Source organism: Schistocerca americana, chromosome 1 (assembly GCF_021461395.2).
Source record: "Schistocerca americana isolate TAMUIC-IGC-003095 chromosome 1, iqSchAmer2.1, whole genome shotgun sequence".
Classification (NCBI taxonomy): Eukaryota; Metazoa; Arthropoda; class Insecta; order Orthoptera; family Acrididae; genus Schistocerca; species Schistocerca americana.
This window is the reverse complement of record NC_060119.1, coordinates 1120725640-1120791082: the sequence shown is the minus strand read 5'-3', so window position 1 is coordinate 1120791082 and position 65443 is coordinate 1120725640. Positions and strand designations below refer to the sequence as shown.

The 65443-nt window shown below is 42.6% G+C and overlaps 1 protein-coding gene across 1 annotated transcript; it reads left to right on the top strand.

Moving 5' to 3' along the window:
• The first annotated feature begins 5925 nt into the window (after positions 1-5925).
• LOC124551008 (sialin-like) lies at positions 5926-49264 on the top strand. The gene is made up of 7 exons (XM_047125856.1): positions 5926-6100; positions 18865-19088; positions 19173-19322; positions 31019-31151; positions 39954-40198; positions 44183-44318; positions 49163-49264. Exons 2-7 carry the CDS (start codon positions 18891-18893, stop codon positions 49186-49188), a joined length of 888 nt encoding a protein of 295 aa, XP_046981812.1. The 5' UTR covers positions 5926-6100; positions 18865-18890; the 3' UTR covers positions 49189-49264.
• The last annotated feature ends 16179 nt before the right edge of the window (positions 49265-65443 follow it).

Below are 65443 nucleotides of genomic sequence, written 5' to 3'. Positions count from 1 at the left end.
AGGAATCTGCAGCCCACACGGTCGCAGAACCGTCTCAGCCTCTGATTCAGACCCTCCACTCGGCTCTGTACCAAAGGTCCGCAGTCAGTCCTGTCGACGATGCTGCAGATGGTGAGCTATGCTTTCATCCCGCTAGCGAGACTGGCAGTCTTCACCAAATCAGATAGCCGCCGGAAGCCAGAGAGGATTTCCTCCGATCCATAGCGACACACATCATTGGTGCCGACATGAGCGACCACCTGCAGATGGGTGCACCCTGTACCCTTCATGGCATCCGGAAGGACCCTTTCCACATCTGGAATGACTCCCCCCGGTATGGACACGGAGTGCACATTGGTTTTCTTCCCTTCTTATGCTGCCATTTCCCTAAGGGGCCCCATCACGTGCCTGTAGCTGGAGCTCCCAACTACCAGTAAGCCCACCCTCTGCAACTGCCCGGATCTTGCAGACTGAGGGGCAACCTCTGGAACAGGACAAACAGCCATGTCAGGCCGAAGATCAGTATCAGCCTGAGACAGAGCCTGAAACCGGTTCGTCAGACAAACTGGAGAGGCTTTCCGTTCAGCCCTCCGGAATGTCTTTCGCCCCCTGCCACACCTTGAAACGACCTCCCACTCTACCACAGGTGAGGGATCAGCCTCAATGCGGGCAGTATCCCGGGCAACCACAGTCGTAGTCCGATCAGGGGATGCGTGGGGCGAGCTGGCCGTCCCCGACAAACCCCCATCCGGAGCCCCACAGTGATGCCCATTGGCAACAGCCTCAAGCTGTGTGACCGAAGCCAACACTGCCCGAAGCTGGGAGCGAAGGGATGCCAACTCAGCCTGCATCCGAACACAGCAGTTGCAGTCCCTATCCATGCTAAAAACTGTTTTGCAAAGAACGTCTGAACTAATCTACAGAGAGCGCTAACAAATCGACAAAATTTAAACGGTTATTATAATACAAGATTACCTAGTAAATGCAGTAATGCTGCTACTTGCGCACTGCTGACACTGCTCGGCGGCGGAAGGAGACTAAGCGAAATTACACTATTCAGGTACTAAAACGCGATGCTACACTCTCAAATACTATAATACGCCCGAAATTTATGAATTAAACAATGCAAGTACCAAAAACACGCAAAGAAATTAAGAATTAAACTATGTAACAAACGAGTGAGCTAGGAGTATACGACTTGCTGCTCAGCTGCTCAGCAAGCAATTACAAACTTGGTGAATGTTATTATTAAACTTATAACACAAGTCGCTAAGAAAGTGAAAAAGTGCAGTGATATTATCCTGATGAAATATGAAATTCACACTAAATTTAAATGGAAGCTCTAGTTCAATCGCAAATTATATCTAGCATACCTACAACTAGGAAAAACGTTCACTCTAATGTAATTTAATAATCAGATTAATTAACAAGTATATACATCTTATGACTAAAAGAATTAGGGAAACACATATAAACAAAGTCACAGTGTTATAATTCATGCCCAAATGAAGGGAACTTATAAATGTGAACAAGCAGCATCAATAACTTAACATTTTTCCAACACATCGAGAGGCTCAATTTACAGAAGCAGAGCTGGATCTCCTGAATAAAGCACTAAAATTCCATCTACTTTCAAAACTACAAAGTAGCATGATTAAAAATTTCATAGTTAATACAAAAATACCGCTAGATATGGCACAGCTCCCCACTGTATGCAAAAACAAAATTATTTCTACAATCTCGTTTCAAAGCAAATAAAACACAGTGACATATTAACAAGAAATTAAATAAACATGGTGCATTAGGCATAAAGGCAACACATTGGTAATAATATAAAAGGATGAATATCTCAATAAAATTCATGAGTTATTCATAAAGAATGATATAAATTAAAAGATGACCCTACAAAAGTAATGCACAAATGAAGAAAGTCCTTAAACTTAAAATAATCTCTTCACAGATAAAGAGATAAGGGAATGCAAATAACTGTATTGGCTTCCTACATGTCACAGTAAAAAAAAGAAAATTCATTGTGCAAATTTGGAACTTTTTGAAAATCAGCGATTACATACACACTAATCTATAACTGATCATGCCACACAGAAACCCATAGAAGACATATTTACCCTCAGTGACATGGAGATAAATTTTCAACTTGAAAAAGGTAAGCTGAACAAAGAATTAGCAATACTAGAAAATTTGTATGAAGTACATTACTTCAGAGCACAGACAAAAAAAGTATAGACAGAAAAATTTAAGCAAAAATCAAAAGGAAATGAAATTATTGTAGAAATGGAGGAAGCTAAACAAAAAAAAAGTTTGTTGTTCTGCCATTTTAAAGAATCACTTCAAATGAAATAACCAAAACTTTTAAAACTGCAAATATCAAAGTTAGCCCCCATACTGAAAACAATATTAGTAATGTAAGACATACAACCAGTACTACAGACCCATTTAGATGCACAAAATTTGATGTGATGATTGTGACAGTGTATGCTTTGGACAGATTGGTAGAAACTTTTGAATATGTTTCAAAGAGCACCTAAAATGTAATGATGACAGTACATGTGCCTTTAAACTACATCTGTGAAGCAACAAACATATATTTAAGATATTAGTGAGAAGCTCCAGATTTAACATTATGATAAGAACGGGAAGCAAATGAATATCTTCGAAGAAATGTGAATTTGCAGTCATTTAAATGTCAACCTGATACACTTCTTAATGAGTAAACAGAACTTCAGAACAAAAAATTCCTGGATAACTTAAGCCTCATTCTGCTAATCAACAATCACAGATCGCCTATACAATAAAATGAAATTTTAAATATGATCTCATCTCACCATACACTTTAATATTTGTTCTCATTTTATTTTTGTCATTTTTCATACCACTTAATTTCTTACCATGTTTTTAACTTCTATCATATACACCCATATAGTCTTCGTATTTGATTTCAGTGTTCCAGATTTTCCACGCTTAACGTTACTATTTGATCAGTATAATACCTTTGTAAATGTCAAGTTGTCAAGCCAAAAAGACAGAATTTGAGGACCAAAACAAACAGAAAAAAATCAAAGACGCTCTCATTTCATTTGTAAGGCATAGTTTTCTACTGCAGGTAAATATATTTAAATTACGTTAACAGTCACATCATTATATTTCTATGCATGGAGGTAATATAATACACACATCAAAAAATGTTTTGCGTCACCTTGGTTCCGAGAGTTCCGGAAACTATACAGAAAACTGGAATAGAGATCAACATAAACATTATTTCCACACACTTTATTGTTCATAAAAACTACACATTGCATGTTATACCACTATACAGCGAGACCTTCAGAGGTGGTGGTCCAGACCGCTGTACACAGCAGAACCTCTAATACCCAGTAGCACGACCTCTTGCATTAATGCATGCCTGTGTTCGTCGTGGCATACTATCCTAAGGTTCATCAAGGCACCGTTGGTCCAGATTATCCCACTCCTCATCGGCGATTCGGCGTAGATCCCTTAGAGTGGTTGGTGGGTCACGTCGTACGTAAATAGCCCTTTTCAATCTATCCCACGCACGTTCGATAGTTTTCATGTCTGGAGCACACGCTGGTCACTCTAGTCGAGCGTTGTCGTTATCCTGAAGGAAGTCATTCACAAGATGTGCACGATGGGGCGGGGGGGGCGTGGGGGGGGGGGATGTGCACGTCCACGAAGACGAATGCCTCGCCAATATGCTGCCGATATGGTGGCACTATCGGTCGGAGGATGGCATTCAACTATCGTATAGCCGTTACGACGCCTTCCATGACCACCAGCGGCGTACGTTGGCCCCATATAATGCCACCATGACCAAGCAGGGAACCGTCACATTGCTGAATTCGCTGGACAGTGTCTCTAAGGCGTTAAGCCTGACCGGGTTGCCTCCAAATACGTCTCCGATGATTGTCTGGTTGAAGGTATATGCGACACTCATCAGTGAAGAGAACATGATGCCAATCCTGAGCGGTGGATTCGGCGTGTTGTTGGGCCCATCTGTATCGCGCTGCATGGTGTCGTGGTGGCAAAGATGGACCTCGCCATGGACGTCAGGAGTGAAGTTGCGCTTCATGCAGCCTGTTGCGCACAGTTTGAATCGTAACACGACGACCTTTGGCTGCACGAAAAGCATTATTCAACATGGTGGCATTGCTGCCAGGGTTCCTCCGACCCATAATCCGTAGGTAGCGGTTATCCACTGTGGTAGTAGCTCTTTGGCGGCCGCAGCAACATCGACAGCTCCTGTCTCTCTGTATCTCCTCCATGTCTGAACAACATCGCTTATGTTCACTCAGGAATGCCTGGACATTTCCCTTGTTGAGAGCCCTTCCAGGCTCAAAGTAACTATGCCGACGCGATCGAACCGCAGTATTGAGCGTCTAGGCATGGCTGAAGTACAGACAACACGAGCCGTGTACCTTCATCCTGGTGGAATGACTGGAACTGATCGGCTACCGGACCCCTCCGTCTAATAGGCACTGCTCACGCATGGTTGTTTACACCTTTGGGCGGGTTTAGTGGCATCTCTGAACAGTCAAAGGGACTGTGTCTGTGATACAATATACACTGTCAACGTCTATCTTCAAGATAGAAAATTTTTTTATGTGTGTATACTCCGTTTTATACAGGACCATAAAATCACTGTAGAATGGACTAGGAGAATGAAGCTAGTTGTGAACAGATAATATTAGTACAGCGCAAATGGAAACCCCAATTCTTCTAGTAAATTTATTGCTGTGGTACAGACTATGTAAAAACGTAAGGAAAAAAGTTTTGCAAGTAGCCAAATGAGTAAATTCCTATTATGCTGTTATCCTGTTTTGATCTGTAGTTGTTAAAGATTCTCAATTCATGCTAAACAGAACATGGTGTCATGAGTTTAACTGATCACAGCATTATGAATATGTTTTTTTTTTTTTTTTTACAGGTATCCTGAAACACAATTTCTGAGAGATTGTATGGTATCTACGGAATCAGAAAGCACTCAACAATATTTTGCTGCTGTTATATACCTGTATTACGTATAAAAAATGAAATTTACGTGATGTCAACTTAAATAAGAGTCGAAGAATCTGTTAGTACATGTCGAAGTCGACCTTGATTCAGTTTTCGATAATCGATTATGAAATTCTATCTGAAAGTGAAATGTAGTTCGCCGATAAATGTGTGAAATAAAGTAGTTGACAGGTGGAACGTGTAGCGTCTAGTTGCGGTTTGTCCAAACGCCTACTACCAAATGCAGCTCACTGGGAGGTTTCCCGACCTCTCTGAAAGAACAGTGGGAATACTGCTGTGAGGGAACTTAGACAGTTGTTTCAGGTCAAGACGCATGTCAAGTTACTCTTGCATCAACGCTCTGCTACTTGGACGACCACTTGAACCAAATGGAGAATTTTTCGAAAATATGTTAAATAGAACGTTGATAATAGAGTACAGTCGAATTAAATCAGGCGATGCTGAGAAAACTGTGTTAGGAAAAGATGCTTGTAGACTACCTTAGTTCTTAAACAAGGGCTTGGTTGTATCAGCTGTCCAGAAGTGCTTCTCTCAATATTACAATAAGTACCTGCTTCTGTACCTCCTGGTACTTGATCACAGATTGGGTCCCTTTTACACATTCAACTAAAATAAATTAAAGAGATCTTAATGGTTCCATAGCTGTTTCGTCATTGGTGTATAGTCTTTAATACTGTCTGGCTCGTCTTGTTTACCCTCTCAGCCTGAAGGTATGCTGACGATTATCCCGTAACATCTAGTAAGTCAACACCATAAAACCATTCATCATCCATTTATCACATGTAGGGAGAATACTCAACGATCAAAGACTTGTGAATGGCTTTGTTTATTTTACCCAAAGGACTACGGCTGGAGCCAATATGAGACGAGCACCATCCTGAGCGCCTTCTTCTGGGGCTATGTGGTGACGCTGGCGCCAGCCGGGTGGGCGGCGGACAGGTTCAATTCGAAGAACTTGTTGTCGGCCTCGCTCATCCTCTCCGGTATCTTCACCATGCTCACAGAGGTGGCTGCAGACACTGGCGGTGTGGTGCTCGTCTGTGCATTCAGAGTAGCTACGGGTCTCTCTCAGGTACGTAGCTGTGACATCCCTACCGCCAAGACATTATTCGTGTAGTACTTGTCCCGCTTTCAGCACACAGAGTAACTACATTAACACACTTCACAGCTTCACTTTTTGCAGTGAAACTGACTCTCACACATGTCAACATGTTAAGAGATCCGTGAAACAATATGAGGCACAACGCTAAGTTGTGGACCAAGACGTGTCTTAGCAGCTTTGTGACACATGATGTACATGTACAGACACATTTCATGCTGTAAGACTGGACATGGGGCGTGTGTGGCACTTATAGTATGCCTGCACCATACACAGTATCAATATAGTCAATAAATATACACGATGCAGAACCTTTTTTTCATACTGCATCCCTATATATTTATTCCTTAATAAAATTTGTCATTAAAAATATATCACTTTTTCAAACTAACAGCTCAATTCATGGAATCAATACTAGAAATAAGAATAATCTTCACAAGGATTTAAAGTCACTTAGTATTGTATAAAAAAGTGTGCATTATTCAGGAACACACATTTTCAATAATTTGCCAGGAGCCATAAAAAGCTTACTAACCAATGAAATTCAGTTTAAGAGAAGCCTAAAGGATTTATTGGTGGCCAACTCCTTTTACTCCATTGGTGAATTTCTCAGTAGAACCAATTGGTTTGTGCATATATATAAGTACAATATAAATTCTGCACAATTTCAGTACAGTAATGTGTTCATTGTAAATAAATGTGTGTGTGTGTAAGTACAATCTAACTTCTGCACCAGTTCAGTGCAGTAATGTGTTCATTGTAAATAAGTATTTAGTAGTTGTATTACACGTTTATTAGCTTATAAATAAATAAAAAACTGTTTATTTTAAGTTCAGTGCATTAGTATTTCTAATATGATTCTTTCATATAGCGTTCATTAAAAAATGACGACCATGCCACTTGGGACCTGTAGAATGGTACATTAGCTTATTTCTTTGAGTTGTAAATATTTGTCATGTATTGTTGTTTTTCTGACATGTTCTACATCCTGGAGGACCTCCTCACTACGGATCGATTGGAATGAAAGTAAATCTAATTTAATCTAATCTAATACAACAGATAGAGCTAACCAGCGCTGCCTGAGATTGTTGAATAAGCACATCGTAGACGTCAGCAACACACAGGTATGATAGTAATTCTGGGGCATAGAGAAACACAAGTACCTCACGTCAGAAGTCTAGTGCTCAGCACTCCAGCACTCTACTCAAGTTGATTTGCAAAAAATTGTCCTTCGTGAATAGACCTGAAATGTGGGTACTACCATAAATTTGATCTTCTTGATGCACCTACTTTTACATAGAAAATTATTATCTTTCTCATGATTTCTAGAAATATTTACAGCAGAAACATTCCAACGAATAAAACCTGAAATGTTTAATTCAAAAGTACGAGACGGGTCCAATAAGCACGTTTCCCTATTTTATAAAAGAAACTACACACAATTTATCATTTTGAAATAGTTTTATTGACATTATACAATGCTTCTGTTATTTTCTAGATAGTGAGGTGTTTTTCCAAGCATTTTTGGTAACGTGACTGAAGTTTTTAAAAGCCAGTCTTGTACCAGGTTGGGTCCTGTGTTCGTAACCAGCTCTTCACTGTTAATGTGGCTTCATCACCGGTATTGAAGCGCTTACCTTCAAGACGGCCTTTGAGATGAGGGTGTACATGAAAATCACTTGAGGCAAAATCTGGTGAATACGGAGAATGCAGGAGCATTTCCCAGTTGATTCTTCCGAGCTCCGCCTGGGTCATTCGAGCTGCGTGATGCAGACCATTGACATGATGGGAGATAACTTTGTGAGACAAAGATCCAGGACGTTTCCTTTTGATGACGGCTCATAATTCCTTAAGACATTACAATACTTCTCAGCATTAATTGTGTTGCGAGGCAGGTAGTGAACGAGTAACAATGTCTGACAGCACCAAAAGAGGGATGACATTACTTACCCTGTGGAATGTACGACCTTCGCCATTTTTGGCACTTTGCCAGGTTTCTTCCACACCGTGCTGTGACGTTTCGCCTCAGCTGCCGAATGGTGGACTCAGGTCTCACTGCCATGCGAATGATCATACAGCCTTCTCCACAATCATATGTTAAGCCACGATGTGTGTCGACAGTGGGTTGTTGTTTTGCTGCGGAAAACTGAGCGCAGCTCACAAGTGGGCAAACTTTGTAGTGGTAACTCCATGCATGCCATGTGTTTTTTACTTCGCAGAGATGTAAAATAGGGAACTTGCTATTGGGTGACCCTCTAAAACCTTTCAGAAACACATCTCAAACGCGTACATTATGTCCAGCATGTTTTTGAGGAATACCTGTCTTAACTTCTATGTCCAAATTATTAAACTTCTTTCCAGGTTCAGCAGTGATGAATTTTCATTTCTTTTCTTTCAATATCTGCACTCATAGCTTCATCTATGAGAATACTCAAGTTTTTAGATACTATTACAGCTATGTAAATTATGTAAGGTAAAATTATAACTAATTTCAAATTGTCCGAACCCTTCTTGTTAGCTAATTATCCTTTTTATACTCCAATACTAGAATATGCAAGTACACATGAATTGTAGCAGTCTAAAATAAAGATTCTTCGCATCAGGAAAGCCTCGCCTTGGAATTTTCCTATGATTATTGTTGCTTGAGTCAAGTTGTTCATCAGATTCACAGCGAGTCTTGTTCCACTGCATAGCTTCGGTTGAATCAGATTGCATAATATGATTATCGCCGAGCCGACCTTGAGCTGCAAATCGAGCGGTGGCATTCCTGGCACATCCATGTAATTCAGGAATTCAATTTAATAACTGTCGGTCTCATCTGGATCTGTAATGGAATCGATCGAATTACGTGAATGCAATTTAGCAGGGATCTGACAGTGCATTTGTATGTTCATATTGTCTAAGTCCTCATTTCTCGCTCCCAAAATCGTTGTTTCGCTCATCCATTGTTTTTGTAATTTGCAGAAATATTCGGGAACATTTTCGTTACCAATCTTCGTTCAGTGTTGCGAACTGAAAAAAATTAGGTGGAAACGCAATGAGCCCAGTGGAAGCGTCAACCGGAATTTTTCCACTGCCAGTTGCTTGGAAAACACTTCCGGCGCAGTCATTTCGTAACGGAACACGCATATTCATTGTTAGCTTGAGACTTATCACGTGTCTCTTCAAAGACGTCCAAATTGTTGTGCAAATCTTTCAACGTTCGATCGAGTGCCCACAGTGCTCGCTTGTGCGACATCGTTTACTCATCCCAAATGATTAATTCTGTGGTACTTTAGCCACTGCTTATTTTTTTCAATGTTGCATGTCAATTCATTTATAGTTTACAAATTCAGTGACAGTTTGAGAGCAGGATGAGCTGTTCGACCTCCCTCGAACACTTTGACAGCGATCCTAGATGATAACCACGGCCAGCGCTATTTGACTTTGTGCCCAAATAGAACCTAAAATATATTAAATTAGGAACGTTTTACCAGTTCCACCAGGTGCATCTAAGAAGAAGATTTCTCCGTACGCAGTTTTCTGCTGCTGATTCAAAAGTTGGACCTGTGTTTGCGCAGACTGACTCAAAGCATCTCGATCGTATTGCCGTTGTCGTTCAATTTCTAGACTGAATGCATCGTGCATGGTGCGATTCGGTGCTGGTATTCCTAATTCGTTCAACATTTTGCCGGTGCAAATCCTCTATAGAAGTTAACGCCTCGTTGTGGATTTCCGCGTAAAATTCAAGTTCGTTATTCTCTATTATCGTACTATCGTACTCACTAGACAGAGGATTCCTTCAGCTATATCGTCTTTGATTTTGTTCCACAAATGAAGTGGGATCGTTGAAATCGCGTTGAATGATGATGGCAAAAAGTAATCGAATTTGTTGCGCTGTAGACGAAATAACAGCATCAGCGAGTGTGTGATCCCAGTGAGTCTCATCCTTGAGCAAATACAATGATTGACAGACTGCTCGATATACTGCGCACAACTCGCTTTTGACAGTACTTAAGAATTTAAATGAAGTCGGTCAACTAACACTAACCAATAACAAATGCAGGTAGGAACATTCGTCATTGTTCGAATGAACTGTGTAAATGCGTCCCAATGGGTCGGATGAACATACAGAGGGGTCCAAAAGAATGTACCCACTGTTTAAAAGTCCATAACTGGCAAACTAATGGACGAAGTTGTCTCATCTTCGGTAGTGCAATAGTTTGTAGTTCCGGCAATCGCCACGAAAGCGTAGTATTGCGTTGTTTTGTTTTGTCAGATGACAGTCGCCAGGTAGTCAGTGTTTTGTTCTTAGCTGCACCTAGTTACTCGAGTAAACATGACTGGCGCAAGGCCTACATTCGATGAAAGGAAGTCAATTTTGAAATGGTATTTTAAGTGCGAAAACATTAATGAGGTTCAATGGCAATGGCAAAATGAATATCAAACAGAGCCACCGACACGTTTAATGATTCGTCGCATTCGAGACTAATTTGAAGCCGAAGGCTGTGTTAAAGATGTACACAAACAAAGATAAGGACGACCTGTAACAGTATCAAGTCCAGCTAACTCCCGTCGTGTGTTACAACAGTTCACCCGCTCACCACAGAAGTCTGTGAGACAGTGTGCCCGTGAAACTGGAGTGAGTCGCTCAAGTGTTCGGCGAATGTTGAAGACAGCAAAATGGAAGTGCTACATCCCACTATCACTACACGCAATGTACGACGACGACCCTGATCGTAGATGGGAGTACTGCTAGTGGTTTACTAACATGTTGCGCAACGATGAAGAGTTTGCAGAGATGACTGCGTGGTCTGAGCCGGCCGAAGTGGCCGTGCGGTTAAAGGCGCTGCAGTCTGGAACCGCAAGACCGCTACGGTCGCAGGTTCGAATCCTGCCTCGGGCATGGATGTTTGTGATGTCCTTAGGTTAGTTAGGTTTAACTAGTTCTAAGTTCTAGGGGACTAATGACCTCAGCAGTTGAGTCCCATAGTGCTCAGAGCCATTTGAACCATTTTGAACTGCGTGGTCTGATGAGGCACAGTTCAAACTCAATGGTACAGTAAATTGCCACAATTGCATCTACTGGGCGCCGAAAATCCGAACGTCCATGTAGACAAAGCCGTGAATTTGCCAGGAGTAAATGTGTGGTGTGGGTTGTCTCACCGGGGCTTGATTGGGCCATTCTTCCTTAACGGCACAGTTACCGATGAGGGGTACCTTCAGAAGCTTCAGACATCCATTTTACCTGCCATCCGAGACTTGTATGGAGACGGAAGAATTTACTTTCAACAAGATGGTGCCCCTGCCCACTACCAAAATCGTGTTAGGGCGTATCTAGACGAAAATCTACCAGGAAGATGGATAGGCCGTAGAGGTGCTGTGGAGCATCCACCACGTTCCCCAGACCTAACTCCTCTGGACTTTTACCTGTGGGGAACACTAAAGGACGTCGTTTATCCACAAAAACCACTCACACTGGATGAACTTCGAGAATCCATTGTACATTCATGTGCAGATATCCAACTGAACACGTTGCAGTCAGTAGTTCGTGCTGCAGTTCGGCAGTTCGGTGTGTGGATGTTAATGATGACCATTTCGAACACCTAGAGTGATATCTTTAAGTTGGATTTTAAGCTACACTTTCACCAAAAATGAAACAACTCCGTCAATTAGTTTGCAAGTTATGGACTGTTAAACAGTGGATACATTTTTTTGGACCCCTCCGTACATTCACGTATGCAGGAACAGGCTTTCACTGTTTCCGACGTCGGAGTTTTTTTTTTTTTTTTTTTTTTGATGAATCATTCCACGTGAAATATCTCGACGTCTCCGAGTAAAGTAGTGTTCTTGCAAATGGATCACTTGCGCATGTGCTTGTCAGCGTTGTCGCAGATGGTCGTTTAGCTCTCTGCACTGCGTTTGCTGCTGTCAAATAAACTCGTTGTCCATTCTCCAGGTGCACAGCTAAATGGCCCACAGTAAGATGAGGATCACGTATGGAGAATGAAAAGATTCTCCAAATGGGGACATAAAATTCATACGTTTGCCCTTTTCGTTTATTTCTTGACCTGTAAGTGAATAATGAATTTTTGTTAGGTATTTCATTGAAACACGATTAGCAACATTGCTACGTACCGGTTAATGGGTGGATCATGGTCTCGGTTAATGGATTAATCATCTTAATCAAAAAATAATATCCATCCTCTCCCCGGCAAACCATTCTGTGGCGAGACACCAAATTCTCGCCAACAACCACAATGACAACTTCAGTGTCGGTGTACTGATCTTTTGTCTGGTCTGATCACTATCTTGTGATAATCCGAAGCAAACATTTCTATTCAGGTCTTGAACAATTTGACCAATTGATTGTGTTCATGTAAGGATCTTTCGCTTTACCGTACTACTGATGGCATAACGCTGATTGATTTCATCATAAGGATTTCAGAAGAAATAAATCTGAAGAAAATTTGATCAGCACTCACTGGCGACAATAATGCTCCTGCACGATGGTGAATTTGTTCTCGGATCTATTAATATAAAAATAAATTATTAATTTACGAACCTCGGTGACACTTGGTGAATAGTTAATGTTTCTGTGATGTGTCGTGTACTTGATCAGGGATTCAGTTTAAAAAGATTTTCCCTTAAAGTTGGGTTAAAACATTGTTGATCGATAATATTCGCCCGAAATGATGTCATTTGGAATTGATGTTGCATTTTTGTACTCTGATCACCAGAGCATTATGACCAGCGACCTCCTACCGATATAAACCCTTCCTGGCTATAGCAGCATCACCTGGCGAGGAATGACTGCTAGTCAGACACACGCACGGCTTAGTAATTTTTCCTTCTTCAGCAACTATAGTCGTGTATATAGAAATAGCAAGCAACCAGCTGCATATAAGAAATTTAATTTCTCGGCCGGTTTCTGGCACTTAGTGCCCTTCTGCAGAAGGCATAACTTTCTGAAGAAGGGCACTAAGTACCCGAAAGCAGTCAAGAAATTAAATTTTTTATAAGCAACTGGTTGCTTATTCTTTCATTGTTTGCACATGCCCAGTGCATGCTGTATCAGTGAGCATGCTGTCCATGTTTGGAATGAGGAGTTTGGGGGTGGGCAGATTGTGTTGGCCCAGAGGCTCGGTAAGAAGTTTTCGGAAACTGCATGACTTTCCGGCTGTTCGAGGAGCGCTGTGGTGAGTGTATTCAACAAGTGGCGAATCAACATCCATAAGTGGTGGGGTTGGGTATCCACCAGTCATTACATATGTCGGACGTCGTTGGTTGGGCAGACTTGTAAAACAAGACAGTTGGCTAAATGTTGCGGAACTAACATCACACGTCAATACTGGACAGAGTACAAGCATATCGGAACACACATTGCACCGAACACTCCTAACGATGCGCCTCCGTTGCGGACGAGCCATGCTTGTGCATGGCCGATAGCACATCGGCAACTACGACTGAAATGAGGACGCGACCATCGGCACTGGCCGTTGGCAGAGTGGCAGTGCGTTACATGTACTGACGTATCCCGATACCTTCTTCGTCATGGCGATGGGAGGATGCGAATACGTCGTCTTATAGGCGAACACCTCCTTGACATCTGTGCTGTGGAACGGAGAAAAGAGGCAGCGGCTCAATTATGGTCTAGGGAACATTCACGGGGCCACCTTCGCGTCCAGTGGAGCTCATGCAAGGCACCATGAGGGCCAAGGAGTATCACACACTTCTTGAAGACCACGTACAATCCTTCATGACGATCATGTTTCCCGCAGCAGTGGAATTTTTCAGCAAGATAATGCGCCATGTCACAAGACCATGAGTGTGATGGCTTTGTTCCAGGAATACAGTGGCGAGTTTCAGTTGATGTGGTAGCTCCTCAACTCTCCATATCTGAATCCGATCGAATACATCGGCGAGGTGACTGAACATGGCGTCAGAGCTCATCGCCCCGCTTCCCGGAATTTACGAAAATTGAGTGACTTTTGGGTGCAAATGTGGTGTCAGCTCCCTCCAGTGGCCTACCAAGGCCTCACTGCTTCCACGCTACTATGCTGCACCGCTGTTATCCATGCCAAAGATGGACGTACTGGCTATTGGTTAGATGGTCGTAATGTTTCGGCTGATCGGTGTATATACTGCAAGACATTGTTCGGTGGAGGTTCTTGCCCAGAAAGCAATGATGCCAATGGCTCTGGTGGCCATGTATATTCCGGTAATTTGACCTTTCCGATCGCACAACATAATCCTGGTCGTTCGCTTCGAAATCTCAAAGCATTGTAATGTTGACAGACATTGTTCCGATGTCAACCAGTACACAAGCGACGTAATCGATTGTTGTATCGTACCTGAACGCCAAACTTTCAACTCATATTATTGCGTTTGGCCGTCGGTTTGCCTCCAAGCGCTGGTTACGCACTTCGTCAGTCCCACTGAATCGATAACCATGCAGTTGTTTCGCCTTGCGGGTACGACAATCGATATTTCAACGCCTCACTGTGGCATTTTTCCAAAGAAATAAACCACCAACTGAAATGAAATGTTTGCAGGACACCATATTACCACGAACTGATATCAATCTAGTTTTATTTTATTTTATTTTATGAAATCAATTGACAGCAGAGCACTCAAATCGACCGGCACGTTTCTTTCATAGAGATTTGCATACAAAAATACCATCGAAATTGCCGACTTTTCCGGTAAATTTTCCACACATTTTCTTTCATACAAATCTTGTCCCAACCATTATGAACACAACAAAAAAATCAGCCACATCACTCGAGTTGTTCTCAACTGACGATCTTTCATACACGCGGCAGCTGTTTTTTATTTACATAGATATGTTTAACCCAAAATGCAAAATGTCTTCATTCAAATGTTCACAACAATTCTAGTATTCCCAAATGCAATAAGGGAATCATCTTCACCCCTACCTAAAGATAAAGAAACATCATAATTATTTAGAATAAATTGATTAATTTTATCTTTCATGTGTCAAACTTCTTGCACTTCTTATAAATCTCCTTCTAAAGGTAACAGAATTAGTAGAACTTACCATTGTAAATTTGTCTCCTAAATTATCTTCAGTTACAAACCAACTTCCTTCTTTTAGTTACATAAGAAATTTATTGCAATTGAGTAGAAAGGGCGGAAGTGACAGAAAGTGATTATTGAGAAAATGAGATGAAAGATATTTGATCATATGGACTTCATTCAGTGACTTACCAAAAACTTGTAGAACATTCACACATTTTTACCGGTCTATTGTACAATCACATATGAGAAAAAATTAGAAAAATCCCCGTACATCATACTTTATAAAATTATCCTTGTCAATTTCAATTTGTTTGTGCATCTGCAAGAATTCTGAAAGTTGTGTCGTAAGAAAATGTTAAATGTCAGTTGAAATTCAATGTCTTTGCTTCAACTTTTTTGTCCAATACTTAATAAAAATTATAAACATTCGTATGTTATTCCTCAATAATTATATTACATTATATGATTCTTTAGCAACAATATCTGTGTTGAATCAAAGCTACCTCGATTCATTTAAACATTAAATTATTATGTAGGCCAAGTACCAAAACAAAATGGCAACTTTTGTTGATGACCTAATTCAAAGACTAAGAGCTTAAAGTTTGTTTGATAAGTGAGAATTTCACAGTAAACCATTTTACGTGACGCCCAAAGTATCATTTTTTGATGTTAATACAACATGAAGGAGAAATCATTATCTTAAGGGCGAATGATAATGACTAGAGGTGAAACGGATATGCAACAGTATCGGGCCTGTCTGGCACAGTTTACTGTCTGGCTGGATACCAACCAGTAGGCCAAGATCTGAGGGCTAGTGGATTTTCAATAAATTATGAAAATGTCATAAAATCGACTTTATTTAATTCACATATAACTCTAAACACAAACAAAATTTTGATATCTTCACATAAAAACATTGAGAAAAAATTTATTTTAAGAAAAGAATAAATTAGTATTCATACTATTACTGACGCTGATACTGTTGCAAGGTACTCAGAGATAACTTCTGGCAGCTTTATAAAATACTGGCACTGCGTCGCATTAGCTGACCACCAAATCAGAGTCGCGATTGCGAATGATTCGAACTGTCTTCAAATAATAGTTAATCTCACTTGCAATCGTGTTTGCTTCTTGTGCATCTCAGTGACTATTATTATCTTCATTTACCAACTCGTTAAAGCAATCCCAAAATGTGTCGTAAGTTTTGCGAGACATAATTGATTCAGTCTTGTCTCCTCTACTTCTTTCAACTGGCATTCTTCGCAAAATTCCTATGAGATCTTCTTTCGAGCTCTTTTAGTTTCAACAATCCCCAAACAATCTGTGTCGAATCTTGGGTCTAAAAATTTGCAGTCAAGTAATTTGGATCTTCATTTAAGAAGCTGAAACGACTTTCTAATCCAGCTTCCAATAAGGCTTTCGTCCGTTGTAAGTCAGAGGTCCTTTCTGCTGTTAGTGCCTTATCTTAATACTTATTTAATACCACAACATGTAGTTTTACTTTGGGTATGCAGGAGAGACGAGAACTTACTTTCGCAATTTCTTCAAGGGCTTCAAAAGCTTAGCTCACTTCTCCATCACACATTACTGATGAGACATAAAATTGCTAAGCGTATCATAAACAGTCCCATGTAGACGTAGCTGGTTTTTGTTTCCATAAGCGCTCTATCATATAAAAGGTGGAATTCCGTCTCATGCTGATATCTTGCACCAAATGATGCTCTGGTGAATTTAGCTCCTTCTGGATGTGGTTTTTTTTATTTTTTTTATTTTTACCTAAGCTTAATGATTGAACTGCGTACGAGATGTATACCAGTAGCGATTATTCCTTCTACTACAGACTGTATCTTCAATGGCTCACTTATAATCCTCTGAAGCGAATGGATGGAACATCTAGAAGAATTATACTCACTTTCTTAAACAACTTCCTTGGGAAATGTCCCTGCGATCTGCGACGGAATTAAGCCCCTTTGTGACGCAAGAGGAGACAGCCAAAGTTGCAGCTAAGACGGATGTTTATTTAGTCGGTGACCGGTTTTGGGACACGGCATTCTCAAACCAACCAATGTTCTCAAAGTAAAATGTTCATCAAAGTAGCAGTAAACAAAGTGAGTTCAGATGCGTATGGTCGCAACTAACGTTCGTTAACCAAAGGTAACTTTAGTTGGTATTGTAAGATTAGGTACACATCTTGGTCAATGCTATTTAAGAGGACATTTTGTTTGAAAAACCGTGGTTGGTTTGAGAACCGGTCACCGACTAAATAGACACCCATTTTAGTTGCTGCTCTGGTGTCTCTTTTTGCATTACAATCTAAAAATGAGTTGCTTCCCACTATACCAAGCACACTGGAATTATGTAACTTCTTTGCTGTATTTTCTCAATCATGACAACTTTGATAAGACTTGACAGCTAGAGTTCCGTGTTCCAGAAGAGTTGTAAAGATTGTTCCAGGACTGTTGCAAGTCCGGTCCATTCTATTACAGATAATGGCTCATTGTCTAGTGCAGTCATATGGCCGGCCAGAGAGGCCGAGTGATTCTAGGCGCTACAGTCTGGAACTTTGCGACCGCTACGGTCGCAGGGTCGAATCCTGCCTCGGGCATGGATGTGTGTGATGTCCTTAGGTTAGTTAGGTTTAAGTATTTCTAAGTTCTAGGGGACTGATGACCTTAGAAGTTAAGTCCCATAGTGCTCAGAGTCATTTGAACCATTTTTTGCAATCATATCTGCTATTAAACAATAAATATTTTTGCCTCTTACTTCGTGTACCTCCCAAAGCAATATGCTTTTCAAACGTTCTTTTTTTCTATGTTGAAGACGAATTTGTATTGCGGGATGGCTCAAGACGATGAAGCGCCGAGGGAGGCGGTAACTTTATTAACTGCTTGAAATTTATCGGGTTTTTTTCGTTGTCAAATGCGTTTTCACAGCTGAAGTACTAATCAGAAAATAAAATATGTCGTTAGGTTTCAGGTAGCTCCTGACCTCTGTGAGCTCGCTCACACTACTCATTACGACATGCTCCGCGGAAATGTTCAGCCGAATATCGGACCGATGAGTAGCCGGCCATTCAGCTATCAGGACGGCCGGACATCTGGTATCCAGCCAAACAACTATCCGTTTCATCTCTGGTAGTGGCAGTAGTGCTACGATGTTTTTTTTCCTAAATTTTTATTTACCATAAGTTTCCTTGCTATTTTAGGGTTTGGTATTCCCATCCACACATTCCTTGCTGGCAAAATGGATCCCACCCAAAGAAAATGCTGTATTGGGAACTGCTGTTTACTCAGGTGACTTATGTTCAGTATAGCATTCTAATTTGCTTGTAATGGTTTTATGTGCGTATAGTTGCAATGCAAGTGAATGATGTATGGATGGTTTTGAGAAACCTCTTATTAGTTCAGCGAATAGTTTGAGAAACATTCCACTATTGTGCAGTTGCAGAATTATAGAGTTCTATTTTCTTCAATGTCTCAAGCATAGTACTCTTTAATCTCGAGAAGTGTGGTATGCTTTGCGAATATGATACTGTTGACAATCAAAACTGGTTGAAGATGACATAACTTTGCAACCAGTTGGTTACAACTGCATCATGATTTCAATAAATATCAATCTGTAATTCATTTAGTTTTGGTAGTGGACTTCGAGAAACGATCAGCTTTTCTCTTTAAAAATGAAGCTATAATGACATTGTTTTCTCGACATTACTGTAGGCGATCAGCTGGGCACAGTAATAGCAATGATGACATCAGGAGCAATAGCTCAGAGCGCCGTTGGGTGGCCATTTATCTTCTACTTCTTTGGTGGACTTTCCATCATTTGTGGAGCGATCTTATTCTGGTTTGGAGAGAATACCCCATCTCAACACAAGTATATTTCTAGAGCAGAACTTACTTTTATTGAAGAATCTTGCAAGGACGTCTCACGTGAACAAGAGGTAAGATACAAGCTACTTATTATGAAATACATATTTTTGTTGTATATTTTATTACTGAGACGGTTTTATGTACGTGGTTTACAGAAATTTCCAACGCCGTGGGTATCGATTTTCACATCACTGCCCGTATTTTCTCTCGTAGTAGTTACTATGACTCAGAACTGGGGATTCTTCACGCTCCTGACAGAGACGCCAACGTATTTAAGTAACGTTCTTGGATTTGACATTGAATCTGTAAGTAAAACGGCTTACATCATTAACTGTACTTTTGTGTAAGAAGTGTGACAGTAGTTGTTAGCCGAGAAAATAATTGTGGAGTGCTTTTCTCCACTGTTTGATCCATTGCACATATCAGTATTCTGGCGTGCTTTCGACTTTGCTGGTAACTTTATAAATGAGTCTGGAAAAATTACAGATATTGTGTGGATTACCGAAACTGTTGCTGATAATCAAAGAATTGCACGTGTGACGAGGGTCTCCCGTCGGGTAGACCGTTCGCCTGGTACAAGTCTTTCGATTTGACGCCAATTCGGCGACTTGCGCGTCGATGGGGGTGAAATGATGATGATTAGGACAACACAATACCCACAATACCCACAATACCCACCCAGCCGGGAATCGAACCCGGGCCCATTGGAATGACAGTCTGACGCGCTGACCACTTTTTTTTTTTTTTTTTTTTTTTTACTCTCATTTTGTTCGCTTTTTTTCGTTGCATCTGCTCGGGGCGGACGTCGTAAGACGTCAATTGAAGTTCGCCACTCAGCTACCGGGGGCGGACGATCAAAGAATGAATCATCGTGAAACCAATCCGGCCCATCATCGTGAAACCAATCCGGCCCACCAACGTTTGGCAGCCCATATCACAGATCTTGAGCTTATATTCGTCTGACGATGCAGTGAAATAAACATGTCCTGGATATAAAAAAAACTGCACTCCGTTTTCAGAGAGAAAACCGGTTTAAGAAATTTCAAAAAATTATACTTTCTAATTCTAGGAATATCTATTTGTTTGTGAATGTAGCGCATTCCAGTCGAACAGCAGAATTTCCCAGTGTCGTATTCCAAGTGATACTAAAATGTATTACTGATCTACTGGATCCGCAAGCATATAGGAAGCTGAATAAGGACCCCACAAACAACGCTCTTAGAACTGCGACGCGGTTAACAAAAAAGTCCTCCATTGAAGAGAGTGTACAGAAAGGTCTCTGCAATTCGGTTGCGCTACCACCGAGGCTTTATGGATTGCCCAAAATTCATAAAGAAACTGTGCCGTTAAGACCGATGCCTTTGGTTCGCCCACCTACTCGTTAGCTAAGTTTTTGACTACGCTGTTAAAACCACATGTGGGCCGTTCGGGCTCTTATATAAAGAATTCGACACATTTCATCAGCAGATTGAATGGCATAGTGGTCCAGTCAGAGGACACATTGGTCAGCTTCGATGTGGTGTCGCTGTTTACCATGGTTCCACTTAATGATGTATTAGAACAGCTGGATAGAATTTTTTCTGCCGATATTTCAGAACTGTTAAAGTGTTGTTTGACGACCGCATACTTCAAGTGGAATGAACAGTTTTGTGAACAAACGGATGCCGTGGCTATGGGAAGCCCCCTAAGTCCCGTAATTGGAAACTTCTTTATGGAGAAATTCGAAGAACAGGCCTTAGGTACTGCCAGCAAAAAACCAAATTATGGTTCCGATGCGTGGATGACACGTTTGTGCTGTGGAGACATGGCAGGGAGGAACTAAGCCGGTTCCACGAACATCTAAATAGTATAAACTCTAGAATTCAGTTTCCAATGGAGGAGGACGTAGACGGAAAATTACATTTCCTCGATTTGCTCGTTTTTAGAAACGAAAATGGTAGTTTGGGCCACTCAGTATACCGCATACTCACGCACATGGACCGTTATTTGCACCGGGATTCGAACCACCACCCACAACAGAAGCGGGGTGTTATCAAGACGTTAGCGGACAGAGCTAGAAACATTTGTGAACCTGAGTTGCTCGACGCTGAGATGGAACATCTCCACAATGCGCTAATTAAGAACGGATATTCGTCCGCCGAAATAAAACGTGCGTTGAGACAGCCTCACAGAAATCATAGTGACGTACAGGTTATTGCAAAATCTAAGGTTTTCCTGCCGTTTGTTAAAAATATACGGGAAGAATAGGGAGGAGCTTGACGAATCGGAATATTACCGTAATTTAGAAGCCCACCAGGAAGATACAGGAATACCTTAAGCCTGCCAAGGACGCTCGCAAACCATTGGAAAAAGCTGTAGTGCATAGGATCCCATGCAACTGTCGAGATTGATATTTTCACTCTGCAGCGGAGTGTGCGCTGGTATGAAACTTCCTGGCAGATTAAAACTGTGTGCCCGACCGAGACTCGAACTCGGGACCTTTGCCTTTCGCGGGCAAGTGCTCTACCACCTGAGCTAGCGAAGCACGCGGGGTACTCACGCCGGGTACTCACAGCTTTACTTCTGCCAGTACCTCGTCTCCTACCTTCCAAACATTACAGAAGCTCTCCTGTGGAGATGTTTATGTGGGTACCAATAAAAGAACTGTTTAAAAACGTTTGGAGGAGCACAAGGGCAATTGTAGAAGAGGAGAAACGGAACGATCAGCTGTTGCGGAGCATGCTTTCCAGCCAGGTAACCACCATATTCGTTTCGAGGAGACGCAAGTACTAGCGGCCACAAGGGGATATTACGAAAGGCTCTACAGGGAGGCAATCGAAATCGCCAAACACCCTAATAATTTCAGTCGAAAGGAGGAGGGCGTGAAATTAAACGGTATATGGATGCCGGTGTTGAAGAAGATGTGTACCACCCGTCCACTACTGCGTGATGGCAACGGCGATCAACGGCAGCGGGCAGCGGCCAATTGCACTGACGTTCATGCGATTCTAGACGCTTCAGTCTGGAAGCGCGTGACCGCTACGGTCACAGGTTCGAATCCTGCCTCGGGCATAGATGTGTGTGATGTCTTCGGTTAGTTAGGTTTAATTAGTTCTAAGTTCTAGGGGACTGCTGACCTCAGATGTTAAGTCCCATAGTGCTCAGAGTCATTTGAACCATTTTGCACTGACGTTTTCAAAACAGGTGACGTCGCGCCTCGGCGCGGGAGGCGCGGACACGGAATTTAGCGGCAGTCAGTAGCGAGCCAGTGGGTGTGTTGGACCTCCCATCAAGCTACAGACCCCCTTGAAGATGTCCCCCGCAGACGGGGGCGAAACGCTGGGAATTCACACAGAATTAATCAACCGACCACGGCATAACAGCCCGGATAATTATAATGGACATGTCATACTCCAAATACCAAGAGATGATGAATATGACGTACTGTTTCGTCACAATTGTTTCGGTTGTGTTGACTGGTTCGAAAGGAGATGTACACTGAGATTACAGAAGTCATCGGATAGCAATATGCACCTACACTAATGCCGATAGTATCGCGGACACAAGGAATAGAAGGGCAATGCATTGGAGGAGTTTTCATTTGTGCTCAGATGATTCACGTGAAAAGGTGTCCGTCGTGATTATGGCCGCACGAAGGGATTGTTATTTGGAGCTAGACACATGAAATATTCCATTTCGGAAATCGTTAAGGAATTTAATCTTCCGAGATCCGTAATACATTCCAGGCCTTACCTGTCACCACGGACAAAGCAGCGGTGTTTGCGTAGGTTTGTTAGTGCTAAGAAACAAGCAATTCTGCTTGAAATAACGGCAGGTATCAATATGAGACGTACTACGATTGTATCCGTTAGGACAGTGCGACGAAATTAGGCGTTAATGGGGTATGGCAGCAGACGACCGACGCGTGTGCCTTTGCTAACAGTAGGACGTCGCCTGCTGCGACTCTCCTGGACTCGTGACCCTGTCGGATCCTTGACGACTGCAAAACAGTGGCCTAGTCGTATGAGTCTCGATTTCAGTTGGTCAGGAACTATGGTAGGGTTCGAGTGCGGCGCAGACCCCATGAAGCCCATGACCTAAGTTGTCCTCCAGCACTGTGCAAGCTGGTGGCGGTTCCATAATGGTGTGGGCCGTGTTTACTTGGAATGGACTGGATCTTCTGGTCCAACTGAGATGATCATTCACTGGAAACGGTTATGTTCGGCTACTTGGGGACAATTTGCAGCCGTTCAGGACTTCATTTTCGCAAAACCCGATGCCACGTCACTGGACCACAATTATTCGCGATCGGTTTGAAGAACATTCTGGACAATTCGAGTGAAATGAACCCCATCGAACATTTATGGGACGTAGTCGAGGGGTCAGTTCATGCAAATCCTGCACCGGCAAGACTTTCGCATTTATGGACGGCTATGAAGGCAGCATTGCTCAATATTTGTGCACAGGATTTCCAACGACTCATTAATTCCATGCGACGTCCAGTTTCTACACTAAGCCGGGAAAAAGGAGTCCTCCACTATATTAGGAGGCATACCAAGACTTTTGTCACCTCAGTGTAGACTTCGTACACTTTCGTAAAACATTTTGTTGTAATAATTGGCGCTCACGTCGACAGCTACCTCTACAGAAATGATATATCAAAGGAAAAGGGAGTGTATGCTGTGTTTTAAGTTACTCTGGGCTAGCAAGTCAATATCTTGTACACTCGGCAGAAAAAGAATAAAAACAAAAACAAAAAAACGAGGCCACTGCAGAAAAAAACTGCAGAAAATTCGGACCATCTGGCAACAGCAGCAGAGAAACTGGTTCACACAGAGAAAGTAAGACATTGATTAAGGAAATGTGAGATATTCTAGGCTCACTCTGTAGCTGCATAAGCCCCATGTGTAGGATTGTTTACGTGACTGACTGGAAGATGGCACTCCACAAAATCTACTGAATACGAATCAGATTACAGACGTGGCTGAATGTTCGTAAAACAACGAGAGCAACTGGGTGCCAACATATGTGAGGCACAGAGGGTATAAAACTTCTAATAATGCATTTACAATGACTCACTACCTATCGTTCAGGCTTAACTTTTAAGGGAAAGTACCGGTGCAATTTCAGCTCGATCGCAAAAAAATCACAGGGGACTGAAAATTTGTTTCATAACATAGCTTCACATGCTGAATTAAGAGGGGTAAGCCAATTTGATAAAAAAAAATTTGTTTCATACGTATAGATTTTTGAGTTTTGAAAAATCATCAATTTTCTCGAACTCATACGTGGAGTAGTTGGTTATCACGGAATGTATTCACAAAAAAAGCTTAAGCCAAAAATGTTTAAAATTCATGAAGGAATAGCATATTTTTATTTCGGCCACTTTTATTTTTTCCTACGAAATTGAAGTTTCGTGACCTTCCTAACACTATATACATACGAAAAGTGTAGAAAAATTACAAAAATTCTCTGCTTATAAAACGTGACAAGTATTACTACAGCATTATACAGTGTCTGATCCGATACGAAAATAAAATAAATAAAATACGACGTGATACGTTTCAAAATTGTAATCTTTATTTTCGATTTAAGTATTACATTACATGTGCACCGTATATGTGTAACTAATACGCAATTAAATCAAAACACCTTTGATGTTTAGCAAAATCAATTTCTCGACGATCTTCTTTGTATTCTTTTCGAATTTTTCGTTTCAGCTTGCTACGATGCTACTTTGTTTTTGTTTGCTGATGCTTGTGCTGTTCGACAAGCATATTTGAGTCTTAATTTTTTCTTTATTTCTGAAATAACTCTGAGAGAGCCAACATTATATTTACAAGCACTGATGGACGCTGCTACTTTAACTCTGTTTGCAGAAACATTCGTCTCTTTGGAACACCTATTCCATATAAAGCTGTGTAAACTCTCATCAGCATTTTGTGGTAGGCATTGAGCACATCGTGTTAGTAGTGATTCATCAGTCAAGCGAGTGTAAAGAGGCAGTCTTTGTACGGAAAAAGGTCATTTATTGATCTTTTTATACTAGAAGCACGAGATCTAGGTTCAATTTCTTTTGCTGATGCGGACGAGTGATAAAAACAACATATTGACTCTCCTTTCGGGCGGGTAGAATGTCGAGAATCAGTAGAAGCGGACTTATATATATTGACGCATAAATTACACATTTCATATTCTGTAAATAATAAATTGTTTCCCAGAATGAATTAATATATAAGTTGAAACTCTTGTAACTGTAAAATGTCAGTTGTGTCGGATAGTATATTTATATGTATCTTCATGTCATGTTTATTTATATATATTGCTTTTTTGTAATATTCTGCAAGTTTTTTTATAGTAGTCTCCTTTGGTTCTTCGTGATTCTTGCTACCCTACGCACCTTTTCTGCTTCCTTCCTCTTTCACAATTAGTGTTATACCTGCATAGATCCTGCAAAAAGGATGAGTTGCAAATGTGTTCTATGCCAATGTTGAGATATAAATACGAAAATAAAATGGTCTTGAAATGGATATGTGTACGCATATATGTATATACAAAAGATTTTGTGTAGACATACTGACATACAATACCTGTTTGCAACGTGATTCACACATTCTTCCTTTTGTATCTCATAATTAACTCCACAAATATTCAGTGAAGCGACATTATTGAAAGCTTTTAATCATCAGCTGAAAGCATTTTGATATATCGAAATCCATAGCTTCCGGATCGTTTCCACATATTCTCAGCAATCGTTGTTTCCATCGCACCAGACGAGCCCGGATGATTAAAGGAACACTAATGAGCGTGCACTTCCGACCAAAAACTAAATTCCGGTGAGCCTTTATCTAACTAAGTTGCTGTAGCCACGCAGGTTTGACAAAACGCTGTTGCAATATCAAAGTCGACTATGCACCCTGTGATCAAATTTACAACGCCGTAAAAACCGACTTTTCGGAAACCTCTAGTTGGCATTGAACCATCGTAACTCACATCTAAATATATTTTGTCATCGTAACTTTGCAGTATTAAATCACTGTTGGCAATATTATCATCACTAAGCTCACAATTGGAAACCACGTGCAAATTGTCCTCACAATCATTATCAATCACCTCATTATTGGAATCCAATTTTGCATTTTCCTCAAGATCATTATGAATAAACTCGTTCTCAGAATCCAATTTAGAATCTTCGCCAGAGTCTCTTTCATTAAGCTCGCGATCACTATTCAGTTCTGACCTGTTATACATATTTTTTACTATTACCGAAATTCATCACAGAAGGCTTTCGTAGATTCATCAACAGCAGTTTCTTCACGGCGCACATGTTATTAAGAAGTTTCACAGGAGAAAAAGAGCATATTCATAATCATCGCGAAATGCTGAATGCTCGAATGTCCTTTTCCTGGATATGTAAATGACAAGCATAGCTCTGCTTGTATTTTGTTTGAAACATCTTCTCAACGTATAGCTATGTGATGTGGAAGATTCATTTCCACTCAGTTCGCAATAGGAACATTTTAGAGTAATTCTACGCGATAATCCCCAGCGCGTTGGATCTAATTCAAAACTCAAGGTACTTTGGTCGCAATCAGCGCATTTCGTTTTGGGCAATAATGAAATCAATAGTGAAAAATTATATAGAGTATACTCAGATTCATCTGTCTTTCCTTCGGTGTTTTTTTCATCAACAGTACCAGCAACTTAGTGTTTGTCAACGTTGTTGTCAACAATACTGTCAAATTTCATTTGTCTACGAATGTTTTTCCCCCTGCGGTATATTTACATTGATACTTTCGCTAGTATCCTGACCTTCTTTTTCTTCACTTTTCACATTTTTCCATCTCTTCTTCAGTATCCCACTAAGATTTCCCAAGTGCCTCTAATGTCGAGACATGTTTGATACTGGCGGCCGGAGTGGCCGTGCGGTTCTAGGCGCTACAGTCTGGAGCCGAGCGACCGCTACGGTCGCAGGTTCGAATCCTGCCTTGGGCATGGATGTGTGTGATGTCCTTAGGTTAGTTAGGTTTAATTAGTTCTAAGTTCTAGGCGACTGATGACCTCAGAAGTTAAGTCGCATAGTGCTCAGAGCCATTTGAACCCATGTTTGATACTGTTAGTTAATGGTATTTCAGCACAGTAAAGACTGTGTTAAAAAGCGATGAACTGGCGCTCTCGAACAGTCACTATCCAACGCGGAAAGCACACTACCGTCTCCGCTACATCGGCAAATGCAGGTCGTCGGACTTGTGTATATCTGCCCACGCAAAGTAAAATTCGGTCTTTTCCGGCCGCCAGGCGTATGCTGTTGTCAATTGCCCGGCTTCCGCGTCAATGGGATGCATATTTAGAAGAACACCACTCTGCTGAATGCATTGAAATAACAGATGTAAGTGTCTTCTGTGCTCATGTTCATTATGAGAGAAAACGAGGATGACATTTATTTATGCAAAACAAAAATTTAGTCCTCCTAAAACCTCATCGTTATATAAAGCACTTCTGTCTGCTCTGTATACAACTCCTGCATTCAACCACTTTAGCTGCTGCATGAAGCTCTGGAGGCAGGTAGCGTGTACAGGCGGTCCAGTTATTGCCCGACTCTTCATTCAGGATTCGTTGCATACGTTGACGCTTAGTTACTGACTGGCGCTTCATTACAATGTCTCTAAAGTCTTGGTATCCTGCTCCGAGATGCGCTGCAATACTGCGTCTTGAACCACTTTAACCAATTAGTCATCCAAGTTGGATTGGGTTCAATTTGTCTTCGTTGTTACATACACCACGAAGGAAGATGCACGAACCATTCTGTCGGATGAGCTGTCCAGAAAGTCTGTAGCTGTACTGAAGCTGTTGTAGTTGGTGACGTTGCAGCTGGACTGCCCAGTAGCGACAAAATCGGTGTAGAAATCGGTGAAGTGTGATTATGTGGATGTTGTTTTTCTTCTTGTTTACAGGTAAGCTACTATGGTTGTGAGTGTTGCTTCCCCATTCTCGAGGCGGCGTGGTAGTTACGGAGTGCGGAAGAACTAATTTTTACAAAACATGGTCAGCCGGCCGGTGTGGCCGAGCAGTTCTAGGCGCTTCAATCTGGAACCGCTCGACCGCTACGGTCGCTGGTTCGAATCCTGCCTCGGGCGTGGATGTGTGTGCTGCCCTTAGGTTAGTTAGGTTTAAGTGGTTCTACGTCTACGGGACTGATGACCTCATATGTTAAGTCCCATAGTGCTCAGAGCCATTTGAACAAAACGGGGTCACCACTGTAGTATTACTCACTTTTACCCTGCTATAAGTGACAGATAAATAGCAACAAGTAAAGAACTTTATTGACACTTGCAGGACACATGAGAGATACATTGAATCACAAAATTTTGTTCTTGCAACTCTCTATTGCGGGTAGCACACGCTCTAAATCATTCTTGTCGACCTGTCGCACTGTCGATGTACACGTACGACAAAGTCGCTACACTTACACACGGGGCCTAGGCAATTAACAGAATGAGTGTCGGGTACCTCACATTTCCTAAATCAAGACGCATTTCCCCTCTCTCTCTGACATCACGCCCCAGGTGGTTTTTCTCCTACTGTTGCCAAATGGTCCGAATTTTCTGCCATTTTGTCTTCAGCTAACCCAATTTCTTATCTGTCGAGTGTATGTGTATCTCAGCACTTTTGCGACTGTTTTGAAATTTTTTATTAACTGGCGGATGAAGGAAAATAGTTCTTCTTGTGGGGCACCCGTAACCGTACAAGTCTATTTTGAAAAATGGAGAACCCGCAGAAGATGGTGCATTTAGCAAGTGATCTACGCTTTCTTCATTTTTCAAAAAAAAAAAAAAAAAAAAAAGCGGGGGGGGGGGGGGGGGTGGAATTGGAAGTTACGTTTCAGAACAAGTCCGTCGCATATAAAATTAACTACAGATGAACTCGTTCTGGTTGATTATGTAACACTGGTACGAGTATGAGATCCCTAAGTCTGGTAGTACCCATTTACGGTCTCTTAATAATTAGGATGTAGACGTAACTTGACGTTGTTGTTTTGGCAAAAAGATAAAACTTTTATTTGGTGACTCGCCATTGGTAGACAACATTAGTGTTTGTACTGGAATGTGCTACATGAATACATTCTCAACTAAAGGTAAACAGGGTAAACATTTGATAGGCTTACAGTTATTATCGTCACAAGTCAAACTCGACGTATGCAACAAAATTGTTAGCCGGCCGAAGTGGCCGTGCGGTTAAAGGCGCTGCAGTCTGGAACCGCAAGACCGCTACGGTCGCAGGTTCGAATCCTGCCTCGGGCATGGATGTTTATGATGTCCTTAGGTTAGTTAGGTTTAACTAGTTCTAAGTTCTAGGGGACTAATGACCTCAGCAGTTGAGTCCCATAGTGCTCAGAGCCATTTTGAACAAAATTGTTGTAAACGTGTAGTAGCTTTTGGACGCGCCTCAGTTTTTTAAAAGAGAAGTACTTCAATAATAATAATGCAGTTACGCTCGGGCCGGCCGGTGTGGCCGAGCGGTTCTAGGCGCTTCAGTCTGGAACCACGCGACCGCTACGGTCGCAGGTTCGAATCCTGCCTCGGGTGTGGATGTGTGTGATGTCCTTAGATTAGTTACGTTTAAGTAGTTCTAAGTTCTAGGGGACTGATGACCTCAGATGTTAAGTCCCATAGTGCTCAGAGCCATCTGAGCCATCATTTACGCTCGTTAACGGTACTTCACTTCCGTCTACCAATGGAGCACTCTCACATGACAGCATAACATATTATTCACAGATCAAGATTACATTCTTTCCATCGTAACAGTGTGTGAGGGTTCATACATTGATCACAAACCTTGGAGGCAGGTTCCGAGGCAGAACAGGGCTTCCAGGGGCGGCATCCAGCTGAGACTGAATGACCAACGGATGGTAATTTTAGAACTTCTTTCAATATTTTCACGGATATAACCAGCAGATCAAGATGTCGAAGGTATGTAGATCCATGATAAACACAGGATTAGTTACGAGAGATGTAGACCAACTTACATTATGGATTTACCCAGTATCCAAAAGCCGTTCGGTGGCAAGACTAAACCATTGATGAGGACGAGTACTACCTCATCCCAAATACGCGCAACAGAATTGTATTAGAGAGGTGACTTTTAAGCTCCCTCTATGATAACTTGTCAAGCATGGTGAAATAAATCTCCGTCAAAATGAGTACAATAAGTACGGACGTGTGAATTTCCTTAGACATAAGTTGAGAAACTGATGTAACCATCGTTCGGAAGTGAATAGTTCGGCCAACACGGGTCACCCGTGCGTACTCATTGTACAGATGCGTCAGCAGTACTGTCCCTATGTGGCTCCCCTTGGCAACTAGTCAACGATGTTGTTACTGCTGGCTCTTGCCCCAACATACTCCACTCGAGAGGGTCAAACAGCAAACAGAGTAATTATTCTTTATTCTTGAATAATTTCTGGGGCGGTGCTTGGAACTAGAGGCGGGTGCTACATATTTGGCTACGGTAGGCTGGTTCACGGTTGACAGATGAAATTTGCCTTTCACTGCGAGTTGTTTAGTCTCTAAACGGATGAACTAAGGAGCATTGGTAATGAAAAAAATGAAAGGGTGTCGAATGTAAACCAGGGCTTCATACACGCAAGACAGAGCTGATCCCCATCCATTTATTGAGATCGTTCAAGATGACTGAGTTGAGTGTGCTACTGACATCTCTTTGAGGCTCCATAAACGTTAAACACGAACAATGGACTACATTACTTTGTGCCTTGCGACAATCTTTCGGTGTTCTTCAACACTCATCAGTGTTGAAAATTTGGATTACCTGCTCTAGTAACAACAATAGTAATAATAACAATAAAGTATCTCCGTTCTTTCAGTGTGATATGTCACGTAAGTACACAGTTCCTTAAGGTTTTGTAACACGTTACCAACAGGGTTTGACTTATGAGGTACTCTGTGTAATGCAAAAAGAATTTTTACATTCTGCAGCTGAAATTTTCTGATGTGTGTTCTCGCAGAACGGATTACTTTCTGCACTGCCGTACGTCGCTAATATTGTCCTGAGTCTTGCGTCCAGCTGGATCGTCAACAGCGTAGAGAAGAAGCAAATCCTCAGCAGGGGGGCCTTAAGGAAAGTGGTCAACTCCATTGGTAAGAAAGTATGTGCAGATACCTATGTATTGGTTTTCGCACAAGAAGTCATTAAATTACAGGAAAGAAAGTCGAAAAGTTTATTTATTTATTTAACCTGCTCTGATTAGGGCCATCAGCCCCTGTCTTACATCGGAGCACGGTTTCATATATGCAGTGCCATTTTTTACATCATAGTTACCTAAGAAATAACAATTACAGCTACGCAAATAGTATGAAAATCTTCCAATAACTTACATGTATGCAGCCTGGTGGTCGTCGAAAACCACCGATATTTCGACTGGAGCACACCCTGCCATTTTCAAGGCATAACTCCACCAAGCAAGCGATACGTAACGGAATCTACACACTTTTTGTCGGGTTGTGAGTAATGCTGGTGCTTCGACATGTTGCATAGTAAAGCACCTTGTTACTCTGTTGAGCTCTGTAGTAGGTCGGCGTGAGCATCACGTTAAGAACTCGATTGATTTCTTAAGTCAATTAGAGGAAGTGCGATTAAATGAATATGATATTATAGTAAGTGTGGATGAGGTCTCTCTGTCTTCACTCGCATTCCTCTGTCTGATTCGCTACGGTTGATTGAGGCTAGCTTTGGTGTTGAAGTAACGAACCCATTTCGACATGTGTTGACTTCCACTCACTTTTTGTTGAATGACCATAATGTGAGCAGACAGATGAAGTTGCGATGGGAAGCCTATTGTCTGCTATCATTGCCAATTTGTTTATGGAGGAACGTGCCTCAGAGTTGCAGCTTTGGAACCTGCGCGCTTTTTTTCGGATATTAGATTGTACTTTCGTTGTTAGGCCTCCGCGGCCGGCGCACGAAGGGGTGCTCCGTACCTTGGTTCACAGGCTCCATGCCATCTCGGACCCCGAGAGTTTGTCAGCTGACTTAGCCCATCTTGAGGTCATCTTTCGTCAGAATGGTTTGAGTGAAAGACAGATCAGACGTATGTTGCGCTGTCGACCAACTGTTCACCGGGTGAGTGATGATAAGACCGAGGTGGCACCGATGCCTACAGCCTTTCTGCCTTACGCAAGAGTATTTCGAACAGGGCTGGTCGTATTTTCGGAAATTATGATGGGAAATGTGTTATTCCACCACCATCTAAGACCAGAGTCCTTTTAGGTTCTGTAAAGAATGTTCTCGGTTTGCGTAATGCTGGTGTCTACCGTATTCCTTGGAGTTGTGGTATGTCATGTATTGGTCAGAGTATCAGAACTATGGAGAACCGGTATACTGAACATAAGCGGCACAAACGCTTACAACAGCCTAAAGAATTCCGCTCTTGCAGAATACTGTCATGGCGCCTTTCATCGTGTGGAACAACACGGAGATTCTGGCACTCAGTTCCAGCTGTTGGGAAAGTGTTATTAAGGAAGCAGTTGAAATCAGATTAGCATCTAACCTTATAAATAGAGGTGGTAGTTTTTCTTTGAGTTGGCCGGCCGCGGTGGCCGCGCGGTTCTAGGCGCTGCAGTCCGGAACCGCGGGACTGCTACGGTCGCAGGTTCGAATCCAGCCTCGGGCATGGGTGTGTGTGATGTCCTTAGGTTAGTTAGAACTACTTAAACCTAAGTTCTAGGGGACTTACGACCTAAGATGTTGAGTCCCATAGTGCTCAGAGCCATTTGAACCATTTTTTTTCTTTGAGTTCTGTTGTAACCCTGTGCTCTCCTTTGCCAAAAACCAAAGGGACTAAGTTAATGGTATCTCACCCTTTGTTGATTAATTTCACTATCAATAACTTCTAATGTCGGTCATCTTTGGATTATGGAATGGCGCTAATGTTTACAGCATCTGCGTGTGTGTTATCTATATCGAGTTTCTCTGCAGACCGAGCTTTTAAATTCCCTTCCACAACTCTTATTTGCTGCAGTTTTGCCTTGAAAATGATAGGGTGTGTTCCTGTCGAAATAACGGTAGATGACAACGACGTCACTCGGCTGCATTCCCCTAACTTATTTGAATACTGTATGCACCGAGGGAAATTCAGGAACATACTAAAATGATTTGTGTGTCTGCAGTGATAGTATGAGTAAAATGTGGTTCTACCAAACGCTTACGCTAATGATGTTATAAGAAAAGGTGTAAAAAATAAATGAAATGGTAGCTAAGGAACATTTCAAAATACTTTAGTAATAGCAACACCAGAAAGCACAGCAAATAATGTATTTTTTTTGCTGTGTGTATGCAGTACAGTAAGAAGAATACATGATTCAATATGTAGGTGATATTTAGGGTAGAAAGGATGCACAGCTTAATACTCGGAACTGCCACAACAGCAACGTCTCCAACCCGGCTGGGCATCATGTCGAAGTAAACTTTGGTGACAGATATGGATAAGGTACTGCTTGCCACTTCAATCAGTGGCTGGCTAGTGGTGGTGAGCCTGTCTCTCGCAAACCCACGACCAGATGTTTTCAATGGGCGGGAGATCTGTTAACATTTTTTGGATTTTATCTGCAACCAGGGGTTATCGCGAAGTGTACCCAGTGGTACTCAGATACCATGGCGTCAGGTGCTAGACCTGTATGACGATGACGCTAGCAGTCTAGAAAAGTTAGTTCTCCTTAAAACTTTCACAAACCGATACGTCCATCGTGATGCTGTGCACAGTAGTGAGGTTCTTCTTAGGCCATGGTGCCATCAATGCCAGCGCACATTTCACTGCTGTCGAATCAAGGGAAACTACAACAATGGTGACCTTGCTGTCAGTCTGTGGTGTTCCAAAGGTCGTCGCGCTGTCAGTGAGGATATTCGCCATGGGTGCCGTGTTGCTTACTGGAGTGGCTGTAGCTGATGGCTTGGTTTTTCGCCCTGGTCTCGTGACTGACAAGACCTACGTCACGCCAGCAATTGGGTTTGTATGTGGCAGATAATGGGGCGACCTGTCAGAGTGTACCTTAGGGACTGTGTGAAGAAGGGTGCTCAGATGTTTGAATAAGCTCCCCCTGGACAAGGCTGGCATCAACCTTTCATCATCCATGCAGTCTCCCCAGGAACCCGGTTTTATTGTACCGCCAGGTGACTGACTTCAGATATTCAGCATGGCTCTGCTTAGCGAGGTGCAACTGGGTGAGGATCAGAGGACATCATCAGGTGCACTCACTGACGTTATGGATGAATATGGTTTTTACCCAATAAATCGCTCCCCCGCACAATGAGGGCCCAGGGTAAGCTTCCAGGGTCATCGTTTGAGATGTTGGGCCACATTACTCAATGTGGGAGTCATTAGTAATGAAATGCCATTGCACAGTGGCCAAATTGTCACCTTGTCAACTGGGTGGCGATTACCCTTACAACTGTCTCTCAGCTACTCAATCGCTAGAATAAAATGTGGTCTCAACAGAAATATCGGTGCAGTAGAGGCTCATGTCGAAGACTTCTGCAGTTACTCATCACACGCAGTGGGAACTTGAGTAGTGTGGCTGGTAAACACCATATGTGCAAGTGGTAAACGCTAGAATAGCGTTTAAAGGTGTCAGTTCATGAGGTGGCCAAATTCTGGGCTTCTGCGCAATATTTGTAATTAATTTGCGTTATACGCATTTAATGGCTGTATAAAATATATTGTCAATCCTTCAGGTACAGAATTTGCCTCTGGCAAGTGAGTCATGGGGTAACTGCTTGGGTAGTTGTGTGAGGTATTGGTCTACATGTGGTAAGCTACACTCATATCCAGGAAAAACGGAACACCTTCAACAACTCTAGATAGGACGTTCATATTCACAGGACATGTACATCAGTACATTCTGCAGAAATGATTCTCATTTTAGTCACCTCGGTCAGCATGTGTCCTGTTGCCTACCAGGGTTAGCGTCCGCCATGGACACTGATGACTTGTTCCATGCATCAAGGCAACGACGCCTATAAGGTGCATTTACATCCAAAGCTGTAGCCATCCATGCTGTATTCACATGTTCCAAAGTTGATCTGTGGTGGTTCGCGTTTGGGTCACAGCACTGCACCTGTCATTTCACCATATCCCACATATTTTCGATTGAGCTGGCGGTCCAGGGTAAAAGGCTGACATCCTGTGACACCAAGAAAGCACGAGTTCGTACAGCAGGCATGCTGTAATACATTGTGTTACTGAAAAATGGCGTCTGGGTGTCGTGCAGAAAGGGGATTGCTGTGGGTCGCAGGATGTCTTTTAAGTACGTCACGCTGATCACAGTGTCCTGGAAATGCACTACCTGTGATTTGTGGTTGTACCAATAGCACCGCACACCGTAAGGTCTTGAGCTGACGCTGCGTGTCTTGGGGGAATGTAGTCACTGTGATACCTTCCTCCTGTCTGCGGCGAACCAAAATGCGGCCATCATTTTCAAACAAGCAGAACCTGTTTTCGTCCAAAAACACTGTCTGATGTCATTCCTGTCTTCAGTGACGTCGTTCCATACACCATCGTCGAGGCCGGCCGGTGTGGCCGTGCGGTTCTAGGCGCTTCAGGCGTGACCGCTACGGTCGCAGGTTCGAATCCTGCCTCGGGCATGAATGTGTGTGATGTCCTTAGGATAGTTAGGTTTACGTAGTTCTAAGTTCTAGGGGACTGATGACCACAGATGTTAAGTCCCATAGTGCTCAGAGCCATTTGAACCATTTGAACCAACCATTGTCGTCTAGCATGTTTCAGCACATACGTCAAAGGTAGGCAGAGAAATGGACGAATCGCACGTAACCTACGCCGTAATAAACGGCGACGGACTATGCCCCTGATAGTGTACGATCTGTTCCACTCTTGCACCAGAGCCGAGGAGGACGCAAATCTATCCCACATGAGGTGTCGATCATCTCAGGGGTTGGTCTGGGTGGTATGACCTGACCCATCTCACCGTGTTCTACAGCCTTCCGTGAATCATTCAGCACACACTCGTTGCACTGCCGAAACACTTCGTCCCACACGAGCAGTAATTTCGCAGATGGATGTACCACTTCTATTACGCCGATAATGCACCTTTTTTTTTCAAATTCACCGATTTCGCGGTACGGATCGCGCGTTCGTCTGCAGCGCATACTGCACGTCTGTTCAAGATACATTGACCCATTACCTTCGTTTTATAGTGGCAACGAAATCCGTAGGCACACTTTACCGATAGGTCCCGGTCGGGGCACACATTTTCATCTGTCCCCATAGAGGTATATCAACAACACATGTCGGCAGCTGAGGGTTTCAATTAATTATCATTTATTCTAGAGAAGCTGCACGGCCATCAATGGTATCTGTTCTTTCGAGCCGGCCGAAGTGGCCGTGCGGTTAAAGGCGCTGCAGTCTGGAACCGCAAGACCGCTACGGTCGCAGGTTCGGTTCAAATGGCTCTGAGCACTATGGGACTCAACTGCTGAGGTCATTAGTCCCCTAGAACTTAGAACTAGTTAAACCTAACTAACCTAAGGACATCACAAACATCCATGCCCGAGGCAGGATTCGAACCTGCGACCGTAGCGGTCTTGCGGTTCCAGACTGCAGCGCCTTTAACCGCACGGCCACTTCGACCGGCAGGTCGCAGGTTCGAATCCTGCCTCGGGCATGGATGTTTGTCATGTCTTTAGGTTAGTTAGGTTTAACTAGTTCTAAGTTCTAGGGGACTAATGACCTCAGCAGTTGAGTCCCATAGTGCTCAGAGCCATTTGAACCATTTTGTTCTTTCGAGAACAGTTACTCTCTTCGTATATATAGTTAAAGGCTATCCAGCCATTGACCTTCGTCTGTGCGAATGCGCACAGGATGTCCGAACAGTTACTGGAATCGTCACTTCAGAGTGCGCGAGTAATGAGTGGATGGGAAAATACATATTAGGTACATTACGTATCTAGATTGTGGACAGTTGGGAATGTGGGTCTCACAGGGAGAGTGCAAGGGATAAGTCCCTGCAGTCGCGCTATTCATCTGTGTCCGCGGTGGCTCAGATGGATAGAGCTTCTGCCATGTAAGCAGGAGTTTCCGGGTTCGAGTCCCGGTCGGGGCACACATTTCTAGCTGTCACCATCGAGGTATATCAACAACACCTGTCGGCAGCTGAGGGTTTCGATTAATTATCATTTGTTACCGATAGGTGGCGATGCGCCGCGATGTCGATGTTGACCCTGAAACCACGGGCCCACTTTTTTCAAATGCTAGTCATTTCTGCAGAGCTTAATAATGTACCGTACATGTCTTGTGAATATATGTCATGTCTCTAGGCGTTCAAGGTGTTCAGCTTTCTCTGAAAGTGTGTGTAGTATCTTAGTTTTCTCTGAGAGATGCAATGAGCACCTTTGCAGTCTACATGGTAGTTACCATAAAACTGCCTGAAACTGCCCTATCACTGGTTTACGCGTAACGAGCATTCTCAGTCACTATGAGATGTGCAGTGGAGGATCTGAATCAAAATGTGCTTGGCGGCTACTTGACAAATGTAGAGGGACAAAACACTGACACGAGTAGTAATAGTTCCAAGTCATGTCCGTCAGGGGCTTCGCGTCTTGGCTAGAACCTGTGGTTAAGTGAGGCATAGCTGGGTAAAACTAGTGACCCTGAGGGTGCCTGCGCTCGACAGTGAGTAGGCCTGACCAGCTGTGGACTCAGCTTTCCACAGGCTACAGATTCAGTCACGTTGGCCACTGTACAGATACCGAAGCTGAGTGATCACCTACATGGCGCCCCGTCATCATCTGCACCCGTGCGTGTTGTTCTAATAGTCTCAGCGTGGCAACACGCACTCCTCAATCCACAGTCTGAACCCCAAGGAATGAGATTAGTTTTGCTGGACCCTGACCTACCGTTCGTGGTGGAACTAGATAAGTGGAGTCATTTCATACTGATACTATCAGAAGCAACAAATGCGGGCAATCTACTGTATGACAGTCAGCTGACTCATAGCTGACTTTTTGATGATGAAGTGCCATTCCCTAAGGGGATGCAGTTGAATGTCTGAAAGGATACTTGTCTTGCTTGCAAAACAAAGTACGAGTAACTGAAGTGTCTGTATGTCCTTCAGGGCCAAGTGTACAAGATGTCTGTCTTCACGCTCGCTGGTTGCGTGGGGTCGCTGAGATCCTGCATGACACTGAGCATGGTCCACCTGAATCCATCATTGCCACTTTTGCATAACAGTCGCAGCATCGCAACAACACGAGAACCAATATTGCAGAACGATGAACCGACTGTACCCCAATTCCGACACGGGCCTTGTTTTCGCAAACAGCCAACATGTAAATGGAGTTAGAAACTTGCTATGTAATCTTCCCTTATTTGTAGGGCGTAGATGATGTTATTCCCACCTACTTCACGCAGTTGCGCTGAAACGTTATCATTTGCACATCCAAGCATGCAGTACGCTTCCTGTTCTTTTTATATATGACGCGCGCCTTCTCTATGATGCTGCAATTGTAATGGCCAGTGGGGCATACGCAGATCAGTGTGTAAGAGCGTTGCACTGGAAGGATACTTTAAAAAAGGATAACGCGATGTTTTCTATTCGGTACTTCAGTCCGTGGCGGGTTTTAGAATCACATAAAGGAATGGATGCTATAAACCGCCGTAAGCAGTTTTTGCCATTTTAAGCAATTTCTGTTGTTGTTGGATATGAGGTTGTCTTTTGCATAGCTTTTGTAAATATTTCTTACTATAGTCATTTAAGTACTGTACAATATATTTAAGCTCTGTGGAATATATTGTTAATTCTTCAGTTACAGAATTTTATTGTGAGTAAAATGATGTATTTTTTAGAGTTATTAACGTAATATATTGACAGTTAAGCCATACTTCGTCGATCATGTAGCATCTTGCACCTTGAAACAAATGGCCTTTCACCATGGAATATGCAGTACTTGCAAATTAACTGAACTTTCTTAATACCTTAAAAATTTTATCTTTCTTGAAAATGGAAACTGGTTATGGTTTCCAACAGCTTTTATTTCAAATTATACTTACTTTTAACTTGTATCTCGTATTTGGTAATAATCTAGCTTAACTCGATTTCATTGATTGATTATTGGTAAGTAGCGGAGCAATAATGCAACAGATAGAGTATTAAATGGAGTACTGATAAGATTTTGTAGTCTGCAGTGCTTTTAAAATTCCACCGAATATTTGTTCATAGCAATGTTGTACCTTGAAACATGTTTTTACATTTTGAAAAACCTTAATTTTACGAACTAATTTTTGTAATTTCAGAAAAAGACTGAATCACATGCAAAGTGAATGCTTTCTTTTGAAATGGAATAATAAATTAAAATAAACTTCTATTATAGAGTACATCTAGAGGCATATGTATGAAATGTGATCCAAGGTAGAACACTCTCCCCTATGTATTACATTTATTGTGAGAGGTTACGAATTTGCTGTAAACAAAAATTTGAAGTAAAGTTTAAAAAATTGACACCACTAAACGTAGAGGTAGATGACACAAGTAAAACAATTAAAATAGTAAGTGAATTATTTAAAAACATCGACAAGTGATTCAAGAAAATGCTCAATATATATAGTGTTCCAATCTCAAATAGAAGCGTTTTGCAAATTTCCAAAATCCGTGAAACATTGTATTGTATTATTTGACCGACAAGGAATTCAGCAGTAATGTAAATCATTAATTCTACTTCGAGAAGTTACATCTTAGGGAAATCACTTATTACTTTCGGTAACAGCCATCACCTATTTCCAAGTCAGCAGTAATGTAAATCATGAACTCTACTTCGAGAAGTTACATCTCAGAGAAATCACTTATTACTTTCCGTAATAGCCATTACTTGTTTCTTTAATAAAGTCAAATTTATCTTTTCTGAAGTGGTAAAATAGTATTCAGTGTGTGTTCCAGCTTCCTGGCTCCCAGCCGCGGCTTTGGTAGCTCTCAGCTTCATCCCAGTAGAGGACCCAACGGCAGCTGTGATATTGCTGACTGTCGCCATCGGTTTCAATGGACTCACCATCATGGGTTTGATGATGAACCTTATAGACATCGCACCGAACTTCTCTGGCCTGATGATGGGTGTTACTGACTGTATCGGGACACTGACGTCCATCGCTGCACCACTTTATGTGGGTGCTATAGTCAAGGAGAACGTAAGTACAAAGGGCTTCATAGAGTAAAATTCAATTTTGGCTCCTTTTCGGAATCAGTCTTGCAGTTCAAATATTTTAACCCTATAATCGACAATATAGTTCACCAGCAACACCGCTTTCCATCAGTTACTGTACGAACGCTAAGAGTCCAAAGTATTTAAATTGATATTGCACCATCAGTCATCCATTAGCTTAGCACAGTTGGTAGCTGCTCTCTTCTTCGTAGTACGGCATATCGTCACAAGATGGCACTTATACGTCAGGTAGCACGAGTACTGAGAGCTGCTGGATGCCATTTTTTTTTTTTTTTTTTTTTTGCCTGGGTTGATCGCGAGCGAGGGGTAACTTTCACGCTATCTTTGTCAGTTAACTTTTATAGAACACACATAGATACTTTTACTGTGTTTTGTATGTAGGTAAAGTAATATTTTACGCAATGGTAGTATTTAACTGCATACAGGTAACATCATATATATTTTTTAAAACAAGTAAGAAGAAACTTATATGAGGTCTTAAAAGGGTGTCACATATTCCAACATCTACATAGATGCTCCGCAAGCCACCATATGATGCGTGGCAGAAGGTACCCTGTACCACCATTTGTCATTTCCTTTCGTGCTCCGCTCGCAAAAAGCGAGGGAAAAACGACTATCTGTATGCCTCCGAATGGTCCCTAATTTCTCCTATCTTATCTTTGTGGTCCTTACGCGCAATGTATGTTGGCAGCAGTAGAATCGTTCGGCTGTCAACTTCAAGTGCCGGCTCTCAACATTTTCTCAATAGTGTTTCTCGAAAAGAACGTCGCCTTCCATCTAGGGATTCCCATTTGAGTTTCCGAACGTCTTGGTAACACGTTTTGTTCGAACCTACTGGTAATAAATCTAGCAGCCCGCCTCTGAATTGCTTCGACGTCTTCCTTCAATCCGGCCTGGTACGAATCCCAAATACTCAAGCCACACTCAAGAACAGGTCGCACCAGCGTCCTATATGCGGTCCCCTTTATCGGTGAACCACTGTTTCCTAACAATCTCTCAATAAACCAGAGTCGACCATTCACCTTCCCTACCAAAGTTCTCACATCCTCGTTCTATCTCAAAGCGTTTTGCATCGTTATATCGAGATATTTAAACGACTTGACAGTATTAAACCGATCACTAGTAATACAGTATCCGATAATTACAGGTTTGATCTTCCTACAAATCAGCATTAACTTAAATTTTTCCATTGTATTAAAATCTGTCGATAAAATACATGTACAATCGCTGTTATTCCGTTGTAAACACAACTCAGTTATGCTATTTCACGTGCTGGTTTAATATGCAGGAGCCCCACGCCTTCTCTCTCACATCCCGAAGGTGTTCTGTAGGATTCAGATCAGTCCATTACAGGGATGTTATTGTCGTGTAAACACTCTGCCACAGGCCGTGTATTACGCACAGGTGCTCGATAATGTGGAAAGATGCAATCGCCATCCCCGAATTGCTCTTCAACAGTGGGAAGCAAGAAGGTGCTTAAAACATCAATGTGGGCCTGTGATGTGATAGTGCCACCCAAAACAACAGGGAGTGCTAGCCCCCTCCATGAAAAATACAACCACACCATAACACCACAGCCTCCGAATTTTACTGTTGGCACTACACACGCTGGCAGATGACGTTCACCGGGCATTCGCCATACCTACACCCTGCCATCGGATCGCCACGTTGTGCACCGTGATTCGCCACTTCACACAACGTTTTCCACTGTTCAATCGTCCAATGTTTACGCTCCTTACACCAAGCGAGGCGTCGTTTGGCGTTTACCAGCGTGATGTGTGGCTTATGAGCAGCCGCTCGACCATGAAATCCAAGTTTTCTCACCTCCCACCTAACTGTCATAGTACTTGCAGTGGATCCTGATACAGTTTGGAATTCCTGTGTGGTGGTCTGGATAGATGTCTACCTATTACACATTACGACGCTCTTCAATAGTCGGCCGTCTCTGTCAGTCAACAGACGAGATCGGCCTGTACGCTTTTGTGCTGTACGTGTCTCTTTACGTTTACACTTCACTATCACATCGGAAAAAATGGACCTAGGGATGTGTAGGAGTGTGGAAATCTCGCATACGGACGTATGACACAAGTAACACCCAGTCAGCTGACCTCGTTCGAAGTCCGTGAGCTCCGCGGAGCGCCCCATTCTGCTCCCTCACGATGTCTAATGACTGCTGAGGTAGCTGATATGGAGTGCCTGGCAGTAGGTGGGAGCAAATTGCACCTAATACGAAAAACGTAAGTTTTTGGGGGTGTACGGATACTTTTGATCAGGCAGCGTAGATACAACTGCTGGTGTGGGCGATGCATGTGCAGCCTCTGCTCTCTGGCAGTTAGCAGATGGCGTGCACTGCGCAACCTGAGTATGTTGGTGCATACAAGACCTCAGAAATATTTAGCTCTATGATCTGGTTGTGGCAGATATTTAATTACTTGATTTGTAAAATGTTTGTGTGTGATTCTCAAACATTGAAGATGTGTTTTATTATGAAGAAGAATCATCGTAAGGTGGAGAGTGTTTTAAACAATCTGTTTGACTCTTGTGAACTGTTAAATAATTAATGTGATAGGGTAGTGCAAATGGACTATTTCCCACAATTTTTGGTCTTACAATTGTGTCAGCTTTCCTGTCCTCCCCAGATATAGTCAATATGAACAGAGTATTCTGAAGACAGACGAAAACCTGTCTGCTTGTTTAGACACTGTGTTCACACAAGCAGGAAGTAACCACTTGAGAGCGACAGAGGCAAGTAGTGAGTATGGACTTTCTTGATCAAAGGAATGCCGCTAGCTGGAGCTTGGTTCAGATGCCATGAGAACAAATGTAGGTCCCGCGGCACCTTGGTCTACAGATTTGAGGTTCAGGTGTTACAACAGCAAGTAGCCAAATGAGAGAAAGCAGAAGTAAGTTTACTGGGTATTTCATATCAAGGGACACCAACTTCTAGTCCACAGCCAGTGGTATTTAGTATCGAAAAAGGCGTTTAATATACCATACTTCATCCCATTCCTTGGTGCTTACCATTATTAGATGATTAGAAGTGGGGCCAGGGGGTGCCGATGAGAGCTCTCCCCAAAATGGTTCAAATGGCTCTGAGCATTTTGGGACTTAACTTCTGAGGTCATCAGTCCCCTAGAACTCAGAACTACTTTAACCTAACTAACCTAAGGACATTACACACATCCATGCCCGAGGCAGGATACGAACTTGCGACTGTAGCGGTCACGCGGTTTCAAACTGTAGCACCTAGAACCACATGGCCACTCCAGCCGGTCAGAGCTGTGCCCAAGAGGGGAGCCATGTCTTCCATAAACCGATTAAACAAAAAATATGAAAATTGAAATGAACAATATATTGTTGACACTGATCTGAATTTCGTGTTGTGAAATCCTCTCTCTCAGCACAGACTTTTATTTCCTGCCAAAGTGCAGATGGGAGTGAGGAGAGGGAAGGTGAGGGAGGAGAGAGGGAAGGATTTCCTCATGAGAGGGTAAAGTGGCTCACAACTGAACTGAATAGGGGTGAAAAAAATGTCTCTTTTCCTAGAAGGATAGGGGAGTAGGAGGATGAGAGGGAGAGATGGTGTGCTTTTCAGAAGGATGGATTATCCCTAGGAGGTCTTAAGTAATTATCATAACAATAGGTTTCTGGATGGAGTCAAAACAATAGGTTAACGGGAGAGGGTAATTAACTGTCCAACTTCAGTAATTAGCATATCAATTTCGATTTCAAAAGTGTTCCAGAACTCTCTATATCCCACTACTTGCGTATGTGCTACAACTATGTCTCTGGATAAATTAGTGGGAAGCCAATTTTATTTATTTTGGCTATGGCTTCAGAGCGGTTAGTTAAGGTATAGTATGTAAACTAGTGACTAGATATATTTATCATCAACTTGTGAGATGTTCTCTTCCATTAACTTTGAGCTTTTCTTAATTCTATCAAACAGACCATTCAAGAGTGGAGAATTGTGTTCCTCACGGCAGCAGGAATGTTGTTTGTGGGCAATCTGATTTTCGTTATTTTCGCTAAAGGCGAAGTTCAACCTTGGAACGACCGTAACTATTCGAGAGGAAAGAAAACAGGTGAGTACCTTGAACAGTTTCTAGTACTAGCTGTCCTACTTGAAGCTCTCTCAGATTTGTAAATTATTCTCCGTACAGAGTCAATATCTATCATCAGCTGCCGAATCATGATGTTTAGTAGCATGTATCTGTTTAGCGGGTTTTACGCGGACCTGTTTACGTGCGGCAGGTACGTTTAACTTGCGCTAATGGAAGTTCACACGGGCATGAAGATTTTCATTCCAATCACGTCCGGTTTAGCTTTTCAACATAGCGCTAACTGGATTAATACGTGCAAATGTTCGAGTCGTCTCTTTAATTGCAGTTCAGAGAGTTACAGAACGCTTGAATAGCGAAATGAGAAGACGCAGTTGTATGGTTCGTAAGTGGACCGCGAAGAGAAATGAGTTGAGAGCCACTAGAATTCTAAATAGAGAGCTGAAAAACGAGGACGAAGTTTCCTTCGAAAACCATTTTCGATGAACATTTAGTTCTAAACATTTACTGAGACTCGTAATTATTCGTATACAAAGAAAAGATCCTCTAATGCGAAATGTTTACTGAACAGTTTTTTGCTGCTACAACGCTCACCAGAAACGACTAGCAATAGAAAATCACGGCGTTCTTAGCTTATAAACTGCGCTTGCTGAGGAACCACTCCTCACTGAACTCCTAATCTTGTTGTTCTCTCTCACGTATGCGTTTCGAAAACTGCGGATTTTTACTTTTACTCCATTTTCATTAATATGTGGTAATTTTCCCTCATTCCGGTTACAGTGTCTCTTAAGGCTACTTTTACCTTTACTTCTTCATTCTTCAGTCTTAATATTTCTGCTTCTGAAAGAAAACTAGCTTCATATCCGGCGAATGCACTCCATCTTCAGGCCACAAGTGGCCCATCGGGACCATCCGACCGCCGTGTCATCCTCAGTTGAGGATGCGGATAGGAGGGGCATGTGGTCATCACACCACTCTCCCAGAGGTTATGATGGTTTCTTTTAACCGGAGCCGCTACTATTCGGTCGGGTAGATCCTCAATTGGTGTCACGAGGCTGAGTGCACCCCGAAAAATGGCAACAGTGCATGGCGGCCAAGATGTTCACCCATCCAAGTGCCGGCCACGACCGACAGCGCTGCACTTTGGTGATCTGACAGGAACCTGTGCAGCCATTGCGGCAAGGCCGTTACCTACTCGGCGAATAGCCCGTATTTATAACGCTACTTATCGAAGGTTCTCTGTACAAGAAAACGGTAGAATATTCGCGACTTTTCTCGAACAAATGCCAGACAGAATAATGTATCGAGATCACTAGAATGGCCGCGACTTTTCTCGTAGGCATGTGTCAGCTACCCATGTGCTACACAGAAACGTGTAAAATATGATGACGTGGGCTCGCGTGCTACATAGGAAAGTACAACTACTCGATGTCTCGATTCAATTGAGTCGACTGACGAAATAAACGAACGAATAGCGTGCTGGATGACTGGCGAGTTGTGTCATTATCTATATATTCGGGGAATCTACGAATTTATACAGACCAACATTTACGTAAATGCAATTAACAATGTGTGTTAAAAATCTTAAATCTCCGATTTGTTTCAAATTTTCGCATTAGCAAACAGGATACATGTACTTACGGTTTATCAGCTGATGATTAGAATACTACTACAGAATTTGAATATGCAATAACTGTAAAGAAGGTTCAAGGTCCGAGATATGGGCAAGGAGATGATGGACAGAGGGAGAGGGGTGGACAGCGAGAGGGGAAGCAGGAGGACAGAGGCAGGGGAGAAAAGGAGATTAGGACGTACACCCAATCTCTTCTCTTCCTTTTCCATTTAACTAGACTGAGCTGCAGCAAAGCGTTGTTGGGAACAGCTAGTCAGTAATACAGTATGTTTCAAAAATATCCCACCTACTTCGCAAGACGACAATTATACGTGAATGGAGGTAGAAAAAGTGGATTAATTTTAACTTACGAGGTTCATTCAAACGAAACCTGGTCAGTGCATCTACCTTTGCCTTACACATAAGGTGGCACCACGTAAGTGCGGGTATGGTGACGCTATCTACTGGTAGCGCCAGTGTGGTTTCAAGCCGAAGAGGAGGTGGTACCACGAGTTATCGTCCACTACCGAACATGCAGGCGACTAAGCAGGAACAACGAGAAGTGACTCGATTTTTGGCAGCGGAGGGAGTTGGAGGCCGTGAAATGTATCGACGGATGAAGGCTGTGTACGGTAAATACAGTCTGAGTCGTTCAAGTGTTGTGGAATGGCGCAAACGATTCCTTGAGGGGTGCGAGTCACTGGGAGACGATGCTCTTCCTGGATAGGCTCATCCACCGTACAGTCCCGACCTGTCACCGTGTGACCTTCATGTGTTTGGACCTCTAAAACAAGCTGTTCGCAACGGTCGACGAAGTGTGTAACTGGGTCTAGGCCCGGATCCGACAGCAGCCTATTTGTACAACTGCATTTTTGATTTAATAAAATCGATTCATTTGAATGCCCCTTACACATATAGGACTGCCAAGTTATTTCGAAAAGAACCATCCCATTTGACAAGGATGCACATATATGCCCATATAACGTTTGGTTATTTTTTATATTTAATTTTAGGACTTAAGACAAACATCCGGATGATAAGTCAGACTCGCCCATACATTTTCCAAGCATGTCTGCAGTTACTGCATTTACTAATGCAGCCAAAATTGTTTGTTTGTTGGAAACAGACGAAGTGGTTCACAAACACCCCCTTCCCTCCAAAAAAAGTCACATATTGTAAATTTAGGCGAGTTTTGGTGCCTATGATGCAAGGCGAGATCCGTACGTCCGTTACGGACGGTTTATAGTTGGGTTCAAATGGCTCTGAGCACTGTGGGACTTAACACCTGAGGTCATCAGTCCCCTAGACTTAGAACTACTTAAACCTAATTAACCTAAGGACATCGCACACATTCATGCCTGAGGCAAGATCCGAACCTGCGACCGTAGCAGTAGCGTAGTTGCAGACTGAAGGGCCTAGAACCGCTCGGCCACAACTGCCGGCGGTGTATTGTTGTTAAAGAACACTCTTGCATGCAGTTGCTAACAGGATGGTCTTCTGTCCTGTTAAAAAGTGAAATTTCCTCTAAAGTGAAATTTCCTCTATGTTCTCGGAACTGAGAGGAAAAGGCCGATCTCTAACACATCCGGAACATGAATCCTGTAATTGTATTTTTCTATTTTCTCTATTCTACGTCTTTATGGAATACGTAGTTTAGCAGATGCCTGGTTTAGTTCTTATTTAAGAAACAAAACGCAGAATGTTACGCTAGGCTGCTGGAGTAATACGTAGGGACGGCATATCATCCGCATGGGGAGAAATTACAATGGGGCTCCAACATGCTTCGATCATTGGCCCACTATTGGTCTTACTTTATTTTACGATCTGTCATTTTATTTAAATCAGGAGTCAGAATTAGTTCTGTCTGAGTTGTTGCCTAGCGGTTCTATGTGCTTCAGTCTGAAACCGCGCGACCGCTACGGTCGCAGGTTCGAATCCTGCCTCGGGCATGAATGTGTGTGATGTCCTTAGGTTAGGTTAGGTTTAAGTAGTTCTAAGTTCTAGAGGACTGATGACCTCAGCTGTTAATTACCATAGTTCTCAGAGCCATTTGAACTTTTTTTTTCTTCCATTCTGAGTGGTTCACGGGCGTTGCGTCGGATAATGTTGTGGAAGTTGCATAATATTTCAACGAGAGAGCTGCTCATCACCTTCAGGTGCTTACTAACATGTTGCCCCGACGACATCCAGGGCCCCAGCCGGAGAAACAGGCCACCGTCTTCACACGCGCGTCGCGGAAGAAGCACGGCCCAGCCCGCTCGCAGGCATTGTGTTGGCGTCCACGGTAAGAGTCCGGTCTCCGATCCCCGTTTCTGGTGATTCGTTTGTGTTCAGCCGACGATGCCTTAGTACCGCCAGTGTTGGTTTCCATGCCCTGCTAAATCCAAATCCAGTGTCTCTCTCAATCATACGCATTTCGGCAGCTTCCCTAATAATAGAGTCCCAGTACGTGGAGGCGGACGAAAGGATCTTTGTCACTCCGTATTTCATGCAATGTCTCGTTTCAAGACAGTGTGGTGAGCAACAGCAGACTTTCCTGCCTGACCCAGTCTCGTGTGACAGCTGTGTTCAGCGCATCTATCCTAAATAGTGTGACACTACTGGCCAATGTATGATTACCTACACTTGCACGGGATGTTATGCATCCTGGTCTCCTCCTATTTATGTTATCCTTAACAGAACCTAGCTGGATGGGGGCAAGCACATTTTATTTGCTGTTTCTTGAACAGCCTGCGGATCCTAAGTGACCCATACCAACATCATATAGAAAACCATCCACGTGGAATTCTCCGTTCCTTCTGGCAGTTATTGAGGTTCAGTGCGTGCCGACTGAAACGCATTTCGAATCTGTTTATCAGAGTACCCGTACTGTACAAATACAAAGCGAAGATGAATAAGCTCTGCTGATAAGCTCTCTCGAACTGAGATTAGTCCTGTGAACGAGAGTTCGTACTATACCAGTGCGTTAGGATGGGTGATGGCAGTTCGTATCTTGCAGGTATAAGTCAGTGTGAGTTGGTTTACGGAACACACTGCGACCCACGAAACGGCCATCTTTTTTGCGGACCCACACATCTAAAAACGACTTCCTTCCACTTCCTTGCTGAATCAAATGCTTGGATGGAGCACTTGTGAGTGCTGGGAGCTCTCCGTTGAAATTTGTGTTGTCTGGAAATACATGAGAAGCACTTTTAAACTCGTGGACCATATTGTTATTTCGCAACTAACAAATGAAATTTCTTTTTTTCTTTTCCAGAAACTACAGAAAAGGTTGCTGTGTGAGCCAGTTCAAATGATGCCAGTAGTCGCATGAAGTATAGTGAGAGATACAGATCACTTCGTCACATATGTCTAAAACACAAGATTCTTCACAATAAAACTTTGTACATAAAGAAGACACCGGAAAGTAAAACTCTGCTAAACATCCACCATTTCCGCAGCTTGAGTGACTTACCAACATTGGCTAGAGGAAAGATATTTTTTATTTTATTCGATTCGAAATGTATACATGTTAACTAAAAATGTGGTATCCACATCATAACACACATGAACTAATACTCCTACAACAGAAGGTTGACAGTTATGATGCAAGAGAAGTGGCTGTGAAACTATAACTTAATCTAACATAACACGAAGTATTATCAGACATTCATGTAAATTATCTTAAGAATTTTGATGAATAAGGATGTGATTCCATCGAGACCAAGAGATCTGAGGCGTCCAGAATTATGTATGTATAAATGTGAGACGAGGGTATTGTTTTCGTATGGCTTGTTTCTGCTTATGTTTTGAGAAGCGTCTCTCCAGAAGCTGTGATAAAAGTCTGTTGCCTATTAAACCAATGTAAGTTTTTGTGATATAAAAAATTAATAAACCTTTCTTCAACAGAAATGTCTTTATATTTAATGCCTCTGTCATATACAATATTGTTCGGGAAAGGTCCCGCATTAATACTAAATAAAAACATTTGCCTATGACCGTAGACACTAGAATATTTTTAATTCTACATAGAAAAATGCTTTATAATGCCATATTCGTAATGCGTATCACTTGCTTTTGCTTTCGTTCAGACGTCGTTACGAATGCGGAAAGACTGTGCATGAACCGAGAAACTGTCTCCAAATCCAATTTTGTGCATTGTATTAAATATTGTCACGTAGAAGAAGGTGTAATTAGGTGACTGACGAACATTAACTTCACTTAACGAAGGTTTATTCAGCACTTGCATATACAGGAGCGCGGAGCGAAGTGCCTCCGGCCAGTGTGGCGTTCGCTGTGTTATTCAGTGGTTTGGTATTTAACTAATTTGTAAATGGAAATGATAATCTTATTTTATTACTTTGAGTAATTACTAAATAATTTTTCTCCCAGCTAAAGATTTGATCAAGTTGCTAAAGAACTCCAAGTTAACGTCGTGTTAAAGTGTTGTCTGTAAGTTGTGTAAGTGTCACTAAATCATAGTTCATACAACGGATTCTATACAACTATGGATTATGATGGAAGCAGTTATCTTCAGCAAAATGATCATTAAAACCACCGAATATCAGCCGCGCACAACACTGACATATGTTATCTGAAACAATATTCTTCGCAACTCGTGCGTAATTAATTTCGGCTCCTTACATCAGCTAGAGAAGTTTGTTATAGGATCGTGCTATGAGCACTGTTTTTAAAGAACCAATCTGATTAGAATCGTTTTCATTAAAATGAGTTCGGGACCACCGGTGCACATTTATTTTTACACATTTCATTACGTTCGGCATTTATGTCTGCGGAGTTGCGTAATTTGAATTTGCCGCAGAGATAATTGTTAAGATGGCGGCAGACAATTGATAGAGACTTTCTACTATTAGAGCAAATAAGTATATTAAATGCTTATTAAACTTCACAGAAACTCTACTTTCGTATTGTGCACTATTTAGAGTTCATCAAGCAAACATTTGATTTGTTTCTAAGGAAAACACAGACAAAAACGCGATACAAATCGCTATCATCAATGGCTGCGATCCTTGCAGCGGAAAGAAACAATTAACACAGATAATGCTTACTGAGAGAGGAATTACAGTTACAAATAATTATTCACTCATGTTTATAATAATAATGAACTCTATTTTCAAGTAATAATTAACAAATAATTACAATTTCTTAACAGACCTCAGTTTGATATGCGTCTTGCGTGCTGAACCTACAAAAGCCATCCAACAAAAGGTAAAAACAAAGGAAGACAATCGCAGATCATAAAAGGAATTTACAATTATCATTGTCTTTGTATGATACACATCGATATGTCTAATTACATCACAGAATATTATATAAATAATTAATATTTATAAGTTTTCAATGTTTTTTCATACATCGAATACATAATGTTTATAACTGTTAGAGGCATAATTTCCTCTCGTCGCACTGTAGCCAAAAATTTATCTCGTGGATGCTACACCAGAACACATACAGTATACGAGGTGTGGCTAGAAAAAAACCGGACTAGTTCTGGTGAAACAATAAAACGAATGCAATAAGGCTGAAAGTCGCGTGGCCTGTCACGTGACTCTCGCTCCGCCTACTGCTCGAGTTTCATCTGCCTCCTGCACTCAGTCTGCCCGTGGCGTCTGTTTTAAGTAGTTGACGTTTTGCCTGTGCGTGGGAAAATGTTGAGTGTACAGAAAGAACAGCGTGTTAACATCAAATTTTGTTTCAAACTAGGAACATCTGCAAGTGAAACGTTTGTAATGTTACAACAAGTGTACGGCGATGATTGTTTATCGCGAACACAAGTGTTTGAGTGGTTTAAACGATTTAAAGATGGCCGCGAAGACACCAGTGATGACACTCGCACTGGCAGACCATTGTCAGCAAAAACTGATGCAAACATTGAAAAAATCGGTAAACTTGTTCGACAAGATCGCCGTTTAACAATCAGAGCAGTGTCTGAGTTAATAGGGGTTGACAAGGAAAGTGTTAGGCAGATTCTTCACGAAAGTTTCAACATGAACAAAGTGTGTTCAAAAATGGTTCCAAAGTGTCCCTTCAACTGAACAGAAGGAACGCCGAAGAATGATTTGTTCTGACATCCTGGAAAACATTGAAAGTGATCCCACCTTCTTACAAAATGTTATTACTTGCGATGAATCGTGGTTTTTTACTTACGATCCCGAAACTAAACGCCAATCGATGCATTGGAAAACTCCTGGTTCTCCACGACAAAAAAAAGCACGAATGTCAAAATCGAAATTCAAGGCAATGATGATTGTTTTTTTTTTTTACATCAAAGGGATTGTGCACATTGATTGGGTACCAGAGGGACAAACAGTGAATCAGCATTACTACATTAGCGTCCTGGCTACCCTACGTGAGCGAGTACGGAGAAAACGGTACGATTTGTGGAGAAAAAAGTCATGGATCCTTCACCAAGACAATGCCCCAGCTCACAGTGCGTTGTCAGTGAAGACGTTATTGGCAAATCACAACATTCCCATCTTAGATCATCCACCCTACTCACCTGATTTGGCCCCCTGTGACTTTTTTCTTTTCCCTAAAGTCAAGTCAGCTTTGAAAGGAACTAGATTTGAGACTGTTGGAGCAGTAAAAGAAAAAGCGACGGAAGTAATGTATGGACTTATCGAAAATGATCTGCAGCATTGCTATGAACAGTGGAAAATTCGTATGGAGCGGTGTAGAGACCGAGGAGGAGAGTACATTGAAGGAGATAACATGAAATTGTAAATAATTGTAAATAAATGTTTTTTCCAGCATCAGTCCGGTTTTTTTCTAGCCGCACCTCCTATATACAGTTAGAGAACAATCCAGTACAAAGATTCTTGACTTTTATGGATACTTCTAGAATGTACTCGAACCGCAAATAGAAAGTAAAATTTCACAGTTCAGGTGAGTTTTGAATTCACGGCCCCCCCCCCTCCTTCTCTCCCCAATTCAACAGTAGTATCGTAACCACTACACCACGGTGCCTGTACTACCATTTCTTCTGCGACATTGATCCCTCCGTAAGAGAACAGCCTCTCGGTGTTACGCCGTCCTAGTCCGGGAACGAGTCATCGGTCCTGCATACTCCGGCTCCCGATGAGTGATGTTAGCCCTGGCGGTGATCTTCTTAGAACTTCCTTTGCCGCTGCGCTCTTCATCACCTTTCCGCTTGTTGCCTGTCGCTGGAACTTCGAATTTATCCTGGGTTGCAGGATCCTGATAGGGCTTCATTTGAAGGATGTGGACCGTATCTCTGATCTTTCGTCGTATTTTGTCGGGGTCGGAATCTCCAACCTCATAAGTAACATCAGGCAACTGTCTTATAACCTTATAAGGTCCAAAGTAGCGCCTGAGGAGCTTCTCAGAGAGACCAACCTTCCGAACAGAAACGAAGATCCAGACGAGGTCACCAGGCTGGTAGACAACAGGGCGTTGGCTCGCGTCATACCTTCGGCGATCGTTTCCTTGAGCCTTCATCGTGCGGAGTCGAGCTAACTGCCTAGCTTCCTCAGCTCTGGTTAACACCTGGCCGATGCAGTCGACGTCCACGTCATCAGGATGTAACGGAAACACAGTGTCCATCGTCGTAGTCGCCTCACACCCATGCACCAGAAAAGATGGTGTAAATTATGTGGTGTCTTTTTTGGCGGTGTTGTAGGCAAACGTCACGAAAGGCAGCACAGACTCGCCATGGGAGGTTTCTATGACGCTCAGCTATTCTGCAATTAACGGCTCAGCATCTGCTTCGCACATGCGTCTTGGAAGGATCTGCGGTTCTCGGCGACGGTTAACTATCCACAATTCACCCAGTCCGTTCCTAAACGAGACGACAGAGGCTGGGATGACCAAGTTATTCTTCAGTGGTATACTGCTCTTACATTCCACTACAAGATCCATGGGTTGATGCATGGCATGACACATGACAGTTGCCTTTCTAGCGCTGACTGCAGGAATGATCACTTCATCCAGCACACATAGTCTCCATACACTCTGATGCGCGTCTTCCTGTCAACAGTATCTCATCTCGTCTAGCATAATCTTCGATCGACCACAACCTATAATTGCCTGAGAGGCTTTCAAAAAGTCCCATCCGACAATGACGTCATGACTACACCCCTGTAACACGATAAATTCTAAGGGCTGTATATGACCACTTATACCCACACGAATGACACATCTTCCTGTAGGTTTTACGTATTTCCCATTAGCCACCTTCAGCAGAGATGTTTTGCTGTCGACGAATACGGTTTTCTGCAACTGGCGACCGTACTTCTCCGAAATGATTGAATATGATGCTCCAGAGTCCACAAGAGCTTGAGCTGGTCGGCCATCTATGAGGTTATCGACGTAGTGTCCTATCATTTTCGTAGTGATCGACGGCGGAGGATTTTTCTCTTCGCTGGCCTCACCTCCAAGGAAGGTCGCACCCTTTAGTTTTCCAGGTTCCGGCGGCTAGGTGATCGGCTGGAGCTTCTAAACGGCGATGGAGACCTTGATCGGCGTGTTGGGAAGTGTTCTCTCCAGCGGCTAGCTTGCGGCGATGGTGACCTACGTCGCCCTGCACCCACATCTTCTTGTTCATCTTCGTCGTCCCGGAGTTGGTGTCGGCGAAGATCGGTCTGCTGTCTTCTGGCGCGGGCGTTATCAAATATCCGCCGCCTTTGTCGACAATAGCGCACCACATGTCCCGGTCGTCCGCAGTGGAAACATACTGGTTGGTTAGCGTGGTTCTCCAGACGTCAGTCTTCCTTGGTGCCCAAACAGATACCTCATGCGGCATTGTAGGAACGTAACTTCACCAGGGTCTCGACTTTTTCACTGTTTTAAAGGGAAAAGAAGGACGAGAGATTGGGTTCAGTGTCTGTTCCACTTACTCCCTTATGAGCTCTCGAAGCGTCTCGGTTTTTTGCTCGCCGTGCAATCCAAGTGCCTTCTAAACTTCTTCCTCTCTCACTATCTGACGGAGAACACTTGTGAAATCAGTTTCTTCTTCCATAAGAGATGTCGATACGACGTTCAAACTTCTTGCGTGTAATTCTTCTTTGATGCATTGTCTCGATATACTGGCACCATTTTACACTCTAGTATAATCACTACACCACGGTGACTGTGTTACTCAGTTTCTTCTGCGACAATATTAACTATCATTAAACTCCTCTGTTTTGGATATGCTTACATGGACTGTATGATGCAGATTGTAAATTCAACAGAAAATAAGTTAGACTGAAAGAAACAGATATTTGCTGTCCAGTTGCGGTAAGAACTCGTTGTTTTATTATTTACTTAATATTTGCACTGCTAATAACACTTACGTACGTTCCATACGAACGGTGATCTATTTGCAACGAACAATGATACTGAAAATGTTTGCAGTTCAAGTTCTGGGACGAAACCGAGTCAACAGCTTCACTAACGATCTGTCAATCTCATGCTTTTGGTGATAAATTTAACCTTGATTATTATTATTCTGTCGTCTTCTAGTAGTTTCTTGATGCTGTGGACCTGCTATGCAATGGCACTAATTGTACTGTGTGAATGTAAGAGAGTTCTCATCTGTGCCAGCTAGCCACAAAGTCACATAACCACTTTTAATAAACTCTTCTATAATTTGCTTCTCTCATAAAACAATTACAATGTCGCGTATACAGATTTCTGTTCGACTACATTTACGTAGCAAAGCTCGGGACAGAAGCTGTCAGAATGTTATCACAGAAGTAAGTGACAGATTAGAGAACATTCTTCGTTTGTTTCGGTATGTGGCTATTGTCAACCCCTCTTGTTCTGTGAATTTCCAGAACACCTCAAAGCCGTGAAGCAGAGGTATAAAGGACCCTTCCCTCCTATGTTGGGACATTCCATCGCTCCATCCTTGTTGGATGATTTGCCCTCACATGTCCCTCTGCATAGCTGTACACAGATAAGGTGCACACAGTAGAAGTCCTATCTATACACTACTTACCTAAACTAGTTTTCTTCACGTCCCACGTCAATCTTTCATCGTTTTGATAGGAATAAGTGAAACATGTGGTTACATAATAACAACATGTACCACTACGGATCCCGTTACTAAGATGAAAGATGTGTAAAATAACTTAATATCCTCATTCCAATCATAGTACTGCCTGGAATGTTTCGTAAATTATTATCATTGCTCAAAATAATGTCTCGTATGAATGAATTCAATTTTATTTTCCAGCACAACAGGACGTGAACTAAATGTGAATGTATGCTTCCCCGGCGTATACAGCTGGCGAAGAGTTCTCGGGCTTCCAGCCGGGTGGCGGTGTCTTTAAACTGCGACGTTTCGACGAGTGACATACTCATCATCTTCTGGCGAAGTGCCGAGACTTTGCGGATGCCGGTCCCTTTATACCTGCGGTGTGCCCCCCACCACCTGGCCGCGGGAGGCTGGGTCCAGAGGAGCCGGCGGGCGGGGTGGAGGGGGAAGCGGGTGCGCCGTTCGTGTCTCCGTCAGAGCATTCTGATCGCGTCTCGTGAGCTGGACGGTTCTTGTTGCGTTCCTGGCGTATTGCGGCTAATGTTGGATTCCAGGCCGCACTCAGTTGATAGCCTTCGTCCCTGTTCACAAGATTCTCGTGGACCCGTATTTCTGTCTATCAATAGAAGCCCGAGAAACTCTTCGCCAGCTGTATACGCCGGGAAAGCATACATTCACATTTACGACACCTCTACGGGGAGGGGATGCTCTGTAGCTTCAAGCTGCTGCAGAAAGAACTCAACAGGAAAGCCAGATTGCTCAGCTCATTGGCTTTCCTCCAACGTTGCCGAGACAAGAACATCTTGCCACGATTTGCGGAATTAAGACATCCTGTGAAAACGAAGAAAACCGAACGTATTTTACGGCGAGCAGGGATGGCCATTGTCAGGGAACGCATTCACTACACACGCCAAGAACTGGACAATAATACACGCATCCTGATCGCATGTCACCTGAAAATGGCAGAAGCATTACCGGCACACACTTGGGAGTGGGTTGACTGCATCTCTCACGCCGACAGTGAGGTGCAGAAACGACATGTTGCCGCAAAACAGATCAACAAATTCGGCAGACTCTCTGGAGCTGAGTCGGCCCAGAAGATGACAAATAGCACCAGAGCTATTGTAAATTTGACAGATAAGGTGCTAGATGCAGCCACAACTTCTGTCCTCACGAAAGGGTTGAACTTTGCACCTGTACCAAGGACCATACCGAAACGGGACATCATCAGCAGCGTAGAGGAATCAATCCGGGCCCTACCCAAGGAGGAAGCTGAGCAGATCCGAAGGGAGACCTGCAGGATCATCGACAAGTCACGACTCCCTAAAGCCAACATTACTGCGCCGGAGCGAGAGGCTATCCGCGCACTGAGGGATGATGCTGACATCATGGTCCTTCCAGCAGACAAGGGAAATGCGACGGTGCTGATTCGCACAGTCGACTACCAACAGAAAATCTGCTCTCTGCTGCAAGACCCAGCCTACAGGAAGCTCAACAAGGACCCTACATCGACGATGACCAGGGAAACCGTGGCGCTACTGAAGGACTCAGATCTACCAGAGGCAGTGCAGAAACGGCTGTATCCCAGAGCGCCAACGACAACGCCCCTGTATGGATTGCCCAAGATTCACAAAGATGGGGTGCCTCTACGGCCGATTCTGGACACTATCAACTCGCACAGTTATGGACTGGCCAAATACCTGGCGACACTATTGAAACCACTGGTGGGACACTGCAGTCATCGCGTGAAAAACTCCGTGGATTTCGTTATAATACTGAAGGACATCCGAATACAGAGTGATGACCTACTCGTGAGCTTCGACGTCACCTCCTTGTTCACGAAAGTACCGCTACAAGACGCCTTGGCACTCCTTAATCAGCACTTCGAGCCTGAAACAGTGAAGCTCTTTGAATATGCACTTACGACCACCTACTTCAAGTGCAATGGAGAGCATTATGAACAAGTGGATGGAGTTGACATGGGATCTCCCCTTGCTCCAGGGATTGCGAATCTTTATATGGAACACTTTGAGGAGGTGGCACTACAAACTGCTCACCGTAAACCCAGGCACTTCTTCCGCTATGTGGACGACACTTTCGTGATTTGGCAGCATGGCAGGCAGGCACTGGAGGAGTTTATGGACCACCTAAACGGCATACATAAGAATATCACCTTCACGATGGAAGTAGAAGAGAATGGCTGTATTCCATTCCTGGACATACTGATCAGGAAGAAAGCGGATGGCACGCTGGGCCATTCAGTATATAGAAAAAAGACGCACACAGACCTGTACCTCCATGCAACCAGCTGCCACCATCCGGCGCAACGCCAGTCAGTACTGACCACCTTGGTACATAGGGCGCACGTCACTCGTGACAAAGAAAGCCTCTCAGACGAATTACACCACCTAAGAGAGGTATTTCGGAAAAACGGGTACAGTGAAACACAGATTGGCAGGGCCTTCAAGAGGAGACAGGCGGACAAATTTCAGGAAGAGGAAGTTAACAAGAGACTCGCCTTTCTTCCATATTTGGGGCCCACATTAGCCAAAATCGGGAGGCTATTAAGAAAATCAAACATAAATACCGTCTTCCGACCACCGCCGAAGACGAAAGAGCTGCTGGGCTCAGCTAATGACCCACTCAAACTAAACACAACTGGTATATACAACATTGCCTGCGAATGTGGTGTGCAGTAAATCGGTCAAACGCAGCGCTGCATCTCTAAAAGGTGCGAGGAACACATCAGGCATGTTCGACTTGGACAGATAGAGAAATCTGCTATAGCTGAACATAGCATCAAAGAAAACCACACCTTTGATTTCGAAAACACCAGGGTGCTGTGCCGAGCCGGGAGCTATTGGGATAGCGTCATTAAAGAATCAATAGAAATACGGATCCACGACAATCTTGTGAACAGGGACGAAGGCTATCAACTGAGCGCGGCCTGGAATCCAGCATTAGCATAGATTCAGAGAATGATCGTCATACAGGTAAGTCTATTCGCTCATAACTGTTTCGGAGAGTACTCCATTAGTGCGACTCGTAGCCAGTTTACAGCTTCTTACCCATGTCCTAGCCGCGCTTATAACTTATTCTTTGGGCAGACACTACGTACATGCATTGTTGTATTTTCGATGTAAGTGTTCCTTCAATTTCTCTTGCTAACAAAAAGGGTTCAGGTCATTCCTTCCATGGATCATCTGACCACGGATTAAACTATTCCTTCTGTGAGTTTGCCTACCTATCATCTGTCCCCTATTTACAACACATCCGGATACACCTAATCTTATAATTTTTCACTTGCAATTCTCAGACTTTCCCTCTTATATCAGTCAACGCACCCTAAAGACTTTACAGAGGTAATTAAAACACAAATTTCCTGCCTCTGACTTTTATATCCTTTTTCTTATAATTTTCGTAAGCCCGTTACTCACATATATGTATATACTATCGAAATATTTAATACTTAGCCTTGTCTCTCAGGCACTTATCTTTAAGGGATGTTTGCGTAGAACATATTCATTATCACTAGATTAAAAAAAAGTGTTACGAACGCGGTTATCTACCGCTCACTTTTCATCAATTAATAGGTACTGAACGCTTACTTAGCAGCTCTTTAATTCTTGTACCATAGATTAAGAGACGTAATATATTAATGACATCGCATTTTTCTTATATTTACATAAATTTTTTATCCACTAGCGCACGCTTGTAGGAGATAAAGCGAGGTTTTATAGAATAGTTTCGCTTCTCATTTGTTAAAACATTTATTAGTGCTTTGTCATAGGGGATAACGCTAATGCCATCTATCATAGCATCGCCCTAACAGTTTGCATGCCATGTCATCCCAGTTTCAGAATATACTGTGTTAGTATATCACTTTCTGCTTTAGGGGATAGTGTTAGCACACTTCCTTTACCACCGCCCCCCCCCCCCACCTCCCCTCCCCATCCCGTACAATCGACGTCGATTAAATGTACACTCTTTGACATAAAACTCGACCGGCGACCGCCCGCTTCAGAGGCTAAGTACGCGCCGATCGCGACATGGGACAAAAAAACTGGCCAACTCGCTAATTCTCTTAAGTCCGGTGATCTGCACAATCTCGCAACACTGTAGACTGCGGCACTTCCTGGAGGAAAACTTGTCCCATGATAGAGAAACCCTAGGCTGAGTACGCCTGTGGTCTAGCGGTAGCATGCGTTGTTTCTGTTCATATCGCCAGTGGATCGAGAACGGCTGGAATAAAACCTTTTTTATAGCCTCTCCTGTCTGAATGCTGGAGACGTGAATGTAATGGTAGCGCAGATTCAATGTATTTCGCTTTCTGACACACCGATATCAAAATTTTATCCAGTAACAATTTTGCGGCAGATTGCCTGCAGACTGTCCTCCTCTGGACGCCGTATACGGCAAAGCTCCGGGATCCACTGGCTGGCTACCGGCAGCGGCCGTGGCGACAGCAGCGGCGCTGCACTCCCCCGTTCTTTATCGAAAACGCCTGCTACCGCTCATCGCTTTTGATGATTTAAAACGCTTTATTATTAAATGTTGCTCCACAGAAAATTTCTACAATTTCCATTCACGCTCAAAAGCAACGGAGACAGACGCCCTGATTGATAGGCGGGTATTACATTACATTGATCGGCAAGAGCTGAGTATGGCCTGAAATTAATTTTATAGACTGGGACGAAATTAAACCACCTCGCTACATTCGATGAATTTATAAATGCTTCATACCTCGTTTCTTTTCCTTTCAAATTCAATTATTTGTGCAACTTTTGGTCAATGTTCGGATGTTTTCGTCAAGCCAGAGTGAGCGTCTGTGGTGTAAAGTAAACTACAGTTCTTGTTTCATTCCTTATGGTAAGTCTATGCGATAAACTGTGTGAATACTTTGCAATGCATGCTCTGTAGCAGTGCAGGAGTTCCATGTATGGGTTCATGAAGTATTTAGTGTTGATCGGAAGTGATAGTTAAGGTCATCAGATTTAAACCAGAAAAATTTGTCGTTTTGGAGGTTTCAGAGAACGGAAAGGAATTGCTAACGCCAGTGTTAGAAAACGTCCAGAGTTAAATGCTATTGCAAAAATTTAGAAGAAGGGAACTATATTAATCAACGCTTCATAAACGACCTCGTGACATGTTAGGCCTATATGACGAACAAAGCTCAAATTTATATCGTTGACAGTCGGTCTGAATCTTTTCAGGAGCTATTTTACAGTGAAGCACCTTGGCATTTGCAAAGCAGACATCCATGATATTAACTTAATTTACTAAGTCGAAATCGGACGAAGATTGATGTTTAAAGGCATTCTTCAGATTTCGGATAAGGAATTTTTACTAGCAGTTTGCAAGTCCATTAATTAGAATGGAAAATAAAAGGTTGTAGTCAGTGGCTTCCACCGAGATTGGAACTGCTATGTCATATAGTACGAGCACCGCAACGCACAAGGGAACCTCTTTTTTTTCAATTTTGCTTTTTTTCTTTTACTTTTTTTTGACGATTAGCCCTTTTTTCTCTCTTATTTTAAAGCTCCTTAGTAAAATGGCACTAAAAAAAGAAACTAAGTGCCACCGCCACTTTTCATCCTATAACAAAAAAAAAAAATCTGGTCCACTTCAGGCGATGGCTCCTGACTAAACCTACCCCAGAGAGCTGCCTATATACCAGGGGAAATATGGGAATTCAAGCTTAGGGCTATCCATACAAACAAAACAAAATCTTCCTTTTTCTGAATTTTTTTTGATTTTCATTTTTTTTTTTGTCTATTTTTGTTGTGTGATTGATCAGACGCATTCTGCGCCCCGCTGGCAATATGTTGAGTCACGTCTTCTCGAAATTGATGTGTTCCGTTCAATAGTTCAGAAATGTTCATTGGTTCAAACAGGAAACGTTCTTCACTCTTGGCTTAACACATTCCAGCTGCGAGTCGGGTCGTGGAAAGCACTCCCAAGGAAGTTCGAGAAAAATTGTCTGTATTTTGGGTGACGGACAACGGCATAACGACGGTCGTTGAGGTATGTCCAGAAATCGAGTAAAGAGCCTACAGTTTGTCCAAATAGGTAGTGAATGGCATGTCCGCGAATTCAATTCACAGCATTGGTCTTTGTCCGAGGAAAATAGTCACGTCCCGGAATTAATAATGAAAGGGGAGTATTCCGATTCAGAATGTCCCGCGTTAGAAAAGCCACAATACGCCGAATAACCTCTGAGCTAACGACAAACTGGCGACAACAGACGGACTATAGTCACTGCGATTTTGCCTGAGCCTCAAAACGCAACCTTAAAACACACAAACAGGTGTTACTTATGTGAAGAACGCCGTTCTTGGAGTCCATAAATTTAATACACTTTCTAAGTGTCTCATCTTACAGTGGATTATATCGTACGAGTCTTCTATGTGGAAAACGAATGTCAAGTGAACTTAGTGCGGTAATGCCGGCCCTTCAGCGAAATGCTTACCGTGATTCTCCGATACGGTTCTTCAGAGTGGAGACGCGCGCGCACGTTTGGTTTTTATGCGGCGTTCTCCCCTGATGGTTTCTGACGTCGCCTTGTGGGCTATGTATACATATGAGACATTCAATTATCATTAATCCAGAATGATACAAGTTTCAGCTTCCGGCGTGGAAGAAGGCTGTTGACGCCGACATTATATCATTTCAACGTAGGGAAAGCAAAACGGGTCATTCAATGTTTCTCATTCAACATAAAGCATGTGAGATAATTTTCCGTAACGTTCATAATCATCTAAAAATACAAACGAAGTAAAAATACATCGGAAGCTTATACGAATTGAATATAATGTCAGATACCAAACGCTTTGCACCTCTATGTCGAAATTGTCCACGTGCAATCTTTTGCAGCATACACATAGAATGTCATGATTACCACGAGAATGAAGAAATATGCTGGTAAGGATGGAAGCAAGAAGACACGCAGTCAAAAAATTTTCGATTCCTCATGGCATTCATTTCATTTGAGACGTAAGAAGAGGTAAAGCGAGATATTACTTTCGTTAACACGAAAGATATGCCGCACATATTGATAACGAGGAAGTCTGCGCCTTCATACGTTTCCTCCTTGAAATATGTATGCTCTATTATATACTAAGTAGCCTGATCATTGTTTCAGTGATGTTACCCTCTTGTTTGACCCCGTAACGATGAACAGATTCCAAATGCATGTCTCTGCATGAAAGTAGCTGTTCGAACCCTTCCTGGGTTGTTTTTTGGGTTTTATTGCTTGGAATTCCTGAAGCAGACCACTGTGCCTTCCCCCCTCGTGGGTTAGGTCTCAAAACTAAACCGCTTTTTATCCAATGGCATAATTTATTCAGATAGCATCAGCACAAGACTATCGAACAAAGCCTTCCATTTACAGTTGCAACACTCTAACGAGCACTGACCAAAGTGTAATCCACGGTCATGGTCCGAAATTAGCAGCTGTCTGCTACTGTGGCAAAATCCGCACTACACTTTCGATTCCGCAGCACCATTTTATCTGGTAACACTGTGTAGTTGCAGAGTTGTGCCAGCATGTCTGTCCTCACACTGTCAACTTTATGTATCTCACTTCTCCTGTAGCGTTGATCACGAGGAGCCGAAGTAAATGAGCGTATTCTGCATGACGTAACATTCAGTATTCCCTTCTTTCATAGCCGCTCTTCATGTGCACCGATACTAAATAGGGATGTGAAAACTCTTGAAAGTGAGAGAATGACAATAATAATCGTAACCAGAACAAGCAAATAATGAATGATGTTTATTCCAACGCAGAACGAAAATGGCTTTAAAAATAAAAATCTATACCTATATCCATATCTATTGATCTTTGAGTTGGCACAATGCAACTATATTCTTAGCATTTAGTTACTGAATTTAGTTCTGGATGTTTGCAGAGAAAAGGAAAAGTCGGTACTCCTCGCTAGTGTAATATAATGTGAACCAGCAACTACCCTTTCCTTAGAACACGACTCAAGCAGGCCCCCAAGTAGGTACCAAGGTACTGCTGCATTCTGTTCCCTGACATTGCTCTGATGACGGTTAATGCAAATAGTTCCGATTATGAAATACAAAACGTATTGCAGGTTAGTTCCTAGGATAGTAACATTAAATTTGCGTTGTAGACGGCACATGAACGTGACGACTATCCGTATTACTCATCAATATAAAAAGACAATATTATGGGAATTTAGCAGGATTACTCAACACGAATTCTGAAATTGGATGACTGACCGCACAGGTGCTGAACGTCGTCAAGAGTACACGACGTCCTAATCGCATTAGGAATATGAAGATCGTCTTCGACAGCTCGCAACTTTCACATTGCTATCTCCACCCTACTCCAGACAGCCCTCGGTGGAGTTGCACTACGTTGCCGATGTAATGGAAGGCCTTCAAACCGACAACAGACCACATATTGAAAAATACAAGCGAATTCTCCTGCAGAGTAAGCTTATTGTAACTAATCTAAAAATTATTGGAGAGGAACATTGTCCTATTCAAAAAAAGTAAAATGTTACACACTGTTGACGTCAAACGGACATTATCTATGTCCTATCTTGTGTCCTACTCATCTATAATATCAAGTGTACTATCAAAATGATTATATATAATGGATGATAATGTAATGCATTGATACCAGATGGTGGGTTCACAACAGTATTGATGCGAAAATAAAACAGAAGTTCGCAAAAGTGCAGTTGTGCATTTTCGTACGTTTTCACCTCGAGATGTACAGTCGTGCTCAAAAGTATCCGAACGACCTGAATTGCATTTCGTCTGATTCGCATTCAAACGGCATAACGTAGCTGTCTAGCAGGTCCTCTAATCGCTCCTTGGCCGGCCGGAGTGGCCGTGCGGTTCTAGGCGCTACAGTCTGGAGCCGAGCGACCGCTACGGTCGCAGGTTCGAATCCTGCCTCGGGCATAGATGTGTGTGATGTCCTTAGGTTCGTTAGGTTTAATTAGTTCTAAGTTCTAGGCGACTGATGACGTCAGAAGTTAAGTCGCATAGTGCTCAGAGCCATTCTATTCGCTCCTTGGTACAGTTGTTTGACTATTGAATAGGTTCCAACAAGTCACCACTAGAAAACACTGCTCTGTATCGCAATAACTCAAGATGTAAAGTAATACCACGATACTACAAATATCAGGGAACACCTTATCACAGATAAGACTGTCCTTAAGGCTTGTAAGCTCACATTTATTACGATAAATGACATACCTGAAATGTTACCACTCTCATTATTACGTCAGATTGGTAATGCACGTGGTAAGTTAGTCGTATTAATGATTTCCTCTTCAAAGTAACATTCCGTACTTACTATTTAACACAAAATGACATTAAAAATTTAAGTTATTCACGAGCAGCTAGTTGAGAATATGTATGAACTTCAAACGACACGACGAACCGTCTTGTTCCGTATATTTATTCAAACCCAGCTCATGCAGACTAAGCAAAGATTTCGTGACTGACGGAAACTGTCATTCCTGATTAGGCATACAGAGAGTGATATACCTCGATTTTAGACAGTATCAGTTAGCAAAT

Coding starts and splice junctions, on each gene's coding strand:
- LOC124551008 (XM_047125856.1), top strand. CDS start 18,891: ATGATGACATCAGGAGCAATAGCTCAGAGCGCCGTTGGGTGGCCATTT. Junction 19,089..19,172: donor ACGTCTCACGTGAACAAGAG/GTAAGATACAAG, acceptor CGTGGTTTACAG/AAATTTCCAACGCCGTGGGT. Junction 40,199..44,182: donor GTGCTATAGTCAAGGAGAAC/GTAAGTACAAAG, acceptor TCTATCAAACAG/ACCATTCAAGAGTGGAGAAT.